The 72,089-nt window shown below is 34.1% G+C and overlaps 6 protein-coding genes and 1 long non-coding RNA gene across 8 annotated transcripts; 4 read left to right on the top strand and 3 right to left on the bottom strand.

Annotated features, from left to right (window-relative positions):
* Positions 1-6,335: 6,335 nt before the first annotated feature.
* LOC108477050 (disease resistance RPP13-like protein 4) lies at positions 6,336-9,345 on the top strand. The gene is given in 1 exon segment (XM_017779476.2): positions 6,336-9,345. A coding segment is annotated over 1 exon segment (2,544 nt). The 5' UTR covers positions 6,336-6,517; the 3' UTR covers positions 9,062-9,345.
* Positions 9,346-9,691: 346 nt separating this feature from the next.
* LOC108477079 (thioredoxin domain-containing protein PLP3B-like) lies at positions 9,692-12,537 on the top strand. Of its 2 annotated transcripts, XM_017779521.2 has the most exons (9): positions 9,692-9,921; positions 10,041-10,134; positions 10,698-10,769; positions 10,868-10,915; positions 11,023-11,165; positions 11,306-11,378; positions 11,493-11,554; positions 11,857-11,954; positions 12,028-12,537. In XM_017779521.2, exons 2-9 carry the CDS (start codon positions 10,051-10,053, stop codon positions 12,132-12,134), a joined length of 687 nt encoding a protein of 228 aa, XP_017635010.1. In that variant the 5' UTR covers positions 9,692-9,921; positions 10,041-10,050; the 3' UTR covers positions 12,135-12,537. The 2 variants fall into 2 exon arrangements, with proteins under 2 accessions (XP_017635010.1, XP_052879501.1); XM_053023541.1 differs by lacking the exons at positions 9,692-9,921; positions 10,041-10,134 and having other exon boundaries at positions 10,846-10,915.
* Positions 12,538-18,278: 5,741 nt separating this feature from the next.
* LOC108477493 (transcription factor bHLH110-like) lies at positions 18,279-20,714 on the bottom strand. Its single transcript, XM_017780040.2, has 7 exons — positions 20,195-20,714; positions 19,377-19,977; positions 19,033-19,173; positions 18,871-18,942; positions 18,664-18,729; positions 18,508-18,567; positions 18,279-18,395 (listed from the first exon to the last, which is right to left on the bottom strand). Exons 1-7 carry the CDS (start codon positions 20,320-20,322, stop codon positions 18,279-18,281), a joined length of 1,185 nt encoding a protein of 394 aa, XP_017635529.1. The 5' UTR covers positions 20,323-20,714.
* Positions 20,715-23,520: 2,806 nt separating this feature from the next.
* LOC128285751 (uncharacterized) lies at positions 23,521-24,324 on the bottom strand. The gene is made up of 2 exons (XR_008276300.1): positions 24,136-24,324; positions 23,521-24,042 (listed from the first exon to the last, which is right to left on the bottom strand). It is a non-coding gene; the product is annotated as an uncharacterized LOC128285751 (long non-coding RNA).
* Positions 24,325-41,296: 16,972 nt separating this feature from the next.
* On the top strand, positions 41,297-43,600 carry LOC108477328 (mitogen-activated protein kinase 7-like). The gene is made up of 3 exons (XM_017779833.2): positions 41,297-42,158; positions 42,266-42,692; positions 42,766-43,600. Exons 2-3 carry the CDS (start codon positions 42,270-42,272, stop codon positions 43,462-43,464), a joined length of 1,122 nt encoding a protein of 373 aa, XP_017635322.1. The 5' UTR covers positions 41,297-42,158; positions 42,266-42,269; the 3' UTR covers positions 43,465-43,600.
* A 940-nt stretch (positions 43,601-44,540) lies between these two features.
* On the top strand, positions 44,541-45,910 carry LOC108479276 (bZIP transcription factor 11-like). Its single transcript, XM_017781775.2, has one exon. The coding sequence runs from the start codon at positions 45,230-45,232 to the stop codon at positions 45,725-45,727; it is 498 nt and encodes a 165-aa protein (XP_017637264.1). The 5' UTR covers positions 44,541-45,229; the 3' UTR covers positions 45,728-45,910.
* Positions 45,911-46,002: 92 nt separating this feature from the next.
* On the bottom strand, positions 46,003-52,022 carry LOC108479275 (uncharacterized). The gene is made up of 13 exons (XM_017781773.2): positions 51,787-52,022; positions 51,500-51,658; positions 51,148-51,399; positions 50,936-51,055; positions 50,589-50,669; positions 50,084-50,179; positions 49,769-49,864; positions 49,266-49,319; positions 48,965-49,168; positions 48,324-48,449; positions 47,931-47,996; positions 47,493-47,792; positions 46,003-46,699 (listed from the first exon to the last, which is right to left on the bottom strand). The coding sequence occupies exons 1-13, from the start codon at positions 51,847-51,849 to the stop codon at positions 46,223-46,225; spliced, it is 2,094 nt and encodes a 697-aa protein (XP_017637262.1). The 5' UTR covers positions 51,850-52,022; the 3' UTR covers positions 46,003-46,222.
* Positions 52,023-72,089: the final 20,067 nt, after the last annotated feature.

Raw genomic sequence — 72,089 nt, 5'->3', positions numbered from 1 at the left:
ATCTGATTTACCTATTAGGAGTTTTTCAGATATTTGAAGTTTGTGATAATGACATACCTCATAGCTTTGCGTTGTAGCTTAGCAATCTTCTTCTTATCCAGATTACCATGTATGTCCTGGAGTGTGCAAACTTAGGAGTCATCCATGTCTCCTCCTAATCTATGCACAAAACTTGTGCCACATTATAACTTGGGGTATCCTTGTGCTCAAGCAGGTTTTTCCCTCTTTGCTCAATGACAACAGAGGATGCTAGTTTGGATAAAGCATTTGCACACGTGTTGCCACTCCTTAAGAGTTGTTTTATGTAGACTTTATCAAATCCTGTGAGCAATTGGGTTGCAACTGAATGATTTTTTTCAGCACTGTTTCTTTTACGTAGTACTCACCATTCATTTACTTCGCCACCAGCTGTGAATCTATGAGAATGAACAGATCCTTCACTACTAGTTGGTGTGCTAGCTGAAATCCTGATATTAAAACTTCATATTCTGTAATGTTGTTGAATGTTTGAAACCCAAAGATAGTCTATACTGCCACTCATTGCTATTAGGATCAATCAGAAGTACTCTTGCTCCCAACCCAGCCTTGGTTGTGGAACCGTCAACATAAACAAACTAGCTTTTTGAACTATCATTTGTATGTACACCCTTCTGAGATTGGCTAACTACTAGGTTGCGTACAACAAGTAGGAAAAAAATCTTAGAATAAAGTACAAACTCATCATGTATCATTATATAAATAACAAACTAAATTGTTGGTGTTTACCAATGTTCACATAAAATTGTAAATAACATGCACATTTAACTTTACAAAATATTAATTATCTAGTATTTCATGTTATAAGTTGTCTTACCTGCCAGGGCAATAGGCTTCTCAAAAGAATACTCCACCATGAAGTTAGCCAATATCTGCCCCTTTATTTTTATTCTCGGGGCAAACTCCACTTCAAACTCAGCCAATTTGATGCTCTATTTTGTTACCCATTATGAAGTTTCGACTTTAGATAATACTTCTTTCCTAGGTTGATTAGTCGAAATGACAATTAGATAAACCTGAAAGTATGGACGCAACTTGCGAGCTGCAACAATTAAAGAAAAGATACACTTTTCTATTTTTGACTTCCTCAATTCACCGTTTTGGAGTACCTTGTTGATGTAGTACACTGGAAATTGGCGAACATCCTTTGCTCTAACTAACACTGCTACAACTGTCTCCTCTGAGGTAGCCAGATACAAATAGAGGGTTTATCCCACTCGTGGTGACTTCAAAAGTAGTGGGGAGGTAAGGTATAACTTTAGCTCTTCAAAGGCTGCCTTACATTCCTCAGTCCATGAAAATGAGGTTCTCAAGGCCTTGAAGAAAGAGAGGCATCTGCCATACTAGAAATGAACCTGTTGAGTGCCATGACCCTACCTATGAGGTGTCGAATATCTTTTATTATTTGTGAAGGAGGCATTTCTAAGATCGCACGAATCTTCTTTGGGTTCACCTCTATTCCCCTTTCTAAAATCATGAAACCCAAGAATCTACAACCCATATATGGAAAGCACACTTTTCAAAATTTAGTTTCATGTAGTGGGCCCTTAAAATTGTGAATGCTTTCGATAAGTTTCATACATGTTCCTCTATAGATCCACTTTTCACTAACATGTTATCCACGTACACCTCAAGTTCGCATTCTATCTGTTCTCAAAAAATTCTATTCACTAACCTTTGATAGGTTGCTTTCGTGTTCTTAAGACCAAAAGGCATGACTCGATAGCAGAAAAGCCTTTCTTTGGTAATGAAAGTTATTTTTTCTTGGTCATCTTGATCTAACAAAATCTGGTTATAACCTGAAAAGCATCCATGAAGCTCATGAACTTGTGACCTACAGAGGTATCAACCAAATGGTCAATTGAAGGTAAAGGGAAACTGTTCTTAGGGCACGCCTTGTTAAAGTTGGTGAAATTAATACTCATTCTCCATTTTCCATTTGCTTTCTTCACCATAACCACATTTTAGACCCAATCTAGATACTCAACTTCCTTAATAAAACCCACTGATAACAGCTTAGCTACCTCTTGCCTCACTGCTTCCATCACTTGCGGAGCGAACTTTCTCTTCTTTTGCTTAATTGATTTTGCCTCTGGGAGTACATTCAACTTGTGGACGATCACCTGGGGGTTTATCCCTAGCATATCTGTTGCTGACTAGGAGAAAAAACATTTGAATTTGCCTTCAAACACCAAACCAACATGATTTTTTCTTTAATTATCAATGTTGATGAAATCTTTACAGTTCTTTCTTCATTTTCATAGAATAGATGTAAATTCTCAGTATGCTCTATTGCCTCAAGTTTCTTACTTCTGTCTTCATTGATCCAGGCTATTCAAGTCCAATGCTTGACTTGCTAACACTATCCCCTATGAACTTTGTCTCCTAGATACAGGCTCTCGTGCTTGTTTAATAAATAACATATGGCACTACTTCGCAGTTCACTGATCTAATTGCAACAACCCGACCCCTGTCATTGTTGGGAACTTGATTTTCATGCAGAACGTTGCGACTAACCATTTTTATCATCCTCATTATTGGGCACCCAAAGATTGTATTGTATGCCATGGGATGGTCTACAACAAAAAAACTAAACATACTTCGTAGTCGTGTGCTCGCCATCCCCTAAGGTGACTGGTAAAGTGATTGAACCCTTCACCTCGACTGGATGGCTCACAAAACCATACAACAGGCTAGCTTTGGACAACGCTTGTTCTTTTAACCCCATTTTCTGGTTGAGACCTTTGGGGGAGCCCTAGGAGAATCACCTTAGGTCTATGCTCTCTGCTGCCTATCACCTTATGCTTGCAATGACTGGTTAAGGGGGCCCTACCTACTGCGAGCTCCTTCTCGGTTCTTGAATTGCCTTTCTTCCCTTTGAAAAGTGTTACGCGACGCCCTTTTAATCTCTTCTGCCTCCGTAAACTTGTGGGCTCGCTCGTACAAGTCTGCCAAACTCTAGGTCTATTATCAGTTAAAGAGTACTGCACATGATCATTCTGTACCCATATGATAAAAATATCGATAGCCCACAAATCCTCTAAGTTCTCCGTGTTCAAGGTTACATCCTGAAACAACTTCACATATCTTGGAGAGATAATTGCACCAATTGTTGAGTAATTTTCCATTGTGTCCTATTCAAGGGGACAATCAAATATTTGTATACATAGTTACTATTCATGGAATTGACATTCTTAGTAGACTCTATGCATGTTGGACATGTATACTGTTCTGGGTTACCTGCTGAACTTCGTTGCCCCTACATGTGAACTCCTTGGGTATATACGAGCTGAGACCGCGAGCTCCCCTTGCTGACTTCGTACTGTAAGGCTTGCACACATCCATCTGGTGGGCCCTAGCCGGGTCGCGAGTAGGTGACCCAGACCTTATCTAATTTTCGGGTTGGTGTTCATAAGTATATAACAAAATTATTTTCCAATATTTATTTAGAAATATTGGTTGAAAATCATTTATATAAATAGTGATACAATTCAAATATAAAATTATCTTCTTTTCCTATTATACAGTATCAAAATTATCAAAACTTAAGGAGCATAAATTTTTCCCTCCAAATCCGCCACAAAATGGCCTCTAAAACTGCAAATGCCAATCACGTCGATGCCAACAACACGTCCATTGTTATTGAAGTGATCCAATTCAACCTAACCGTCCAACTCCCCATTGCACTTATAAAAAGTCACAATTTCGTAACATAGAATGTTCAATTCTCCATTTAATGCGTGGTCATGAACCCGAAATGCCCTCATAACATGTTAATCCAACTATCGTTTCCACCATTGCTGTTGCTTCAACTGTCTAACAAGTTTGGGATTGTCTACACAAAGCCTTTGCAAAATATATTGCAAACCAACTTTTTCATTCTTCGAGACCAACTCCGACATGTCACAAAAGGCCTTCGCCCACATTTGCATTGTTTCTAATAATTTTTAGTTCATTTCAAGGTTTTTAATCGAATTGACAATAAGTTGTTGTAAATTACAACTTCGCTTATTTTTAATGCTTTTTATTTATTTTAGTGTTTTTTAGATTTTTTTGAATATAAATTTTTGCAAGGTATTTTATAGATAAAGGAATATCATATTCCGAAATAGCAAGGTGTGAAAAAGCTGGAAAAATGAAAGACAAATAGCCTCTTGAAGCTGCGACTTAACCTCGAAATCCGCACTTGAATTTCATATGTTAATTTTATTGAAGGCCGTGTGATCTTTCCACATTAGCTTAAGATGTTGCCCTAAAATCCTGGCATAAAAAGTTATCTCACAACATAATATGATTTGTGTATTGCTAAGAGCAAAAAGACTAATCTTTATATGTAAGCAAACGCCAACAATCTAAATGACGGTAACCACTACTATCTACATTGTTTAGTTGGATTTGAAATCGGTACGCTAGTTCTCAGCGAAGCAAACTACAATTACCTGATCTTCCACCGAAGTCGAGTATGGAGTAGTTGCCAGTGCACCTGCAGAGACCACATGGGTAAGAAACCATCTTCTTGAGCTACACACTCCCATATCGATTACAATGTTGGTGTCACCTAATGAAACATATTGCAATAGACTTTCATTATGTTCGCAATCAAGTGCAAATCAATAAGGTTGTTGTCACTCACACTCACAACACTAATCAACTTGCTGATACTCTTATAAAAGCTCTTGTTAAACCAGTATTCAATGGATATTTGATCCAGTGTTATTGCACACCACCCAACCTGAGAGGACTTGCTCTTCAACAATTTGATCATGCTTCAATAAATGTTGATAATTTTATTTTAAATTCATATTTTAATTTTTAGTTACTTCTCATTCAATTTAAATTAATTTCTATTTATTAAAAATATTGGTTGAGAATAACATGTATAAATAAGGATGTAATTCAATGATAGAAAATGTAATCCTTTTATCAAAATAATCTAACTTAATTAATTATTTACGAAAATGATTCACTTATAAAATCATGTACGAAAATGGCCCGTTTTGAACAGTACCATCCTTCATAATGGGTCAATCATTGGCTGGTTTTAAAAAAACGTTTAGGGATAATATGAAACAATTATCTTTTTTAAATTGGATAGAAAAGGAGTGGCACCATGATCTTTGGTAGCGATGAGGTCATCCTTTTGAAATTAAATTTAAATTAAGAATTTTATATAGATTTTTTAAGTTTATTTTTTAAAATTAAAAAGGATTTATTTTTTTATTTTTATATTTGATAAGGATCATTTAAATTTAATTTTAAAAGAGTCAGATATAACATGTAAATAGATCAAAATATTAAAAAGCTTTTAATTGGGTGTCCCGAATAGGGTTGGGGTTACATTTTTTCATTCAATTTAAAAAAGGTAACTACTTTATCAAATCTCTAAATATTTTATATAATTACATTTCAATCCTGTGCCGCCAATGACAATCACGGCACTGATGTTTAATTTTCAAAATAGATCATTTTCGTCCATGATTTTGCAAGTGAATTATTTTAGTAAATAATTAATTTATTTGAGTTATTTATGATAAAAAAAAAAAAGAGCCTCCATTCATCTTCTTCTTTTCTTCTTATAACAATCAGGCATGAGTAGGGAACCTAAGCCAATAAGACGGGTCAGTTTTCTCAAGCTAACATGCTTATAAAAGTTGTAAAATATTGATTCCAGGTACTCAAACTTATTATTAGATAACACTTTTTTTTGCAAATTACTGACTCAAAACTTATAAATTTCGGGCGAGCAACAGGTTTAGTAGGAAGGAAGCGACTAGTTTGGGGGATGGAAGTTTCTCTTCGGTTTCATGGTCATTCAATTAGCCAAAATACGCATCGTTGACTAGTCTGCACGAATATTAACTGTTGTGCACCATTACACCCTCTTATAGCATCTTTTCTTCTACACGATTGTATTACATAAATAAAGGACTTTTCGGTAAATCAAGGTATGAACAAGATCCTTCGAACTATTCCATTCTATCCGCTTTGACATTCTACACTTTAGCTTTTTACATTATTGGATTTGGGGTTTTCTCCTTAATCTGAAAGTGCCATAGATTTCTTGCCAGGAATCTCTCAATTGTAAGTTTGCTATGAGGTTTTGATTATTTTATCCTGCATACATTAGCTGATTAACATTCTGTTATCATTATCTATATTTATGTTTGATCTTTGATTTCATTTTATCTTTTAAATTCCTCCTTCATTTTGGCTATCATACCGCGAAGAACAAGTTCAGGTCATATACGTTTATAGGAGAAAACCTTCTAATTCTATTTCTCTTTAATTGATCCAGGTTGTTGTTTGGGGTGCTCATGATGAAAATTTCAGTGGCTGAAGCATCAACTTCCCCATACTTGGTTTAGTTTTCTTTTCTTTTGGAAGCCTTGAACAGATTAGATTTTGAGTACCCAGAGCTCCAAATTTTATTTAATCTTGTTCTTTCTAGTTTTCTCTTTTTTGTAAGGCAAACCCAAAAAGCATGGCGGATGCAATTGTCAGTGTGTTCTTGGAGAAGCTTTTAAACACTCTTGCAGAGGAAGGTCTCTATGTGACCAAATTCAGGGAACAATTTGAAAAGCTACAAACTGAACTTCAATTGATGCAATGTTTCCTCAAGGACGCAGATAGGTTGAAGAGGAAGAACGATACTATAAACAAGGTCTTGGCCGTCCTGCGAGAGTTGATTTATGAAGCTGAAGATATACTAGCGGATTGCCAACTTCAGTCAAGGGATGATGCCTTATTCTCCAATGGCTGCTTAACTTGTATCTCTCCACCAATCCTTCATTTCAAGCATCAAAATGGGAAGCGTATCAAGGAAATTATTGGGGAAATTACCCAGATTAAACAGAACATCCAATCACTCCTTGGTGGGACTCTTTTGTTCCAACCAAATGCCATAAATGGAAAGGACCAAATGCCCAGATGGAGCTCTCAAGTGTATGATCACACTATGGTTGTTGGACTAGAAGCTGATACTAAGAAGATTAAAGACTGGTTATTTGAAGCGGCTCGTGAAGGGAAGCAGGAAATACTAGCAATTGGAGTTGTTGGAATGGGTGGATTGGGCAAGACCACAATTTCTCAGAAAGTGTACAATGAAAAAGAAATAGATGATCACTTTGATAGGAGAATGTGGGTTTCAGTCTCTCAGACATTTACTGAAGAACAAATCATGAGAAGTATGTTGAGAAATTTAGGTGATGCTAGTGTCGGGGATGATGCAAATGAACTGTTGAAAAAGATAAACCAATATCTCTTAGGCAAGAGGTATTTGATCGTGATGGATGATGTGTGGGGTGAAGATGTTGCATGGTGGGGACGAATTTCTCAAGGGTTGCCTAAAGGAAACGGTAGTTGTGTCATCATCACAACGAGAAATGAGAGGGTTTCAAGGAAGATGGGAGTGAAGGAAACAAGGATTCATAGACCTAAATTCCTCAACAAAGATTACAGTTGGCTTCTGTTTCAGAAGATAGCCTTTGCTGCAAGTGAAGGTCAGTGTATCTATCCCGATTTAGAAGATGTTGGAAAAGAGATAGTCGACAAGTGTGAGGGTCTTCCCTTGGCTATCAAAGCTGTGGGAGGAATGATGCTTTGTAAAGCATCATACTATCATGAATGGAGGCGAATTGCAGATCATTTTCGAGATGAATTGGCAGAAAATGATGACTCTGTCATGGCTTCATTGCAGTTGAGTTATGATGAGCTCCCTCCTTACTTGAAGTCATGCTTCCTTAGTTTCTCTCTTTATCCAGATGACTGTGTCATAACAAAACAGCAAGTAGTTCATTGGTGGATTGGTGAGGGATTTGTCCCATAGAGAAGTGGCAGATCTTCAACTGATGCTGGTGAAGATTGTTTCTCAGGGTTGATAAATCGATGTTTGATAGAGGTTGTTGACAAGACTTACAATGGAACAATTTTAACGTGCAAAATGCATGATATGGTTCGCGAATTGGTCATTAAAATAGCAAAAGATGACACATTTTCCGTAACAAACAATACTAATTGCCGCCACTCTGGGATTACCAACAACATGGACAGAAAGCAGCTTACCGCTAATCCGAAGTTAAGGGGATTGGTGTCCACAACCAAAAGTGGTGAAGTCAACAAGATTGAATCAAGTACTGCAAAGAAACTTAGTGAGTTCCGATACTTGAGAGTTCTAGATGTTTCAAAATCAATCTTTGAATTGCCTATCAGTAGCTTGTTATTTCATATCGGTTCACTTCATCATCTAACTTATCTCAGTTTAAGCAACACTCATCCTTTGATTGAACTCCCAGCGTCCTTGGAAAAACTCACCAACCTTCAGATTTTGGACTTGAGTTATTGTCAAAATCTTAGAACTTTGCCTCATAACCTCATTACATTAAGAAAGCTCAAGGTTTTAGATGTCAGTAATTGTGGTTCACTTGAATGCTTGCCAAAAGGTTTGGGGAGGCTTTCAAACCTTGAAGTATTGTTGGGATTTAGACCTGCAAGATCTAGCCATGGTTGCCGTATCGGAGAATTAAGGAACTTGACACGATTGAGGATACTTGGATTACATCTAACACATGCTGATGAAGTTGAAGAGAACGAGGTTAATGCAATGGCGAACCTACATGATCTGGAGAATCTGTCAATAAGTTGCTTTGATAGTCATGGGAGTGATCTAACCTCAAAACTTGACAAACTCTATCCGCCACAACAACTCTATGAGTTGTCCCTCAAGTTCTATCCAGGAAAGATGAGTCCAGCTTGGCTCAATCCTATAGCACTTCCTTTGCTCAAGTACCTCTCAATCTCATCTGGAAATCTTGAAAATGTGAATCAAAACTTTTGGGGATACAACAACATTGTTTGGAAGATCCAAGGGTTAATGTTGGAATCACTTTCGGATTTGGAATTAGAATGGCCAATGTTGCAAGAAGCGATGCAAAGTTTGAGAATTGTGAATGTTAGTTGGTGTCCGGAATTGGTGTCTTTCCCAATTGATGATGTTGGCTTCAGAGGTGGAGTATGGATCAAGGGATAAGCACAAGCATTAAATCTAGAACTAATGTTGACATTCATGTCCACAAATGCAGCGGGTTTTATTATTATTATTATTATTATTATGTAACAAAGGGTACTTGATTGGATTTTCAAAATTTCTTTTTGAGGGTGGATTATCAAATTTAAAGATTTTAACATGGTTGTATATTCATATCATATAATCCTATCTACAGTCTAAATTGTACCGTGGGAGAACCTTTTAGTGCTTTGGATGAACAGCCCAATGTTGACATCAAGTGGGGTAATACAAACTTTATTTTTTTATATTATGCATGTACATTTTAAGGTCAATGTTTTGAGTTCTTGATTGGCTCTCTCAAAAATATTATTTTTAAAATTTGAGCTTGCATTGTTCTATTGAAAATGCAATATGTCTTATGGTTACACTCAATTAATATTAATTATTACTGACATTTTAAAGGCGGAAACAATATTTAGTATTGTCTTTAGGTCACTCAGCTTGCAAAGACTCTCAAATCGATCCATTATTTGTGTTTAGAGAATAATTTCATTAAATCGATTTGATATAAAATGACAATTAACTGATTTAGTTAACAAACTTGAATGATGAAACCTAAAATTAATTAGAAAATCCGAATAAATCTAAAACCAACCCGAGATGCGTGCCTGAACGCACCGGCATCGAAGCATGGAACTATAAAGGATTGAATTTGGGCCTTGTGGACCTAATATTAGCCTGCCGGCTACTGGGGCCGAATTAAGTCCGTCGTGAAACCGGTGCGTTTCATAGGAGATCTTTTCTCTTCAAATTTTCAAGATCCCATATTTTTCCTTTCATTTTTCTTTCGTCTTTACCCAAAAAAAGAGAGATTCCAGCAGGTAAGATTATACCTGGATCTGCTTCCTTCTTTAGAATTTCCCTGAAAGTCTCAATTTTTCTTTCTTTAAATCTTTTATGCATTTGATCCTTTCTGTTGCTTTTTGTTTTAATTTTTCAGAGAAAGAGAAATGGATCCGGATTCAGTTAAATCAACGTTGTCTAATTTAGCATTCGGGAATGTAATGGCAGCAGCTGCTCGTGACTATCAAAAGGTTGTCTTTTTACCTTAATTTTCTCTCTGTTTCTGGTTCTCTTTTATGTGTCGATTTGATCCGACCCGTTTATATCGACCAAGCTTCCATTGAATATTCTGTGTTGTTCTGAAATTTTGTTAAAATAGAACTAGATCATTACCCATATCGTCTGTTATATTGCTCCTCCCAAGGGTGATAAGTAGCTGCCCTTCAATGTTAGATATACTTACTAACTGGCATTGTAGATACTTGCCTTTTGGACCTATTTTACCGCTGAGTCATTGAAGCTACTGTAATTTGTTGGCGAACTTGAATATAATAACTTGTGCGCACTTGTAGATAATAGTCATACAATTTTAAGATTCTGTTTTGGTCTAAAAAGGGGGTTTTCAATGATGGATTGGGAACTGTAACTTAATGGTTTTGGGTGTTTTGATGATGCTTTTTTTAAATGGCTACCCCAGGTTGACTTGCTGTACAAAATGTTATCTCTGATTATCGAAGTTAGCTGGTAACAACATACTTATGCCAAGTGGTATGTGTTTAATGTGAGTGAATTTGTGAATGTCATGGTCTTATAGGAGTTGCTTGCCCAAGAGAAGGCGCAGTCATCTACTGCCAACGAGGAGGTTGACCTTGATGAGCTGATGGATGTAAGTCTTATGAAGCTGTTTGTATTCTGTGATGGAGCATCTTTCATTCATTCTACGTCACTCTGCCTTTGTGTAGGCTCATGACTTCTTGTATACAGGATCCTGAGTTGGAAAAATTGCATGCAGATAGGATTGCTGCTCTCAAGGTTAGAAATTTAATGGCAATTCTTAATTCAATGTGATGAAAAATCGTCTACAGATCTGGGTATGATTGTTCTGAAATCCTTAACGACACTAGGGTTTATTTGAATAGAAAGAAGCCGAGAAGCGAGAAGCCTTAAAGAGGCAAGGGCATGGAGACTACAGGGAGATTACTGAAGGAGATTTCTTGGGTGAAGTCACTGGAAGTGAGACAGTGGTTTGCCACTTCTACCATAAGGAGTTCTATCGATGCAAGTAAAGTATTTTTTTTTTTACTTTTCTCTGTCTGTCATGTACTCATATACACAGTAAGTGACATAAAGTTTGGATACACGTACTGTGCATGCTCAATTATAAATATGAAAGACTTATCAGTATTATGTACGGACATTCAGGATAATGGATAAGCATTTGAAAGCCCTTGCACCAAAGCATATGGATACGAAGTTCATCAAGCTGGATGCTGAGGTGAACATCAACAAGCTTTCTAGATTTCTAAAGCTTGATAGATATTTTTCATATTTCATTCTAGTTGTGGTAATTTTTTCATTGCAAACTTAAGATTCTGAACTTTTGTGGCAGAATGCTCCTTTCTTTGTTACCAAACTTGCAGTCAAAACTTTGCCTTGTGTTATAATTTTCAGGTCAGCCATCATCTCTTAGCTTCTTCTTGTTTTCTTCCTCATGTTTATATGATGAAGAGAAAATGAAAGATTTATGCTTCAAGGCTGTTTAGTTCTGTATTGTTTCTGTAAGGAACTTTCTTCTACCTAAGAATTAAACACTAGATATAGAGATGAACACTTGATGTTTTGCCATGGCTTTTTATGCTTCATGGCTGTTTAGTCTTTGTGAAAAGTTTTGCCATCAAGTGTTAAAAGTTAGAAAACAGTATCTCCCTTTTTATTACATCTAGATAACTTGAACCATTGCAATGTTTTGTCAGAAAAGGGGTTGCTGTAGATAGGCTGGTTGGGTTTCAAGATCTTGGTGCCAAAGATGATTTTGCTATGAGGACACTCGAGGTTGTACTGATAAAGAAAGGTAATGAACTTGTCTGGTTCAACATGCAATTCATGGTATTTAGCAGTGATGAAAACCATGTATCATTTTACAGGTATAATTAGTGAGAAGAAAAATGAAGATGATGAGGATGATGTTTATGATGAGAGTAGGCGCAGGACAGTGAGATCTTCCGTGAATCATGACTCTGATTCTGACTGAAAAAGAAAAAGAAATTGCTATCTTCTATCGGGTTCCTTGTCTCAAGAGGTTCCTTTTGCAGTCCCTTAATTAAATATAGGAACATGTTGGTAAGAGATGCTAAGCACTAATAATTACAATGTATTTTGGTTTGGCGCCGGCTTTTACGGCATGGTTCTGTGAGAAGTTTGAATTGTATCCTAAAGAGAGGGAAGCTGTAGAGATAGACCATTCACTATATGATATTTCCCAAGTAGTTGTAATGCTTTATCGCCATAAAGGTCATTGATGTATGCTTGTGCTATCTGCCTGGTTATGTATGAAGTCTTACCGTTGTTTTGACATTCAATTGCTGCTGTAATTTGCAGCTAGTTCTTAGCATTCCATATTTATGAATGATATGCATTGGAGACGGTTTAATCAACTTGCATGTAGCTTATAATTTGCTGTATTATTGCCAGATGAGGTGCAAGGGTAACCATGACTGTAAAATTAGCGCTTTTCAAAGTTGCCGGAGGGCATCAACCGAACTTTCCTTTGATCCAAAGAAAATACATATGATTAAATTGTAAGTTTTTCTAGTTAAATGATCAGAACAAAAATTTAGCATAATTTGGTGACTAAGATGTAGTTTACTTTAACGCGTAATGAACTGTTTTTGTTTTATTAAGTTCTTATCTTCTTTATAAAAAGAAATCCTGAGATTAGATTTCGGCTCTTGACATGGATTGAAAATTGGGATTACACCAAAGCTGTGGGCTTTAACTTAGACATTTTTAGGTCATTTGACTTTAATTGGGTCTTGAAACGGATTAATTTGGGCCTTTTGGACTAAACTAATACTAGCCCGATTTAATCGTAAGTAATTATCTATTTAAAATAAAAACTTTAATTTATTTAAAATTTAATTTTTTGGTTAATATTCACTCTCCTAAGTCTAATTTAAACATAAATTAATCTAATTCAAAATTAAAACAAATTTAAAACGAAATAGAATAAATTTTGGTTTGAATCGGACATTTTGAAAAACTCAATTTGGTTTTTAATCTTAAATTTTCTTAAAAATTCAATTTAATCCTAAACTAAATAAAAAATTTAATTGAGTCTCTAATTTAATATAGAAGCCCATTCTTGTAAAATTCAAAGTCAAATCATAGTAAAAAAACGAAAATAATGTCTAAATAAAATTTTGAAAACCGAGTCGATTTGTGATATTTATAGTAATAAACTTTTCTCAAAATATACATATGCTTTGAGCCAAACAGATCCTTGTCGTTCTCAACTTTCAACCGAACAACGTTCCTTGTTATTCTCATATCACAAACTGCTTTGAGTGCGGCCTCAAACAATTCGGAATCAAATACAAAACTAGAAATAATTTTCTTACTTTCAATAGAAAAGTAAATCTCTCTCTTATAGACATCGGTAGAATTGTTATTCTCAGAAAATGTAATTTATACTTAGAAATAAATTCTCACTATTTTCAAACAAAATAACAATATCTCAAAGTTGTATACAACTTATTGTGTTTTTAGCTATACTAATGTCATCCACTTATAGGCGGAAGTGAAACCCTAGTTGAATTAGTAGAATGCATTTAATGGCTATTTAAAAGGAACACAATCTCCTAATTGAACTAGGAAAGAAAGGGGTTAATAGGGTGTGCTTTCCCTCAAAGGTATTATGATGAGGATCCGGGCCTTTCCTGTACTAGATCTAATTATGTGTGCTTCCTAGTCTTTTAACCCAGTACTTTATAATTTAATCCAACCCAATATATATATTTTTTATTTCTCAAAATAGACATTACATATTAATTTTTTTGAAATTAAATTAATTTCTCAACCCAATTCTTATTTCATTAAAATCATGATAATTTTACCGTAAAATTTTTATGAGAAAATATATTTAATTTTCGCATTCAACGAATTCAAAATGACCAATTAATTTAATTTCATTTTCGAACTTCAATTAATTAATTAATAATTAGAAAATTATAAATCAATTATGAAGTCATTTTCATACTAAGTGAGAAAACCATATTCATTTTCAATGTTTCCCATTTCTCTAACTCTATCATTTCTATCCATTTATGTTCATTTCATTCAACATGCAATTCATTTCTGGTTTCAACAAGCTAACAGATGGACCAATTAGATATTTATGATTAGGGCTCAAATGATTTATAATTAAATTCCAGGTTTTCACCTATTAATTGTAAACTCATTTAGTCATGAAGTCATTCCACTATAGTATCATGATTGAGCTCTCTCTAATGGCATACCATTACGAAAGCTACTCGATTAATTCTCATCCAACAACCTTGTCATAAGTGTGTTACCCTCATAGGATATCCTTAATCACTTTGGAATAAATATGCTCTCCCAATATGATCCTATTTTATCTCATAGTAACAGTTACATCTTTTTTCATGAAAAGTTTATCACTATCAAATAGTAATTAAGTCATTCATAACAAAGACAAACGACCTATGGCCACGTTTACTTTTCATCTATCATGTAATGCCAACAAGAGGATATCATTTACCCATTTCTTGGGTTATGAATTTCACTATTGTGAATGATGCTACATACTGTAGAAGTTGTATACCCAATGCACCAACATTTAGTTCATTATCTATTTGAAGTCAGGCTTTTACTTACATAAAAGGATACGAGTCACTCATACATAATCATCATCCATTTAGGATTAAGGTATGTCACACTATGAACGTCACAAGTGAATAAATCCATAAATGGATTTAGGATCTATTTTGCTTAGGTCTAGTCTGATGCACTATCAGTCCAGTTAATACATATGTGTCTATATCTTTTAGGAGTCATCCACTCTTTTCCCAATTGGACTTGATAGACGACATATTAGTTTTTCAATCGGTTTACTTATTTTCGATTAGACTAATGACATGTATAGGTTCGTCTACTAATATAAGTTGTCTTTTCGTATTACGATCTGACCATGTAATACCACTTAGTATTAGTTAAACATTAGACAACTAGTGAGCTAATATTTACTTCTATTTACTTTACATGCAAGAATCACGTGAGGACAATATACAAAGGGTGTTAATGTAATCCATGAATAATTTTATTAACCAATTTGTTCGAAAAAGTTACAAGTGTACAAGCTAATATACTACACTTAGGGTACCAAATCCAACACACCTACCACGAGTTTGTTGGAAAAAAATCTAGTTTGAGATTAGTTTTCTTGCACAACGAAAAATAAAAAAAATTTAAAATCAAGTCGATTTGTGATATTTATAGTAATAAACCCTTAAATGAATTTACACCTGTGTTTTCGGCTAGACGGATACTTTTCATTCATGGCCTTCAACCGAATATCCTTCTCCGCTATTCTCGTACGATGGTTTGCTTCGTGTGTGCGCTCGAATGATTCAAATCAAACACAAAATTAGAAATAGTTATCTTTACTTTTAGTGTGAAAACGAAAAATCTCTAATCAATAGAAACTGACAAAATTTGTTATTCTAGAAAATATATTTAATAGTTGAGAATAAATTCTCTATTTTCGACCAGAATAATAATATCTAAAGTTTTGTAAATAGTCGTACCAATATCATCTATTTATAGGGATAAGAGGTAAAACCTTTGTTAAATTGTAAAAGTTTATTTCAACTAGAAATATAAACTCCTAGTTTATCTAAGAGTATAGAGGGTGGCAACCCTAGTTAATAATACAAGGGTTTGTTGTCCCCCTCATTAACTTGAGGGGCTTTTAGGCCTCTCCCATATTGGGTCTAATTACAAGTATTTTTTGAGCTTTTAATCCAATACTTTATAATTCAATTCAACCCGATATTTGTTATTTTATTTCCCAAAATAAACATTTTAATATATTTCTAATTAAATAATCTTCTCAACCCAATTCTAATTCGTTAAAATCATAACGACTTTACTATAAAATAATATATAAGAAAATATATTCAATATTTCTATATTCAACAGTTCACTATGACCAAATAATTTATTTCTATTTTTGAACTTCATTTAATTTGAAAAACATAAATTCATTTGCAGGTCATTTTCATTTTCATTTTGGAGAAAACATAATCATTTCCAAATTATTTCATTTCTTTATTTTCATTTTCATTTTGAAGAAAACTATAATCATTTCCAAATATTTCTCATTTCTCCATTTTCATTATTTCTATTCATTTCTGTTCATTTGATTTAATATGTAATTCATTTTTTATTTCAACAAGCTAGCGGATGGGCCAATTGGACATATGTGATTAAGGCTCAAATGGTTTATAATGAACTTCCAACTTTTCGGCTATTGATCTACCGTAATTTGATGTGGCAAATTAGGCTTCCCCAATACACTTGAGGACCTTGTTTTCAAGCATAGTATCATTTCTTTATAGTTTTTCTTAGTTTTAATTTTTTATTTAATAAGTGAAAATGCCTCATTTTTCTTGTTTTGATACCCAAATTGGCTAGTAGTGCCATTGGGGGCCTTGACATATAATTGAGTGTTGTAGGGATGTGTTGGAGGTTGGAATCGAGTGAGAACATCACCAAAGCAAAGGGTATCACGATATCCTACCCTTGGAATCATGATACCTCCAATGGGCCCCAAAGATGGAGACCACACAGTGATGTCGCAATATCCACCCTAGGGTATCATGATATCCACATGCTTTGATAACTTCCATTTCAAGACTGTCGACTATGTAGCAATACTCCTACCCAAGGTGGACACTTGGAACCACGAGGAACTACCTAGAAAACACCCATGAATGGCTCTCTCTTCACACCACTCAAGTGTCTCGCCTCTTACTAGGCCACTCGTTATTAGTAGGAACACTTTTACCACTAAAAGAAGACCACCAAGGGACTACTGGGGCATAACGACCTCGTACTACCTCAGTAAGAAGAATGTTAGAGTAGTACCACACTCAACGACAACTCACATATGACCTTGCCACCTAGCCGGCCGCAAAATCATTATGTCTCGATTTTGTCGATGATGTGGCACTATTGGGAACGAGACCTCCCTCCATATAAATACCATGTAGAACGATGAAAGAATTATCTTCAACCCTCATTAGCAATCTTCTTCAACATCCTATCTCCCTTACTTGCATGTTATCCTCCTATCCCACTCTCCTAATTTTTTTTTTGACTCTCCACCTATTTAGGAGAACCAGCCTCCTTTGCACCACTCCTTCTCCTCATTTCTTTTCTAATACATTGTATCAACCTTACTTTTTAATTGGGTCACGATTCTTTTCTTAATAGAGATAACGAATAGAATTATTTTGATAACATAATTATATTTTAAACACCACTCTTGAATAATTACCAAAGTAGAAAAAATGGTATAATTTAAAGAAATTTAACATACAACCCTATACATGCCATTTATAACCATAGGTTAAAACATTGAAAAACCACCAAAACAGATTGATGGATAGTGTGATCATGCTCGGACAATGTTCTCAACCAATCGAGCTTTTTGATGACTTACAAAGAAATGAAATAACTAACATAAGCATTAAGCTAAGTAAGCTCGTATAATATGAACTTAGTCTTACCGGACATGCAAAATTTAAACCATTCAAACATGAATTCATTTATATGTCAATTGCACATCTTTCATTTCTATACCATTTCTATATACACACATTTCAAAGGTTTGCAAATGAATCAATAAGACATATAAATACAACCAATCTTGAACGTGCATAATAAGCTTTGCCTTCCAAATTCCATTCAACACTTAATTCACCATCATCAATAATTTTGCATTTAAACCTAAATATAACTATGAAAAAAAAAAAAACTATCGCCGGATTAGTCCCCATCTCTTGTACTTTTTACCTATGGACCGCACACTGCTTTTCATTTTTCGTGCAATATTGTTGTATCCTATTGATTATGCATCCAAATGAGAAAGTTTGTTTTTTTGCTAAGTTATGCCAAGTTGATGATTCCCTAATAATCATTCATTTTCATGGAGGTTGACATGTATAAATGAGCCAGCCAAAGCTCTAGGTCTCCACAACCAGACCTCATTCCTACAGTCCTACACCTTTAGTTTATAAATCTTGATAATCCCAAAGGCCAAAATTACTATTTCTTATGTACAACCTCAAGTTCTTAATTGGGGCCGGGGGATTGTCTATACCCCACCAGTGCAACTATTAATAAAATATGATGCTGAAGACTGGGGCACCAGGCATAGTCCTCTACTTCTAAGGTCACGCTTCTGCTCTTCCTGTCCTTCCACTCTTGAACCCTGCCAAAAAAAAAAACTATTAATTTTCCAATTAACGATGATTAATATTAAGTTCCAATGCCATTTGGCTTGCAACTGTGTGGTTTATTGAGATAGCCAGGGTATTTCATACCCCTTGCATTGTTCTATAAAACTTGCTTTGCGATGACTTCATAAATGGCACGCTCAGTGTCTGCAAATGGAAATTGAAGAAAATACTTGTTAAGGACACCAAAGCAACTATATATATATAGTGAAAGGAATCAAAATAACCAAGAGTGAAAATTACCTGAACTTGGTCATGAAGGAACTGGATGTACCCAATGGCTTCTGATAACACAGTAGCTGTATCTGTCTGGCTATCACTCAAACACAGAAATTTAGATATGCAAGTATGGCCCTATTAATATTTTAACTTCTTGAACTGTAAAATTCTCACATCTCAATCAGTATTTAGTGGAATGGTGATCAGGAGGTAACATGGAATGAAATGTACCTTGCCAAAAGGTGCCACTAACTTCTGAAGAGCAGCGACCCTGTCTCCTAGTTTCTCTTTCCTAACCTGTAGCTAAAAACCCAAAGTCCAATGTATGGTAAGAACTGTAAATTTGAAATAAAAACTACAACTCGAAGAGTTACTAAGTGGAATCAGTTCCACCTTCAATGTGGGACATGGGGATCGTGACATTGAAGACCTATGCTTCTTAGCATCCGTATGGGTCGATTCCTTTGTATCAGAAAAGCTACCTGGCCTCTTTGCACTTGTAGTTGTTCCGCTAACAAAGGCTGATACCTTATGCTGGTAGAAAGGAAAGCAATTCATTATCTCAGCATGTTAAAGTGACCAATAAAAAGCTTGAAACAATAGTAGTGTATGTAAATGAAAAAGGAACTCTTTCATTGCTGGTGATAGTAGTATTTTGTTTGGTAGAGAACAGGAGATTTTAAATGCATGAAAATTCAAAGTGGCAGAAATAAGAATTAAGAGAGAAAGATACCCACTTTGGAACCGGTGGACGTATCATCACTATGTTCTCTTCTGTGATCAAGGGATTCATGGCCCATAAACACACTTCTGTTTAATTTCCCAGGAATATCGATTAAAGATTGATTACAACTTCCACCATCATATGTTGAGGTCAAAAGATCCAAGGATTTCAGGTTCAGGTCCAAAGAGCTAGAAAACAATGTGGAACACAAATCCGAGGTTGAAATACTTGTACTTTGAAAGATGTGATTGAAATCGTATCTGCTAGCTGATGACGTAGTTCCTAAATATGGTGGCGGATGATGATCATTGCTGTGCAACTCTCCTGAGGAAAGATGCAGCTCAGTCATGTTGTTAGAAATGGGGAAACTGCTGTGCCATAGATTGTCATGATGAGTACTTGAATATTGTGGATGGTGGTACATCATCTCACTCAGTTTGGGGAAGGAATCCGACATCTCATCTTTGATATTTGCAATGAGAAATTCACTTGCAGATTGTTGGATGAAGCTATCTTGGTTCATGGAAGTCCTTATCAAGGGCGGCACTTGCCATGGATCCCTTGATTTTGATATGGTTTCATTCAGATCCCTATTGTATTTACTACCAATATTCCTGCACGAGAGATTGACATAAATACAACATGTATTCAACATGAAAACTTTACTAATATACTATTATACTGAAAATCACAGAAACCCCATAGGCATGTTTATGTTGCATGAACAAATCCAGAAGACTACACGTAATAATCAAAGAAAAGTTAACAATAAGTAAAGCTCAGACTGTAACAATGGAAACAACAGAAACTTTATCTTATTTAGGCACTTACGGGAAGAGGTTTTGATTCCATTCATCTATGGTTGAAACTTGATGGCTTGTTGGAGTTCCCAGAGAGGAATACTTAAGATACTGCTCTTGAACCTTATTGCCATGAGGATGAAGATTTGCAGATTCCATGATGATTCTAGTAAGTTTAATATATTATTAACCCTTGAAAAAACGAACCAAATAAACTAACATCTCCCTTTGGTTCAATGAAGAAGCAATATATATAGTAAACCACTTCAGCCTTTAACCCACACTTTTCTCCCTTGATTTCCTCTACCTGCAACTGCATGCAAAGTCTCAGCTTAAAGCAACAATCTGAAACAAAGAAAAAAGATACCCTCTTTTTGCAACTTCAGTATGGTAGTGATATGATATTGGTTAAGTTTCGTGTTTTGTGCTTGCTATTCTCTGCAAGATCACATATATAGATGGATAAGACATGATTTGATTGAAACCCTGATTTGTTTGGAATTGGACTAAGATGAGAAAATTTTGTTTGAAAATGATCTTTCCTTTATCTTTTGTTCAAAGACTTTTGTATTAAGCAAAATATATATAGGCATATTCGGAGCTAGGGTTTTCATACTAAAGTTAAAAATATTAGGTAATTAAATCACCACCATTACAAAAGAGAAATAGTAATCCTCTTTTCGGTACAATAATAGTAGAGTTTAACTTAGTTAATTCATTTTTAAAAATTGGAAATAGAAGAATAAACTATAAAATAACACTTTCTAAGAATAACAACTAAAAATATATATATATATGTATTTTTTTAAAAAAATAGGGTTTGGATTTGATGTATTGAAATTATATAAATTTATATAGTGTGAGTGAATTGTATTATCAATTAATTAATAGATAATTTTAAAATAATTAAAATGATATATATAATGGATCATATTTAATAAATCCATAAACTTTTATTCCATACTCATCGTTTAGAATCTTGTTAATTAAAAACTAGCTACTGTTTGATTGAGCTGAACTTTCGGAATTGTTTGGATTAAACAAAACTAAGATGTCTTTTCAATGAAAAGAGACCTAAATATAGAATAAGTAATAATGACCCAGAAAAGATAGGTGAGAGGAAAAGATGATAAATATATGAAAAAATAAATTATGGAGATTCTGGGACAGATTGCTAACTTGTCGTTTGCCTATTTCTCTCCTACTTTCTCCATCATCCGTAACTTTTTCATGCTTTAATTTTCGGTCCTCATTAGAGGTGTAATACAGTCAAGTGGAGTCCGAATATAGCTAAGTTCTAGCTTGAGATCGAGCTTGAATCGGAATTTTGAACTCAGTTCAATATTTGTCTTTAACTTCATTTATTAATTTTTTTACTCAACTCAATAATTAAGGTTAGGACTAATAATATATGTTAATGACAATAATAAAATATAAAAATATGAGAAGTTTGATAAGGCCCACGAGTCGTTCAAGTTAAGTATTACGAAGTTTGAATTCAACTCGACTAATAGCTCGAGCTGCTCAAACTTGAGATTAGGTCGATAATTACCGAATCGAGTTCAATTTTTTTAAATCAAACTTGAATAGCTTGCGAGCACTAGTGTCTTATTTACGCCTGTAATTCTCATCTTTCAACATTGGGTTATTTTTTTGCACAAGTACAGAATTCAAATTATTTGACTCACGACACCAAATCAATCAATTTTTGTCTAAGTTTATATATAAATTATAATAAAGTAATTTTAATATATGAATTTTTTTTAGATTTTATTTTGAATTTAGATATAAATATATTTTAATTTTAGATAAATTATGAAAAAAATCAGAATTCAGTTTTTATGTATATAATCATTTATAAAACATGAGGTTGGACTTGAATTCTAATTAAATTTTGTAATCTAAAGATTATTCAAGTTTTTAGATTTATGGGGCAAAAACTAACCAATTATTGGAATAACATTGGGATTCCAAGATGCAATTTGGTATGTTTATAATTAAGAACAGGATTTGGAGTATTAAATTCAAAGTGAGATAGCACTTATCAACTTGCTTAACTAAGCATTTCAATTGGAATCCTCGTTGGGATGCATTAAGCTTTGACATATATTTATAATTCAAAATATACATCTTATATTATAAAAAAAAACAAAATAAAATATTGTTAAATGCCATAAAATACGATCATCTCACCACTACTAACATTACTTTTCACAGTCATTGTAAGCAGTCAACCGTACTCAACCATTTCTTTAGTTCCTCTTTTCACTGTATTTCGCACGCGAAATTTATTATTTATATATTTACATTATTTTTATCAAAATTAAAGTATTTATTACAGCAGCAATAATTAATCTTTTAGTTGTGATTCTAAAAAAAAAGTAAATAATTAATTATAAAATATATTTCATTGTTATGAACAGTATTAAACTTTTAACCACATAATTAAGAGTGAAATGAGTAATGATGATATAAAATTTTAAACCTTAAAACTCTAACAGTAAACATTCAATTGTTAAATAAACCCTTTTGGACAAAATTTGGAATAGAAGGTAAAAACTCAAAATCCAATTTTAAAGTTAAAAATAAAAATAAAAACAAAATCTAAATATTAGGTAAGTTATTGAAGATCAATCTAATTTATTGACGATATTTATAAATTAGATATTACCATGAATATAGGTATAGGCATAGGCGCCTAGCCTTATTTGTCTTCTCTCCTTGGTTAAATAAGATTTAATAACAATAAGGATATGTTAAAACTTGTGGAAGAAATTAAGAATGGCGGTGAAATGGAAAAGTAATAATATAGTATAGAGAAGTGGCAAAGTAGAGCATGAAAAGTAGGTGTAATTGGCTGAATTATTAAGAAGACAAGGCGTTTGAACCCTAGCCGATCTATGCTCACTTTTGTTAGCATGCAGAAAATCCAGGTATGGAGGACAATGCTAGCTAGTCATTTTTTATTTTTATTTTTTTACATTTCCTATCCAGCAAATGAAGTCACAGCGCATACATCAAATTCAGGGTCCATTTACGTATTTTATTTACAAGATAATTAGACTATAATCTACCTCATGATAAAAAACTACTAAGGATTTTTATGTTGTGTTTAGCCTTGTAAACATGGAAGCTTTCAAGAAACCACGACATGTGCCAAAACTTTTAGAGTGAGTGGGTATAAAAGTCAAAACTTTTCATAATTGTTAAATAAGGATGAAACGTTTCTTATGTGCTTAAACAAAGGTTTTTCACACACTTCACTTCACATTAGTTTGTAATACAAAATTAGATGAATATCGGTCTATTTAAAATAGAATATATGAAAGATAAGCTAAATAACTAAAAAAAAATGAAAACATAATTTCAAATCTAATATGCAACATTTAAAAGCTTTTTCTTCTTATTTTTAACATGATCGGGTATTCATTAAATAAAGACAAGGATAGCAATTAATGGGATAATGTACCGTCCCAAAACCACCACAAACCTTCCAAATTCAAACAAAACAGAAATTAAAGAAAAAAAAACAACAACAACAACAAAACAGAAAACCCCAAAAACCCTATCATTTCTTCCCATATATCCCGAAGAAGACCAGATGAAATCCTCTCATGTTTAAGCCAAAAGACTATTGCATGAACAGATCCTTGCTATCAATAGACAGAGAAACACTTTGGAAACTATTTGGATTTTGGAGTAATAGATTAGATAATTTCCAAAAACCAAATCCGAGAGGAGCAGATTAAGTTTGATAGAGTTATCGTTGCCGATCTCTTTCAGCCGTCCATTCCACCATCTCTAGCGCCTCCTCAATCCAGTACCGCGGAACCGAAAATCGACGACCTTCTCCCGCCAGAGTGTGCGCATCGGTGTTGGCTATCCTTCCAATAAAACATAAGGTGACTTTATAAATAAATAAAAAATACCAATTTTGCCTTTACATCTCGAACAATCGGGTTTAAAACTAACTTATCAAGTTTGGATGAAGCCACCTTCTTAATAATAGTGACTGAATTGCCCTCCAGTTGAATCGATCGAAACCCCAACTCAGCCGCAAAAGTGACAGCTTGCTCACATGCTCGAGCTTTTGCAACGAAAGCATCTGAAACACCATGGTGAGGGTAAGTACGTGCAACCATGATAAATCCTACAGGGTTTCAGCTAGTACTCTTGATGCTTTAAAGGTGTTTTTTATAAAAACAATTTTAAAAATAATCTAAAATCTACATTAAAAGTTGGTGTTTGGCACCACCAACATGCCACGTTAGTCATCTACATTAAAAAAATTAATTTTTTTATGGAGTCATGTAGAATGACACCATTTATATAAATACTAGAGAAATATTATGATTTTTAAAAGTATAATAAAAGATTTTAACAATTTCACTTTTTTTTCTGATGGAGCCAAATAAATTGGCGCTACCATAATTTAAAAAATTTTCCTGACACCCTATTGGTTATTTCCCTATTGAGGTAAATTTTTTATTTTTTTCATCAGATTCTTTATTTTGTTTTATTACTTATTTATTTATTTATTTATTTAAGTTTTAATTTGTCCTTATTTATTTTATTTTTGGTTTGTTTATTATTGATTTTAAAAATTTGAAATGTATATTTGAAATATTTTATAATATTTTTAAAATTTTAAATATATATATTTGAAATTATTTTTAAAATTTTAAATATTATTTTAATTTTAAATATATTTTTAATAATATAAAATATTTAAATATTTTAAAGATATTACCTTTCAAATTTATTATTAATTTTATAATATTTTAGATGTATATTTTAAATTTTAAATATTTTTTAATTTTACATATAATTTTTAAATTATGACTTTTTAATTATTTTAAAGATATTCAAATCTTTTAAATTTTATTTAAATTTTAAAAATAATATTTTATTTAAAAAATGAAATTTGAATTAATTAGAAAAATAAAAAATTATTTGTTAAAAAATATTTATTTATTAAAAAATATGACTTTATTTAAAATATATATTAAAAATAAAATTTAAATTAAAAATTAAAAAATATATTATAACTGGTCATATTGTGTCAATGATATCGTGATGTGACCAATCATAATCCTAAATATTAATTTAAAAAAGGATCAATAAGGTGAGGTTTGGTACCCTTAGAAGGAAGGAATAAAAGGGGAAAAAAGTAAGTTCTTTAGAATTTTTATTTTGTATTTTTATATTTTATAGTTATTGTAATATAATAATTAATTATATTGTATTTATGTTTTTTTATATTATGCAAATATCAAAATTTCTTTTGTAGTAAATACAAATCACACTTCATCGAGGATCAAAGAAATAATAAAATTAATTATAAATTAAATAAAAATCATTTTATTTTTTCGTTTTGGATTAGTCGTTTTGACCTAGAATTCATTGTCAAGTCATCTGCAACTATTTGTTTAGTCAAAAAAACAATTCAGTTTGATCAAATCGTCTAGTTTCTTATAAAAAAATCGTTTTAGATTTTCATTTTTTCTTGCTAATCGCTACTCTACTTAACGTCTTTTGATTGCATGAGATTGATCTCTATTTAGTTGTTATTATTCCTTTTAACTATTTTCTTGTATGAAATTAATCTCTACATGTTAGTTATAATTTTTAATTTTAGTACAATTCATAAATTTATATATTAATTTTTTAATATGACGACCTTTCGGTTAATTTTACTGCTTATTGTGTCTCGGTTCCATTTGTGGGGTATAAAAAATTATATTTGTCTTTAACGAGTGAATTTTTTTAATAAAAGTTCTAGTATGGAAGATAAATTTTGAGTTTGAATATGCCTAGTTTATATTATATGTAAAACTCTATGTATTATTATAGATATCAATTCAATAAAAATAAGTTTTTTTTCTTTTATATTTACCAATACCATCTATAGATTTTTAGGACATTATTATTATTTTTATGTACTTTTTGTAGTTATGTAGTTGCCTTTAGTTTTAATGCTTAACTATGATTAGGACATAATAATCACATTTGAGTTCTATGTGTTATTATTAATATTTAATGAAAAATCTCCATTCTATTATTAATATATTATTACTTACTTAATTTAACTTAAATAAAAAATACTTAGAATGGCTACGTTGGTATAGTATAAGTTGATGTTTTGTTTTCTCAACCTTTCAATTTTACTCTTCAATATATAATTTTATATTTAAATTATATAGATAATTGATTTATCATATTTTATAAAAAATTTACCATATATGATGGGTATCGGGTTTTGAGGTCACCGTTTCATTTTCCCAAGTACGATCCGGACGAGCGGGTCATGCCATACTTACAGTTGGCAGGATTTGAGGACGTCGCATTGATCTGGAGGATTGACCTAAGGGCGAACTTAATATCCGCCTTGGTTGAGCGGTGGTGTATGGAGACCCACACCTTCATTGAGTGCACTATTATATTGGAAGACGTCGCTATGCAACTTGGGTTACGAGTTAATAGTGCTGTGGTCACGGGTCGAAGCAAAGTGTTGGAACCTTTAGTACTATGTCACAGATTACTTGGACGGTCCCCTAATGATGGGGAATAGAATTTTAGATACTTGACATTGGCATGGTTGAGAGCAAATTTTAAACAGTTATCGAGCACTGCCACTGAGCATGAGGTGATGTGTGCTGCTCGAGCTTATATTATACAACTGATTGGGGAGGTACTTATACCGAACAACACGTCTAATATGGTCCACTTAAAGTATTTTCCTCTATTGGAGGATTTTTCGCGTGCCAATAGTTACAGCTGGGGATCGGCAGTGTTGGTCATATTATACTATAAGCTTTGTCGAGCAACAAAATATGGGGTTAGTAACATGGCTGGTTGTTTGGGCCTGCTGCAATCTTGGGCTTTATACAGGATGTCATTTTTAGCAGCTGTTAGGCACCAACCATACTCGTGACCACTTATAAATAGGTAAAACCAAAATTATACTTAAACATTTAATGACTCATAAGTGTGGATAATATTTTCCAAAGTTTAACTGCTAACGTGTTTGTTTCGGTTCCAGATGGGCCACGTCTTTGGGAATTGGTACGAGCCAAACATTAATCATTTACCTCCAAATAATAGAGGCAAACGCTGGAGAGAAAGTAATATATATATTAATATGGTTTAAGTAACATTGATTTAACTTATCCATTTGTAGTATGTGATGTGACTTGACTCATTATATTATATTGTGCAGTTCTTGTGGACGTCGTATTTTGCACTGAACATTGCAACCTTTATTCATCAGTGGGTTTGCGCTGAAGCCCATATGTGGTGCATTAACACGCCAGTGCTCAACTTCTCAACCGCTGAGTGGTACAACGGTGATCGAGTTATGCGACAATTTGGGTGTAGACAATTTGTGTAGGTCGAGCCACAACAATTTGCTTATGCCCACGGTAAGACCATGAAAAAGAAACATACAACAAATTGGAGCATGTAACATTAATGTTATGTAGCACTATGGAATGCCCGGTACGACAGGCGGCCTGAGATGGACTCCTACATGTTTGAAGTTAGTCCCTCGACTAAATACATGCAGTGATACATGACTCAATGATGCATTTATTTATATGGTGAAAAATTTATGATAGTACCGGGTCACGACTACAGGCGTGGAAATCAACCTATGAGGAAGCTAAAGGATCAACATATGGCGAGGCCCGACTCGGAGAACCAACCTTTGAACACATCGGACCAATGGGTTGACGTTTTTTGTGATGAGTCGCAGAGCAGTTCATGTCACCTGGACATTGGCGGTTCAAGTTCATATCACCCGGACATGGGCAGTTCAAGTTCATATCACCCGAACATAGGCGGTTCGAGTTCATTTCACTTAGAGCAACCACCGATATCATTTGATATGTTTGGTAATAACATGTACTCCACCCCGCCTCAGGCTACGTTCAATCTAGTTGTTGATCCTCCTGATGTGTACAATACATCCTAACATCCACCCCGTCAATAAAGGCCCGTAAATCGTTATACCCCGAACGACGATATCACTCCCGGTTCTTTCCAATTTTGAGTTATATAAATTTCAAGTGTTATGTAATATTTGTTGTATTGGTTTAGGGTTCCAAAACTTATATATTAGTCTTTTTTTATATAATTTATAATATATTTTAAAGTATTAAAAGTTGCAACTGTTAATTTTAAATAAAATCTTAACCCTAAATAATAAAAATTTTATTTCTAAAAGATCATAAAATGCAAACAACAGGTACAACATTTAATATCTTTCAGACCGTGAAGATTAACCAGTGTAGACGTTTCTATAGGGACATTTGCTCTGATTGTGGCCAACTATTCTACATATGGTGTAACACTTTGGATCGACTTATTCTCTTATATACATGTCGTTCCAAATCCTCATTGTTGTCGGTCTACATTTGACTCTCCTACATAGTGATCGATCTAGCAACATCTCGAACGCAAGCGGTTGCACTTCCCATGTCGATACATCCCTTAATACGGGGAACTCGTTACCCTAAATACGCAACATACGTTCAAGTGTGTACACATCTTTGATATATTGTTCGACATTCAAACTGTAGGTAGTACACGCTGCAACCACATGCGCACACGGGTACCTTAGTGTTTGGAACATCCCGCGCTCACACTGCCTATGTCAGATATCAATTTCATAGGACAGTGGCGAGATCCCCGACCAACGACCGATATACTTTGTCACTCGAAAATTTTCCAAATTTTGGGAATATAGTTCTACATTCATCGACCTAGCCCTTTGAGAGTTCTCTTTCATGGTATCCTTGATTTTTTCGACGTGCACATGTCCTGCCTATAATTATTTTGCTTGTTTTAACCCTATTTTTGGCATTAAGGTTGCTAGCCTGTAAAATATGGCTGAAAAAACTACTGAAATTGGTAAGTGACGCGTACACCTCAAGACGGAGTTAACGGCCTCAACGAGGTTAATTGTCATATGACCATACCAGTACCCCTTGTCAAAATATTAAGCCCATTGCCATGGCTCTATGCTACCCAACTACTGTCTGACAAAAGGTTTGGATCTCGTCAAATCAATTTCTAACCTCACCAACTTATGTCTGAATCGGTGTGCTTCCAGCTTGTATCCTACGTATGTATTCCAATAAAATGTATTACCATCCCAATTAGGAAATGGACTCGAAATATTTACAAATACGAATTTAAATATGATATTTTTACCAATGTTTAAAATTCATTTGCACCAAAATTTGTTCTTGTACTCATTGTGGAAGTTGACAATAATGTGACGAATACAATAGACGAGCTTTCACGGAACCTCAGATTGTCGAATCGCAACAACAAGACCCTTCGACTTATTGGAGATAATGCAAATGTTGTCTTGCCTGACAACATGTCTCCGCAAGTTTCAAATGAAATATGCCCACAATTCGAAGTTCTTCGACTCCATGATGGCAAAAGCAATTGATAGTACATTCGTTACCGTCTTGTGCAACCGCAATAAGAAGTATTTACGTGTATTTTCCATAAAGCCATGTTCTATCAACTTGCACTAGTGGTTTACCGTGGAAGAAGGCCCTAACACATGGATCGAAAGTCCAGAATAGTCTACGAAAAACTCTTCTCCCTAGTTTCAATTGTCTATTAGGGCCTCTATAAGGCAACGTTTGCAAGTCCACGAAAATTCTTGGGATATACTCACCATCGCTGAAATCCAACCCCAGTCACCATACAATTGTTGTATGGCTATTTGTTTCGCCCACCACACTTTCCTGTATGACACTCTGTACTAAAATCGAGCTTGTATGTCATCAATCAATGTCAACATAGGAATGATTGGGCTATCTTTTACTAGGGGCATGATGCGGTTGCAAATACTTTTGACATCCAATTTCTGGCGGTCTTAATACATACGTGCGATAGTACATATATGACGCCCTTCTAATTTTAGTATTTGCCATTGTTGAGTCCTCTGTATAAATGCAGCTCAAACTCGCCAACCACACCCATCACCGGCTCTCCAACATTCCCCAACATATAATGTTGTTGTAGATTTGACAACCTTATAATCAATCGACAACTTCATGTTGTATTGTTTGATAGCAAACATATAGTCCACCATGTTCTCAAACTGTTGTCCAACGAACAACTCCTTGAACTGTGAATTTGATGCTAATCTATGAACAGGTACTATATCCGCGTACTTAGGGAACTCGGATACATGCGCTGCATCTGGATCTACGTTCAACATGTCGCCCCCAAGTTCATTTAGTAAAATAATGCCATGAATCGGGTTACTGAATGAAGGGTCGTGAACATCTTCAACCTCCTCCGGGCCTTCATCATCGATATCGTCCAGAACCTCATCAACATCAGGGACATTAAAATCTTCAACGTCTTGATCAAAATTTTCACCATTATTGGTCATTTCTCTGACATTTGCCTTTATGCTTATTATCACCTCCGGATGTATTTATAGACGGAGACTAAGGGTAGGGTTGTTATACGAACTCTGACCATAATTAGGATTTTTGGGCATTTGCGATGTCCTTTCGCATTCTAATTGGTCTGTCCATCCAACATTAAAATTAAAGTCAAATTTGCGATGTTGACTTATTGGACTAACATTCTCAATAGGCTCTATGTCTACTAACTCAGCAAATAATTCAACTGGTTGGGGGTTCTCACTCCTAGTCGACCACCATATTTTCATCATAGTGCCCAAGCCATCATCATCTACCAGTTGTATCTCACAAAATTTGAACGGATCTATAGAGATTGGAAACTTGTAAAATAATTTGGACATCGCCCTTCCACAACGGATAGCTATTTTCGCACTGATCTTCCTTTTCATTTCTGCTAGCTTTACATTTTTTTTTGAATTGCAAACCTACTCTTTGCCGATCTTGAAATGCACAACCAACATCACCTTCTACAATTTCATCATAAAAAAGAACATACACCAAAAACATCTCATTATTCATCTTCAATAGATTTTTTGAACTCTCCTACCGAACACAACAATTTCACCATTCTATATATGCTAGAGAACCAAGAGGTGGAGTCAGGCTCCACCAAAATAAAATATTAAATATTAAATTTTATATTAAAAAATAAAAAAGTTACACTATAAAGTGATGGAGCCATCCTAAATGGCTCCACCAAATAAAATATTAAATTTTAAAATTTTAAAATTTTAAAATTAATTTAAAAAAAGTTTGAATATATTTAAAATTAATTTCAAAATTAATAATTAAAAATTAATAATTAAAATTTTAAAATATTTAAAATATGCATTTAAAATATTATAAAACAAATAATAAATTTGAAAGGTCATATCTTTAAAAATAATATATTTTAAAATAAATTAAACATATTTAAAATTTAAAATATACATTTAAAATATTATAAAACTACTAATAAATTTGAAAGGTCATATCTTTAAAATATTTAAATGTTTTATATTATTAAAAATATATTTAAAATTAAAAATTAATATTTAAAATTTTAAAAATAATTTCAAATATATATATTTAAAATTTAAAAAAACATTATAAAACATTTCAAATGTAAATTTCAAATTTTTAAAATAATAATAAACAATAAAATAAATAAGGATAAATAAAAAACTTAAAAAAGTAAATAAAAAAAGAAAGAAAAAAGTAATAAAACAAAACAAAGAATCTGACGGAAAAAAAATAAAAAATTTGCCTCAAAACTGTTTGAAACTTTGAATAGGGAAATAGCCAATAGGTATCAGGAAATTTTTTTGAAATCTGATGGCGCTAATTTATTTGGGTCTACCAGAAAAAGGTGAAATTGCTAAAGTCTCCCTTATACTTTTAAAAATCTAAGTATTTCCTTAGTATTTATACAAGTGGTACCATTCTACATGGCTCCACCAAAAAATTAAATTTTTAATGTAGATTGCTAACGTGGTATGTTGGTGACGCCAAACACTTTGGCTCCACCAATTTTTACTGTAGATTTTGGGTTATTTTCGTATTTTATCAAAAAATAGGTTATTTAAGTAATTAATTAATTTTTTAAGGTTATTTTTACAAAAAAGCCTACTTTAAACAACACCATAGATTTGACAACAGCCCAATACTTCTTCCCTACGGAAAGGTGATAGTAGCTCTTCGTTCATTACGAGTGAAATTCTTTGTTGAATATTATCATAAATTTTTTATGCATCCCCTACCATTGAAGCCGAAAACAACTCTACGAAATAGCTCAAAGCAATCGTTAGCAGGTCTTCTCCATTCATTACCCAATGACCCTGCTCATCCTCAAGACCCAGAATTTTATTTTTCCTTCTCCAAGTCGAAGCACAAATATGAAATAAGGTAATATTTTTATCTCCATTTACAAGCTAATTAATTTGTGCCTTCTTCTTCCAGAATAATTCCTCCCTATCAACTTCTAAATTCAAGCCAATTTGGACTTCCATAAGTTCAGAAAGAGTGTCTTCCTCAAAATCACACTCATACAATTCTGTCAGTCTTACCTCTAAGTTACCTTTATGTGCCTCCATTTCTCTTTTACTATTCTTGCATCACTATCGCAACCGTTTGCCTAACCCTTCTAACTTTAACTGCAAAGTGTCCAATAAAAAGGACAAAAATTGCCTAACTTCCTCCGCACAAGACCCTTCCAAACACCAATTGGCATCAAATCTAAATTTAAATCGTCCCTTCATCTTCATTTCATGCTTCTAACCAATTGTATCGACAACGACAAAACAGTGATAAAAAATGGGTCCAATGATTAACAGAATGGTCAGGAAAAGAAGTTCACCATGCCGTATTAGCCACTCCCCAATCAAGTCGTTCTCGAATATTAGTTATAGGTAACAACTCTATTTCCCAAGTGAACCATTGCCCTGTGAACCCCAAGTCACTCAAATCACAATCTTGTAAAATTTATCTAAAGGCCTCCATATTTCGTTCAAATCAAAGTCAACCACCTATCTTCTCAAATGAATACACTATCTTATTAGAGTTTCCAACCACCAACCATGAAAGTGTCTAACACTGACCCAATTGGCAAAGTAAATTCCATGACTCACGCCTTCAATCTTCAAGGTGTTCATAAAAAACGAATAAATCGCCAAGTTATCCTACCCTCACCATCACTGACTTTCGTATCAATATAGTGTTGAGAATAACTTCTTAAGTTCACCACACAATCTTGACTCTTAACTCAATGACAAACCCCCTTAGAAAAAATAGCACCAACATCAATTCTATTAACAAAACCACACTTATGTCTCACTACTTTCATCCTCCTTACACTAACTTCTGGTATGGAAACAAAATTTGGGGACGAATATCTTTCAACTTATTCTTGAGACGATTCACTGTTTGTGGGTGTCCCAGACCACGAACATTCTAGGTTAAGGTTTTCATTATACCCGATTGCCCTGCATCATAGAGCCAGTCGATCTTTATTCAGCATTCCCAAACACCTTCGAATCCACATTGATTGAAATAGATGATGTTGCACCTAATGTCAACTGCATTTTTTTTACCATTAACAATTAGAATAGGGTTATCCTTAGCATCCGAACCCAATTTCATAGGCCCTGTATATTGTGGCCCAATAGCATTTATGGTATTGTCCCATTTTGACAATACTCTATGTGGCAGAGCCAATTGCATGTTGGTTACTCCTATCAGATTGAGATTAGAATTTTGATAGATAGTTCTGGAATTACCTCCATGATTACATCTTATCTCCCTCCTTTCTTTATCCAAATCTTGAGTTATAGTCCCATCCGACTCTCTCAACTAGCAGTTGACTACCACCATCCGTCTTCTCACTAAGGCTTTTAGTGAAATATCCCAACCAAACACAATATTAGACATCTCTACCCTCTTTTTCACTGGACAAATTTTCTCAATGTTGAAGCTTACCACAAATGAAGGAAAAAAAACTAACTTTTTCATACTAAAATTTAGCTTATATAGATTGTGTAGTCCCTAGTGTAACCTTCCTTTTTTTTGTTTCAATGGAAACCACACGCCCCTTTAAGCCTTATAAACTACTTCCTTCCGAAAGACATCATTTTTGCATCATAGTCCAAGAACAAGCCCAAGAAAGATCCAAACTGTCGTGCCATTAACTCTGACATGAGCCCTGGAAGCAAATCATGTACCTAAACCCAGAAGTCTGCATAAACTGAGGGAATTAGGCTCGAATCCTCCCCATGCATGCTCTTATGCAGAATGAGCAATGGTTATTGAAAAAAAAATGGTGTCCCTTCCAAAACCTGATTCATATCTACCTCATAAAAGAACTAGAAAAGACATTGCTTGTCACTAAGATCTATGATGGAAATACCACCAATGGGATGTCATAGATCAGTCATAGTGTTCCTTAGTGAAGGAAAGTACACAACACTCTTCGTCAAACAAATATCCATTAAAGATAACTTGTAATCGTCGACCAACAACTCACCGTTTTCCTGGAAAGACTTCTTCTCACCGTCAACAAGATTTAGATTCACCGTCTCATCCTCCATTTTCACTATTGAAAAACAATTGCAAACGTGCCAAACAGCAGACAAAACTCGTGCCAACCAACAGACTTAAAAGAAGTTTTTTTAAAAGCTTTTATTTGATTACATTTAAAAGAATAAATTTATCTTTATCTAAAAATTATCACCTTATAAAAGATTTTATCCTACTTTAAACATTTAATCTTGATTATATGTTTTTTTTTTTTACTTTCATTTTAAAGCCTAGAGGAAATCGAAACTTAACAAATTCTTCGTTACATGTCATGTAGCTTATTCATACATGTGTTAAATTTTTTTTTTTTGGAGGGGGACTAGTGACAATAGGTCAAGTTGATAACATCAAACCCCAACATCAATTATCCAATAAATAAAGGCACGTTGCTATCTTAAAAATCACCTTCCATCAATTCCTATTTAATAAAAAAAATTTATGTAAAAGTTTGGACTCAATATTAAAATGCTAAATTTATCTTTTTAATTTAAATACTAATATTTCTAGGAAATGTGATTCTCAATGCATATAACAAATTATAATTGAACTCATGTGTTTAATCTAATGACTAAAGACTATTCACCCATAAAATCCATCCAATTTTGAGCTTCAAGGAAGCAATTAGTAGACTTTTATTTGAACAACTTTTTTTTTTGGATGTAATATGATCCCAATTTGGACTTAACTTATATTTGCAGATAGTGGTGGAGCTAGAAAATTTTCTTTGAGGGGGGCCAAAATTAAATTGTAATTTTTTAAGATAGTAAAACTGTAATTTCATCATTTTAATACTCATATTTATACTTTTTTAAAGAACTAAATCAAAATTTTATTATTTTGTGGGGGCAAAGTGTAATTTTACCATTACTAATTTAAAATTTTATAAATTATAAAAGGTCCAAATGAAAATTTTTTCATTTTAGGGGGACCGAGGCTCCTGCCAGCCCCTTGGCTCTGCCACTGTTTGCATGGTCTTACTCAAAGAATCATTTCAATATAATAGCCATTCATATAAGGAAAAATTATTTAAGCTCAAGGAATTCAATGAATTTCTTTAAAAAGGTGGTTGTTTTGGAAGATTTGAGGGAGTTTAAGGAAATGGGTTGTTTTGAACCTAGTTGGAAATGGTTGTGTTAGTGTCCTTTCTGTGATGATCGAAGGAAAATAGAGAGTATTAAAGGAAGCAACTTTCATGACGAAAACTTAAAGTTAAGGCTTTAATATAACAAAGAGAGTTTTTGATTTAGTAAGGGCAAGCTTGAAATTTTTGAAAATGTGAAAGTGGAAAATTTCCTTTGGTTTAGTAAAATAAGGTCATGTGACCTCTTAACTATTATAAAAAAATGTGAGCTGTTATTTAAACTAAACAATTGGAGAAATGAATATTAGATGAAGTTAGTGACTCATTCACAATATTTAGCGTCCAATGAAAACAAAATGTATAGAAATACCCAAATTCTGTGCAAAATCGAGAAAGTATGGTAAGTGAGCAAAAGGTTAAAGATAGAGTTCAATAAAGGGAGAGAAGAAGGAAGACAAGGGAGAGGTGTAGCCCTGACGTATTCTAGCTTGTCTTTGATTAGTTCCTCTTTGTTTCATTTATGGTTATGATGTTTAAAATAATGACTTGAAATTTTAGGGGGTAAATAGGAGGTCAATTTTAAGGTTTGTCAGGAATGTTAGGAATAAAAGAAAGGTTAAGATGATTTGCTTACGAGAGACAAAAACGGAAAGTGTTGACACTCAAATAGTTAAATCTTTGTAGGATTCTGGGCAATGGTCATGAGAGGGCTAAAGGTTTTTATCGTAATGTAAGGAAATGATTTTTTTTAGGCTAAAGATAGGGTCACATCATCGAGATTCTTATTGCTTATTGGTGTTGTTAATAATAAAAACTTCAAAAGCAAATTGGTATGCTACGAAAAATGTTAGCATTTTCTTAAGTGCCTTAGTGTGTCTGTGTCGATTTCATTGTTGTTAAATCTTTGGATGAAAAAATCAGAGCTCTATAAATCAATCTATGACAGGTTTGTTTGGTTTTTTTTTTTAATTTCATTAATGTCATGAAGTTAGTTGATTTACCACTGAAGGGTGGAAGGTTCACTTGGTGTAATAACAAGCTTGAGGCCTCCTTTAGCAAGTTGGATAGTTTTTTTTCTCACTTAATTTCTTAAGTGGGTGTTAGATCTTTTCAATACATTCAATCTAATTAAAAAGAAATTTCCTGTCTCATATCAAAACCTCCCTCCCTTATCTCTTTTGCTTTCAGCTAAAACCTTAGCTTATCTTACTAACTTGGCCAGTTTGGTTGTAACACGCCAAACCTGACTCCTTTAGAAGGATCCGAGTAAGACATGCCACTGCAGAGGAATTATCGATTTTTTTAATAAAAATAAAGTATACTTTGTAAACTGGGGTTTTGTATTAAACATTTAATACAAATAATAACATATATGTAAGCCATGTGTCGTATAAGCTTTAATAAGAAATTTTTTCATCGTATAAAATATAACACTTGAAAACCATTTCATATCTCAAATGAAGCTTCATAAAACCATAGTTTATCAATATAGGTCTCGAATAAAAATTCTTCTCAAATTACAATAAGACATCACCCCCCATAAGTCATGCATAATATAAAATAACAGAAGTCTCACAGTAAAAGATGTCCTCTGGCGTAGTCTAACAAAATGTCTCCTTTCAACAGTAATCCTATGAAGGAAAACAACATAAGTTCAAAAGAACTTAGTGAGTTCCAGAAGAAGTCTTCTCATTAACCACTAATACTTCAAGCAAATCACATAAAAAAATCAAGCACAATCATATAGTTCGCCAAATGGCGAGTACCATACACAGACAATCTATTTGTCGATTTACTATTCCTTTAGTGCATACACTACTCCCACATGACCATACAAATAAACCTTCTTCATACCAGCTATGTTCCCAAGTCCTTAATCAGATTCATATCATATATTTCATTCATTTTCCTTTGTTTATATCATTTCTCATGATTTACCAATCTGGTTTGCAACATACATTTGCCCTACCATAGGCTACACAACCATTTTCATGTATTGTGATCTGTCAGTTCAATGTACATTCCATTGAAGGCATCACCATAAATATTTTTTCCTTAATATTTTTTCCATGATCCAATCCATATCATTCTTGACAGAAGCAGAAGGTAGTGGCCTAAGCATGAAGAATGGTTCTTACACTTTAAAACAAACATTACAGGCCCATACTAACAACTTTGAGCAACCATTTTTCATATATGCACACTTCACCTTTACAGAGCATTAATACTTACCTTACATGAAATATAAAACATGAATACCACACACATGGAAGTATGAAGGAACTCACCAGAAATACAATAAAGCCTATATAGCAGGACCTTTAACTTTATCACTCAGACCTTCTATAGTGTCTTGAGCTAAAATATAAATAATTAAACTTATTAGATCGTTACACCATTGAACCCAAACATGCATGCAAGAAACATTAACATTTAACTTAGAATCAAGAAGCTTCCTTCCTTACATACTAATCTGATACTTATGCATTCAGAGTTAAAAATACGTAAATAACTATGAAAATAAGCTAAGGTTCATCAGTATTTACCATAGAGCTAAAACAAACGTAGGAGTTGGTTAAATATAGCAAATCCAACTTCAGACAGGTTTCTGGACTTAAACTTTTTAGTGAATCCAGAGTAAATCAAGAAAAAGATGGATGCAAAAGAAAATACAAAGTTTTTCAGTGAAGACACTGATATCATTATATACCTAAGCTCGGAGACAAAGTTTAGTGGAAGGATTAGATTATTCCACTAACACTCTTGATTTTCGTGATTAAGTGCACTTATCATCATTTAAGTCTTATTAATTATAGTATCTTAGTTCCATTCTAACCAGTTCTTACTTGGCTAACTAAATTGTCTTATTAAAATAATAACAAATCTGTTAACTACAAACTTAACGAATTCGCCTAAACTTTTGGGATGGCATATACTCAATAGAAGAATCCGCCAACCCATAGGTCTCGCCAAAACACATGATTCCCCAATTTGCGCATACACAAAATAATATACTTAAAAAAAAATTAACATCTTACTTTCTCATAGCTACGCTTAATACCATAATGTAATAAACAGTAACTAGGTACAAAGACTTCGTCGGGTGGACTGTTACATTGGTAGTCAATTGCCTTTCAAAAACCTTAGTTCCCTCTTTCCTCTTTTCCTCATTTTCTCTCCCTTTCTTTTCTTTTTCCTTTTTTTTTTATTTCAGAACATTAATTCTAATTTTCTCATTAATAGGCTATGAGGTGGTCTCTATTGCTTGCTTATATTGGTCGGGTAGAACTGAATTTGTTTGCCTCTTTTATTTCTTTGTTGGTTTTTCTTGGCTAGTTGTGAGTCTTTTTTCTCTCTTATATGCTTGGCTTCTGTGCTTAAATTTTTATTTGTCTTTTCAAGTTCTAATAACCCTTGATAGGGAGTGTTATCGATTCTCGGATATTAAATTTACTAGTGGCAAATCTCCAAGCACAAGTGGTTGAAAAGCCTCTAATCTAGGCTTTGATTCCTTCGTTTCTCTCCATGTTTGTAGTTTGATGATGACTAGTGCTCTAAGTGTTTCTCCTTCTTCACTTTGATTGTGATGTGGTTATATTGTTGTTTACTGTTGTTTTAGTTGTTTTTATGTTTGTTTGGTGTCAAAATTTGAGCTGGTAAAATAGGCCTAAAAGCCTGCTCAATAACAATTCAAATTTGAGAAAGTCTAAGCTAGTAAAAATTTAAGTTCAAGATCGATCTATCCTAAGCTTAAGATAAGTCTAACCCAAAATTTTTTTAAAAAAAAGTAAAAAATTATAACTAAATAGCTACAACAGTCATTAATAATAAATATAATTATATTATACTTTTTAAAATAAAATTAAGATATAGATAAATTATAATTAATTGTTTTATGGAAATGTAATTATAAACATTAGATTATTATATGAAAAATAATTTATAGAACAAATAATTAATAATAAATATTTATGTTTAATTTTAAATAGAAACTATTTTTAAAAAATAAATAGAAATTAAATTTTAAATGATAAATATGATAAATAGCGGGCTCAGGCCTTAACAACAAAAAATACTAGTTTATTTGTCCCTTGTCCTTACAGAGCCTAAGGGCCCTCGAAATGTGGGAAAAAGCAATCCTGCCCACTGAGTTAGATTGGGCACAAGCTTAGGCAACTTTGGGCATGCATCACATCATTCAAATTAAGCATGAGAGTGTATCTCGGAAGATCACCTCTAATCTATTTTCTGTCTCGCCGATTTCATCATCTGCATCCATTTCTTCATAAACCAATCTCAACAAATACAAAATTTAATATTCCAATTTTATAAATTAATAATTAATTTTAAACCATTTTCCTTAATAAAAAATTTAAAACTTGTTTAGCAGTTAAAAGGAAAAGAAAAATAATTTAATATTCAAAAAAAAAGATATTTTTAAATTTCATAAATTCATACAATTATATAAATCCAAATATATAAACATGAAATCAACTCAAAGTTCAACTCCCAGATCTCAAGCAAGAGAAACATCCTAAATTCAAACGTGTCAATTAGGATAAAAATAAATTATAATTAATCCTTATAAATAATTCAAAAATTATAAAAAGTAGAAAATTAACATTGTTTATGAATAGCCTTCTTTCTTTGATATCACAACATTATTTCATCTTCTTTATCTAATATAAAATAAGTCAAATTATACTATTAGACTCTATATTTTAAGTAAGTTATGGATTTAGTACCTATACTTTAATTTAGTTATCTTAGTCTTTGTACTTTTAGAATTTTTAAATTTTAGTCCAGACTAAATGGCAACTATTAATTTCATTAAATTTTATTATTTTCAAAATTTTATACGTCAAATATATTATTGTATGTATAATATCATGTCACTTGCCATTCACACATATTACTAAAATCAGTTAATATATTTAACAACTGTCATTTATCTTAAGAATAAAATTTCAAAATCCAAAAATATAGAGATCAAATTTTCAAAATTTGAAAAATACAGTTATTAAAATTGATGAAATTAAAGTACTTGTACTAAATCTAGAACTTATGCAAAATACACAAGCTAACAACAGAATTTAACCTATAAAATATATAAATAACCATGTAATAATTTTAGAAGAAATAAAAATTGTAAAAATTATAATTAGCTGGATACAAATATAAAATAATTTAAACTCGAAAATTTAAATTCAAAAGTATCTGAACTTGAATTTAAAGAAATTGAATCTTAATAAACCTAACTTAGAAAAAATTCAAGCCCAACTCTAATTCAGATTAATCGCGTGAACTGGAATTATGGAGGCTTGGGGATTAAAGCTTTTGGCGGTCGTGTACCTTCTCTTTTCCGCCATGTTCGTACCTTCCTTTGGTGAAGGTTTACTGTAAAAAAGTATGATAAATAATTTCAATCCAATAATCCTTTATATTGATCTTCATTTTGCCTTTTTTGTTTTTTTTTTCTCCACGTAGTGTCTCGAGTGCAATTTTAAGCAATGAAAAGGAAAGACGTGACAACTTCAAATTACTAAAAAAATATGTACTTAGTAACCATCATCTAAAGTAATTTGTTATCCAAAGGCCACAATGATACGTGTTTTATTCAATCTGAATCTTTCGTAAATAGTTGCAATTGTGGGGAATATGGATTTCGGCAAACCAAAGCAAGCCAGGCGGCCTAAAACGGTGGGCACACGTGGGCGGCAGCTTTACTTGAAAATAGAAAGAAATCCAATGTATCGTTGAAACAGTCACAATGGGGAGTCGATGATTGAAGGAAAAGCCAAGACTGTAGTTGAAAAGAAGAAGCATTCCTTCCACGTTTTTATCAGCCAAGCCAACTTTAGTCATTGGGATGGCAAAGCTTTCACCTCCATTCTGACTCTCCTATGCTACTGATAGGAATTATTGATGGAAAACAAAAGCTCTAGTCAATTTTAGTTATTTCTTTCCTTGGACTCTCAAGTAATGGTTAAGAACCTTAGAAGGCTCCCCCTTTTATATCTTCTCTTCTCTCTTTTGTCTCTTTGATCAGAAATTTAGACTCAGATAAGGTCAATTGTCTTTGTTTCGGATAAGAATTTTGCATAAAGACCCAACTTTCATTTTTGGGAAAGACAAATGAAGAGGCTTTCTGTTTTTCTGCAGTGGAATGGTTTCAAATTTGTGAATTTGGAGTTGGTTTAGAGATTAAACAAAAGAGTGGGAAAAAGTTTTTTTTTTTTTTTGGAAGAAGTGGAGGTGAAAGTTTGAAATTTTACAAGGGAATGATAAATTTTGAGGAATTTGGAGTTGCTGATTGATTAAATAAAAGGGTAGCAGAAAAGGTCGGGTTTCCTGATTTTCATTATAGGGAAAAAGTGAAAATCAAAACAAAGAAGTGGAAGCGGCAAGTAAGAATTGATTCCAAACCCTTTTTTTTTCTTTTTAACCTTTTGGGTTACATTTAAGTTTGTTCTTTTTTTTGTTAATGGTGATTTTGGTGATGTGGGAATTTCAGGGGAATGGCAATGCCAGTGGAGCCACCGAATGGGGTGAAGCCAATGGGGAAGCATTACTATACAATGTGGCAAACCCTATTCGAGGTTGACACAAAGTATGTTCCAATCAAGCCAATAGGAAGAGGATCATACGGCATTGTATGCTCATCAATCAACAGGGAAACCAATGAGAAAGTGGCTATAAAGAAGATCAGCAATGTGTTCCAGAATCACGTTGATGCGTTGAGAACTTTGAGGGAGTTGAAACTTCTCAGACAAATTCGACATGACAACGTGGTTGCTTTGAAAGATATTATGATGCCAACTCAGAGAACCAGTTTTAAGGATGTTTACTTGGTTTATGAGCTTATGGACACGGATTTGCTTCAGATTATCAAGTCTTCTCAGCCACTTTCTAATGATCATTGCAAGTATTTTCTTTTTCAGGTACTGGGAAATTTTCCCTTTGCTTTCAAATGTGTTCATCAGCTTGTAACTAACCTTTGGTGTTATATTATAGCTACTACGAGGAGTGAAGTACCTTCACTCGGCAAACATCCTGCATCGAGACTTGAAGCCAGGGAACCTTCTCATCAATGCTAACTGTGACCTCAAGATATGTGATTTTGGGTTGGCTCGAACCAGCAGAGGCAATGAACAATTCATGACAGAGTACGTTGTCACCCGTTGGTACCGCTCACCCGAACTCTTACTCTGTTGCGACAATTATGGCACCTCCATTGATGTTTGGTCAGTAGGATGCATCTTTGCGGAGATTCTTGGTCGGAGACCTATCTTCCCCGGAACAGGATGCCTCAACCAGCTTAATCTAATTATTGGTGTCCTCGGAAGCCGGCAGGAGGCTGATCTTCAGTTTATTGATAATCCCAAAGCCAGAAGGTATATCGAGTCACTTCCTTTCTCTAGGGGCATCCATTTGTCTCGTTTATACCCTCAAGCCGATCCTTTAGCCATAGATTTGTTGCAAAGGATGCTTATTTTCGACCCGTCCAAGAGAATTACTGTCACAGAAGCACTCCAACATCCTTACATGGCAACACTATATGATCCAAGGTGCAATCCACCAGCCCGAGTCCCGATTAATCTCGACATTGATGAAAACATGGGAGAAGAAATGATTAGGGAGATGATGTTAAGTGAGATGCTTCACTACCACCCAGAGGCTGCGTCAAGAAATGCTTACACCACATTGTTTTAGCTTTGCTTACAGAAACAGTATTGGTATTGGTATAGAGAATTCTACCTTGGAGCTTACCAATTGAGCAAAACATTTTGTCTTTTAACACCTTGTTAATTAGTTCGGGTTTTGAAATAAAATAAATCGGGTTGAAATAGTTTTGGATTTTTACTTTTCCTGTTCAAGCATTAAGGCTTAATCAAGGTTAAACACAGCTTTAGACCCTGGTTAGTCAAAACCATAGTTGTGGCTTGAAGGTTCCTTCAAATATATCAATTTAATCATAGCTTGCGCCCACATTTTAGTCTAAAAAGTAAAATAAACAATGTTTGCAATTTGCAGCAACTAGGAATCTTCTGTGGCATATGCATGTGTTTGAAAGGATTCTAAATCAAATATCTGCTGTTGTGTTGAACGACTTAATTAATTATTTATTATTTCCCTTGGGAAAAATTCAAAAGATTAATGTGGTCAGTTCAAAGTCTAAACCAGCCAGCCAGCCAGCCAACAATTTCAATATTGTTAAAAGAAATTAATGAGTTGTGGTACATTGGATGTCCAGATTTTTTGGATTCTTAAAATATTTAAGTAAATAAAGGTAATTAAGAGATGAATAAAGAATTTACATTATATACTACTGACACAGTAAACAAAAGATTAGTTAAAGGGAATCTTAAATATAAAATTGTTTTGAGAGCGCCATAATCAGCTCCTGGGTCTTTGCAGGGGCCACATGCTTTACACCAGACCAGCCATGAGCTTGAAATTTAAGAATAATAATGGCAAACATAAAACACTAGTGCCTGCATTTTTTTATGGGGACCAATCTTCAGAAATCCGACATGAACGCATGTGACTTGTACGGCTTATATAGAGACTCCGTGAAGAACAGTGTCCTTTTTCCCATGGAAGCACTATTGGTTTACTTTACCATTTTCTTGAATTAGCTTGTTAGAACACAACATAAATTGCAATCCAGAAATGAAGATTTACTGCAACCTGCCAGGCTAGCAAGAAAACGACTGTCTGAAGCCGACAGAAGTAGAAAAAAAAAAAAAAAAAAAACCCTTAACATTACATGACACTGTTGTAGCCATTCATTGTTTTTACAGTGGGGTAACTAAGCAAGCTTGCCAACATCAATTTTGCAACTGCTACTTGCTAATGAAAAGACCATACTTTCAACTTTCTAGTTTTTATCTGTTTTAAATTTCCAGTGGGCATTTTCCTGTCTATAAAATTCACAATAAAATACTTCATCAACCTCTTTACTTTCTCATCTCATCTTGATTTCCCTTTTAGCTTTTAACAAACTCCTTTCTTTCTCTAGATCTCTCGTCCTTCCATGTCTGGTTTTCTTTTTATCTTACATTAATATAATCAATATCTCATAGTTCTTTTCTTGTTGTTTCTCTTATTTGTGTGTTTTTGAATGCTCATCAACATCTTGTTCCTGATGTTTGAGGACTCATGTCTCCCGTACTCAGTGAAATCCTCCTTTCTGGGTTTATGATCAACTCTACTCTGAGGCGCAGGACCCATCTTGTTCAATCTTTCTCTGTTGTTTTCCTTTACTGGTTCTACGTTTTTTCATGAACTCTCTCTCTCTCTTTCTCTCTCTCCTTCTGATTGTAAACCCATAGCCCGCCCTTATTTTCTTCAGCTTTTCTTCACCATTTTTCATATAGAATTCCACATCTGAGTTTCTTTGCATAATAAAATTTCTGGGTTCTGAGGCCAGTTGTTGTTTCTTTTGTTTTGTTTGTTATAATTGTTGTTGTTACTTATGGCTACTTCAAGCAGTGGAGCATCCTCAGGTTCAAGCACGCTGAGAAGCTCGAGTTCATCGGAGGATTTTCAGCCGATTTTGGATGAAAGGAAGCGCAAGAGAATGCTATCCAATAGGGAATCTGCACGTCGCTCTCGGATGCGTAAACAGAAGCACCTGGATGAACTGATGGCCCAAGTTTCTAATCTCACCAACCACAATAACCAGATCCACACAAGCATCAATGTCACCACGCAGCTTTACTCCAACGTTGAGGCTGAGAACTTGGTTCTTAGAGCTCAGATGACTGAGCTCAGCAACAGGTTGCAATCTCTCAATGAAATCATTCATTTCATAAACTCCAGCAATGCGGTTCTCCAAAATGACACTAACTTTGACCAGGCGGCCTACTGTCATCCTCATCATCAGCTCAATGATGATAGTTTAATGAATCCATGGAATTTTTCCACAACCAATCAACCCTTTATGCCTTCTGCTGACATGATGATGTATTGATTGATTAATCAGGTCTTTGCAGTGTACCCTGGCTTTCTGGTTGTTCATTGATGTTGCTCTTTTTATCTTTTACTAGTGCTTTCAAATGCCCCAGAGTTCTTTTCTTTTATTTCCCTCGTTTTACTTGTATTATTTATGTTGTATTTAGAAATTCAAATTGCAATGCAGATGCATTTTCAGTTACACTGCGTTTATTATTATTATGAATGTAATAAATACCACCACAATCAATTATGATGATTGAAATTGAAAAAAATAATCAAGACTTAACAAAATTTATGGTAAAACTTTCTTGAACTTCAAAACAAGTTACATGATCCACCTCCATTCTCAATCCAAATCTGCATAACATAAATCATACAAAGTCGAGAACTATGAGCCTAAAAATCTTCGATCTCTTGGAATTCCAGAGTGTTGTAACTTCTATTACAGCCATCTTTCACTCAACTGTCGGGTGATCTTTGGTAGTCAAGACTATAAAACGAAACTACTTTTTTACCGTGGACCAGATGAAGCACGAGGTTTACCCTTCATTGAATTTAAGTGTTGAGTGACAAAGAGTACTCCCATCACAAGTAAAAGGCAACCGACCAGTGTGCTGAAAAAGAGGGCACCGGGTTGTCGTGTCTGGACAAAACCATATACTCCACTTGAGGTTACAAGAATAAGGTCAGTGAGCCCATCATTCGAGAAGTCCTCGGCAATCAGGGCATGGGAGGGCGGAGCAGGAAGATCGATTGATGTTAATACACTTCCTCCAGGAGAAATAATTACACCTGTTTGGTCTCCAGCAGCAAGGATCATTTGCTGATTGTCATGCACTCGCAATGAGATCGACTTGAATGTTGGAACCACCATACCGCCTTCCATCATCCCTGAAGGTGATGGAAGATTTGACCATGTAGCATCTGTCAGGAGCTGCCATTGCCAAACAGCATCATGTCCATGCAAGCCAGGAGAGTATGCAGTTACCTGCGAGGATTAATGCATTCTAAGTTCCAAAATCTTCAGCTTACGTAAAAATCTAACAAAATGAAAACAATACATGAATTACTGAACCCAGTAGTTGCAAGATTGCACAATACCAGCCAAGGAGCTTGTGCAACTACGTCAGCTTCACAGAGGAGTGGCTACTAGGGGGGGAAGTTTCAGATGAAAGAGTTACCTATAGGGTGTGTCCATCTCTATTACGTGGAATGCTTACATCTATCAGGAAAGAAGGGAGAGGAATAACAGGATATACGGCAGGTTACCGGAATCCTCTGTCAAGATCTTGCATATATTAAGGAGGCTATCAAAATAAGACTAGCAAGGACAATCAAAGCAAACTTCTTGTAAATAGGAGTCTTTGTATAACTTGGGGATTAAATGGCTCAGCCTTCTTTCCATTTTTTTTTTTAATATGATTCATTGTCCTCTAGCTAGATGGGCTAGAAAAGTTTTGACCTACCAGTTTAACTGCTTCCTTCGGATGATAAATTTGCTTTCTCATCCAAAAAAACACAGTAGTAAAGGTATCACTCATTCCATGTTCACACGTAACATGAAATAAGGACAGATTCTGCCTAATAAAGTACGTAACTAGATATTCCAAAAACCCAAAATCTAGGAAGGCTTTTTTATAAATTTCAAATCTATAGGTTCAAATAAATGACAAAGACATTGTTCTTTTTCTTTTAGAAAAGAATTCAGAACTCAAATGTATGCATCTTCAATCCAATGCCATGGTAGCTACAAAAACATTAGACACAGAACAGCAGCATACCTCTCCTCGATTTGTCAAGAAAATAACATCACCATGGCTCCCCTTACGATGCCTATGTCCGTCACTTCTGGGGATCAGAATGGGTGTCGCAACTTCTAAAGAAGCAACATGACTACTTCGACCAAAACCTCTGTAGAACTCTCCATGCTGGAATAAATTGAAAGGGGAATGATGACATATTGAAGCATTAAATAGTTGTTCTCGAACTGGTACTCCAGAGGTTGCCACAGCCCAACAAGGTCGCAGCACCTCCATTGATCCACTAATAACTGTCTGCTCAGCACCATTTCCACCAACAGCCTGAGGAGAACAAATATAAGTGGTCACTTCAGAAGCAGTTAGAACATTCGTACTAATAGAGTCGTTTTTAAATATGAGATGCACAACAAAAACAATTTGGTACAAGGTAATATAATAAAATAAAAGAGAAGTCCGCACCTGGACATGATCCAGGACTCCATCTCCATTGATATCAGCATGAAGGCCTCCTTCTTGAAGATGAAGCTGATGAAATCAATAAATATTATCCATCAATTCAGTATAGCAATATACAATCTTGACATATAGCATGAATACATTGTATTTAAAAGCTAACAGTAGGTACATTTGACAATTGCAATGCATATTTCATGAGGGAAGAAAAAAATATAACTAAAGCTGAAAATTAGATCAAGAAAAGGTTTCCGATAAAAAAAAAAAAAGGGGCTGGCTTTCAAATTACAAAAGTAGCATTTCATATTAACAGACAGTGAAAGAAATTTAGACACAAATTAGTTCAGCCATTCTCACAAAGCATTATATTTAAAAGCACATAGTGAGAGTCACAGTCACCTTGCATACAGTTCGACCAGATGCCAAATGAACAGCTTCAATCCCTTCCTTTTGATGGGCCACAACAACGTTAGGAACCCACCAGAGCTGGGTGTAGTTTGTTATGGTTGGAATATAAGCCATTGGCTGCAACAAAAGAGTAAAGAAGAAAATTATAGGCATTTATAAGATAAATTCCATGGACTGTTTCCTTCGTGAATCAAGGAAAAAAACTAATCATTAAAAATTTACATGGTAAACATATCTTGCAAGGAAAAACTCAGTTTGGAATATATCTGGAAATCACAAAAGAGAAACTGACAAGATAACAAAACTGAGAGATCATACAATATAAGCAATATCCTTCAGTAAATAAGTTTGTCACAGGGTTGGGTCTCCTAGTGTACAAGACCAACTAAGTGGAGCAGCAAAAGGCGGCAATTAGATGCATCAAAGTCATAGAAAAGTCGCAACAAAGGAGAACATAGATATATAAGAAAAGAGGTGCATATGAGGTGTCATTCCAATGAACTACAAGATACATAGCATCACAGCTAAAATGAAACCAGCCAAATAACTGAAAAACCTTCATGTCCATACTCTCCTCTAAACTTCTGAATGAATGTTTTGACAGAAGTACGCAATCCCATTGAAAAACTTACCTTCTTAGATTTTGCTGAACCGGCATACTTGGCAGCTTTTCCAATCAAGTTTGAAATTTTTTTTGAATCATCCTTCCCTGGAGGATGGTGTTCCTCAGGCTTATGAAAAGGATATGTTGTTGACTTTCCAGGTACTCTTTTCAATGTTTTCCTCTTATGTCGCTTGAAATGTGACAACTTCAACAATGTATCTTCTCTCCTATCCTAGAGAAAACAGATAGATGTAACATGAATCCCTCACATTCTTGAGTATGAAAAGAACAGAGAAGTTCATAATTAGCATGTACTAATAATAGCTTACCCAATGATGTGGCATAACTCCAAGGATTGATTCTCTAAATTCCCTGCATTCAAACTACAGTTCACATGTCTAAGAGATTCTATACTTGAGATTGATTCAACTAGATTGGAAAAAAATCAAAAGATTATCGCATTGGGAATCATCTAGATAGGGGAAATGCTTTAAAAGAAATAAACATACCAACGCAATTAGACAAATATCCACAACTTAGATTGGTTAAAAGTTACAGAAAACTAGAAACATGAGAGAAAAAGTGTGCTTTAATAGCAGGTGAAATGAGACTCGTATTTGACTGAAAATTTGACTCACAAAACAAAGATGAATGTAACCAGGAAAACATATGTGAAGCTAGAAAAAAACCAGCTGCCTATGATTTTTTCTTGAATAATGACGAGTCAATTAACAAATAAGATTCAGCTACTAGTATCTTTTTTCCCCAAAGCACTTAAAGTTTATAACCTCCTTCAGAGATATATAATAATCCAAATGGCCTTAAAGCATACCTCACCAGGTTGACGAGTGTTCAGAGCATGCACATCAAGCTTGTAGTTATGTTGTGGAATTAGCTGTGATGAATCTGAAGAATGTTCTTCAATATTCTAAACCAAAAAATAAAATGATTATATCAGCATGTATCAAAGGAGAAGATAGCTGATAAAGGCACCAAACTTGCAAATAAGGTGACAGCAACTATAAAGCAGCACTTATATTCTCCCAAAAGCTTAAAATTTGGTAAAAGATATGCAGAACTGCAAAGAGAACTACAGAAAATAATGATGAAAATTTTAAAAAATATTTCTGAAAATAAAGAAGCATACCTCGTTCTTTCTAGACCATCGAAGTCCACCTTTTCGTCCATCAAATGCATAAAAAGCAAAATGACGTAAATTCACAGTTCCAGAGTTTTCAGAAGCCTATATAGGATATGTATCAGTATTCAGATCATGAAACTAGGAGTGACATCCACTTATTTCTAATGCTGCAGATTTTGTGCATAGAAGTGCAGGAACATCAAGGAGCTCAAATAGAGAGAATAATAGAAATCATTTTGAACTTTGACAGATTCAAATGGTTAATGCCAGAATGACAACTTCTAGGTATTTGACAGACAAGTTTAAAAAGACTAAAGTAGCAAAAAGAAAAAAAAAATGGAACATAACAGAAGGAAGCACTCAAGAAAGTGTGTGAAATGGGGGGCTGTTCAGCAGCAGAGTTAACATGCCTGGGTTATATTAAATCTCTTTGCATAAACATGGGAATACCAACATAAATAATAGTAAGCAAGCAGATGTTTAACATCGATGGACAATGATACATCCATACCTCCTTTTCATTTGCACTTCTTCTATGCTGCTCAGCACTTCGTTCTGCCATCCCAATTTCTTCAAAAGGATCTAGGTATAACTGATAATGTTAAGGAAACTTGTTAATTAACCGAAGAAAAGTAACATAAAGAAAACCACTTTACAAACCATATATCCAAGTCTTGGTAATATTAAACACTGCAATGCTAAAAAGTTATTAAAAAATCAGTTCCTATGTAATCTGAATCTAATAGTTTTAAGAACCCAGACTTGGTGAACAGAAATGTACAGCAAGATTTTAAGCTTATAACTGGAGAAGGGACAGTAAGACGACGTCGACAACAACAAAAGCTTAGCTTAACATACATGGGGCTGCATTTCCATCCTCCCACCAACAATGACTAAACCTGAATCCCCATGCTTCAAGGTGTAATTACTTATCGAAATTGCAATCTCTCTATGGTGCGCATTATGTGGAAAATCCTCCTGAACACCACAAAAACCCAAGCCTATCAGAAAAACACAATTTGAGAACAAGCTACAGAATAGATCAAATTCAAAACCCCAAGTACACAAACCTGCAAATTATTCTCCCATAACTTTTTTAGATTATGGTCAAAACACATAACAGACCAACCCGAAGTAACAACAACCAGGACCTGTTTCTGAGGTTGCCCAGACTTATAAATTCGATCTATAACACCTGTGGCCATGGCTACGGGACGTCTACCAGAAGCAACCCTGATCTTATCAGGCAACAAAGACACCTCTGCCAGCAAACGCGCTTCACTGAATCCTTCATCAACACGCCGTGCGTGTGGCTCTAATACCTAGTAGGTTCCGAATTCAATCAAATTCATAATATAGAAAAAAAATAGTTTTTCTTTGCCACAAAAATAAATTGATTTATTCTACAAAGAATTGAATAACCTGAATTTTGGCATCGTGAGTGGCGACGAGGATTTCCTTTTTTCCGTCGCCATTCAGATCGGCAACGAGAGGCGGGGGGAGACGTTCAGCTTCGTATTTGATCGGGTATTCATCGGATAAATGATACCACGCTTCTCTAAACGAAAAATCTCCCTCGTGCTACACAAAACAAAGACGGAAGTAAAAAAATGGAGTAAAAGTATAGAAGGGAATTAAAAAGCCCATGTGTTTCTAGGGTTTGTGGTTCCTGAGATGAATAGAAGTGAAGAAACAGGAAATAAACGAACCTGAAGAGAGAAGAATATGGCGAAAGCAGAGAGCATAAGAATAGCTAAATCTCGTTTCCTCATGGGATTGAAGGATCAATGTCTGACTGGGGTCAGCTCAGCAAATCAGATGTAATTGTAAAACACTGGAAGTGGAAAAAAAACGTCAGGCGGTTCAAGTTTCAACTGACATAGGAAGACAAAGCATGGACTGGATCAGATCTTCGAGTTAGGGCCGGAAAGGAAACATGTCGGGTAAGAAATGGGTTCAAGCCCATAGAAACATTAAAGGCCACAAAAAATGTAAATTTATTTTGGGTAAACAACAGCATTAGTCATCTAACTATTAATGTGTTTCTGTTTTTGTCACCAAACTACAAAAATTTTCAATTTTGTCACTAACATTTTTTATTGTTTTTGTTATTGTCACCCTCAGTTAAATTGTTAACAGAAATAATGGCGTGACCTGGTTTAACATTTAGCCACCGACACTTATACATACTATTAGTTTGGTTTTGATTCTAAATAATCTAACAAATTTGATTCTTTATATTTACAAATTCTATCAATTTGGTCTTCAAACACGTCTTTATCATAAATTGAAATTATAAATCAAATTTACAACTTTGACTATGCACTTTTTATAAATAAATGTTATTATACTATATTAAAATGTATAATATAATATTTTCCTCGATATATATAAATAATATAATATTAATCTCTTATTGTATATTTTGGTTGGTTTTATATGAGTGTAATGAACATTTGAGCCCTTTTATTTTTGAAATTATTTTTACTGAATTTTTAGAGTCCAAGAAAAGTAAACTTCTTAACTTCTAACACCTATATATCAAAGCTAAAAATAGTTTAACCAATTGAAGTTATTTTTAGTTAAGTCCAAATTTATTGAACTATTTTCAAACTATTTTAACTAATTCAATCAACTTACATTTGCTATATTTAGCCACTGAAACTCCTATAAATACAGCCTCCATGATTTTATGTTGCATGAATTTGGTTATTATTATTAAAAAAATAGTGACTTTAAATTGAAGTTTAATAAAATTCTTAATATAGTAATAATGTGAATTTACTATGGACTTGATTAGATTTATCTTTAATATAGGTTGAACTAGACCTTGAGTTATATATATATATAAAACTAAGGGTTTAATAATAAGATATTTATTTGTAACTACAATAAGAATTTCTTGTTTACCATGTTATTGTATTTGATTGAATATGCAAGTTTAATTTATTTACTTTTACTTGCATGTTTATATAATTGAATATGTGTGTGAGAGTTAAATTTATTTTTAAATGTGATTTCTGCTGAATAAATGGTTACAAGCCTAAAATAAATTTCGAGAAAATAAGGAAACAAATGAAATTATTTCGTGTGGAAAATCCATAGTTGTTGTTAGAAAGAAGTGTAATAGTGGGAAATTCTATGTCTAGGACCTAAATATGCTATGAGTTATTTTTTTAGAATGGAAAAATGGTCTATTTATAGGTTAAATTTGTAAGTCAAATAATATTAAAATAACCTACGCTAATCAGAATTTAAGTGGGAAATTAAAAACAGAGTTTAACTAGCGAAAAAAAGCTGAAAAATATGATGCATAACTCTGCAGATTTCCACCTTGACTCGTATTTCCACAACGCCTTCTTTGCTAAAGCCAGCCATGAGCTTATCTCGAACTATGCAAGATATTAACTGAGTCGAAGCTATGATTAGAAGCTGGAAGTCTTCTAGTCTTCGTCTTGTTCACTACCAAATCAAAATTGACCCTGGTTTGATTTCCACGAACATAATGCATTATCTTTTCAAAACCTACATTCAAAAGAGAACCTCTCTTATATGAAACAATCATACCTTTTTCCCTCTTATGACCAAGTTGTCTCTTCTTCAAACAAGTCTACTTCGATTCTTTAATAAACAAGGGACGTCCTGTTTCACCGGTCACCATTGATTCTTCCAAAAATATAAATATTGTCAATCCTTTTACCTTTCACGAAAACAAGAGCCCAAGGTACCTTAATGTCGCTTAACTAGATGTTAATTTTACAACCCTTTGAGTTTGAAATTCCCAAGGAGATGAGATTCTTCTTTAAGTCAAGCAAATGTTTGACATCTAATAGTGTCCTAATTGTTTCATCATGCATCCTGATCTTAACAATACCAATATCGGTTACCTTGCTGGGTGAACCATTCCCCATGCATACAACTCCACCTTCAACTGAATTGTATGTAGAAAACCAGTCCCTATTGGGATACATGTGGAAAGAACACCTTGAATTCAAGATCCACTCGGATGTAAACTTGGAGCTTTTACTTGTTAACACCAATAAGAAATCATCACCCTTGTCATTGGCCAAATTAGCACCAGCTAAATCTTCCTCGTTGCTCTTAGCAACCCTTTTATTTCGCAGTTTGTAACAATTTGCCTTGACATGATCTAACTTCTTACAACAACGACATCTCTTGTGTCATTTCCTTGATGCTACCAAAACCGAAGTTTGCCTATCTAACTTGCTATCCAAACCAAACTCACTGTCGAGCTTGTCTTAGCTCAATAGATGACCCTTCACATCCTCGAATGAGAAATTATCTGTCATAAATCAAAGTCTCCCTGAAAGACTTGTATGAAGGAGGTGAATAGCACAATAATAGCATAGCCTGATTTTCATTGTCAATCTAAACCTCAACATTCTTTAAATCATTCAAAAGAGTAATAAATTGACTGATATGACCTCTAAAGTGTTCACTTTCATTTATGCAGAACGTGTATAGATGTTGTTTCAACACCAATTGATTAGCAATAAACTTTGTAGCGTGAAAGGTTTCTAACCTTTTCGATAAGATGAATGTTGTTTTCTCTATCAAAACCTCCTTCTCAAGATTGCTCTAAATTAAAATTGTCGTAATTTGAAACTTGCCACAAATTGAAATTCGTTGTAACACCTTTAACCCGTATCCGTCACCGGACTAGGGTTAAAGGCGTTACCAGACAAATCGGAATATTTTACGAACAATTCATATACATTATCCACAATCATAACAAACATTACCATAGACTCCCTTATATAGGTCAACGAGACCTTAAACATACTTTAAAAAAGGGTCGGGACTAAACCAAGTTCATACAAAAATTTTCGAAACTTAAACAATTTTCAAAATTGTACAGGTCATACGAGTGTGTCTCAAAACAGGGCGTACATACTGACTTGTTCACATGGCCACAAGGCACGCCCGTGTTCCAAGCCGTGTGAAAATTAGGGAGGGCTACTGACTTGGGTCACACGGCCAGTCACACGCCCGTGTGTCTAGCCCGTGCTCGAATATGACTTGGCCACACGACCTAGCACACACCCGTGTGTGCGACAGTATGGTCTATTCAGGATCATTTTGAAATGGCCCTCAAGCAACACGACTGAGATACACGCCTGTGTCCTTGCCCGTGTGGGCAAAAATAGGTCATTACAAGGCCAAAATGCCACCCATTAAGGGTCCTCCCTACAAGCAACAATTAAACATCAATTGCATACCAAATGCTCAACCATTTCACAACCAATACATACACCAATCATGTCATGTCATTATCAACCAATCTCATGTTCATAACACATACCAATTCATGTCATTCCATAAGCTAAAACATACCAAAACATATGGTTTATAACGTTGATACATTTCATTCATTCTCATACCAAATCCTTACCCAATTCTAAAATGTGCACATACTAAAACTTACCAAATTGATCATTTCTTTTGGCCAACCAAATGCACATCATAATGGCACATTTGCATCACATATCATAATCAAATTCAATCCATAAGTTCAAACACAAACTATTCATATCACATGGCATGATATATACATTACAAAACATATCCAAATACTTCTAGCCTATACATGCCATACTTTTATATTCACAATGTTAAAAGGTACCAAAATAAAGTTCGACAGTGTGATGACGATCCTCGAAAATCCCCGAGCTTCTGGTAGCTTTGATATCTATAAAACAGTTGAAAAGCACACAAAGTAAGCTTTCAAAAGCTTAGTAAGCCATATACAAATAAACTTAACATTCAAAACATGAAAGCATCATCAAATTACATATACTCCATGGCTAAATACTATCTCAAACCACATAGTTCATATACATTTAACATATTCCCAATTCATTTACGCATATAGCATATTTTCTCATACTTATAACATGTATCATCACTTGTACATATGCTTACCTTTTATTCTCAAACATAGTATACATTTCAAGCGTACCTAAATCGGATACACATCACATATAATCATCCACTTCTCAGAATGCTCGTTGAACAGTTTAGAATCATAAAGATACGTAGATAGCTCGGAAAGCTCGTACAATGCCAACGTCCCGGCGTAGTCTTACATGTAATCAAATATCGATGCCACTGTCCTAAATAGGGTTTTACACGAAATCAAATACGATGCCAACGTCCCAGACGTGGTCTTACACGTAAATCATAAGTCGATGTCAACAGATCCTATGTCATAACATATGTATCCTAACTATTCCTAAGGTTCGTACGGGGCTTTTCGGACGTCGGAACCTTATCGATACTTTCTCGGAAGTCTCATTTTTCTCAACTCATATATTCATTCATCATAGTTCAATAGCATATAATCGATAGTAATTCAATTAAAAACACATTTATTGGTATATAGACTTACCTCGTACAGTTATGATTAAAACGAACGGCTATTCGACGACTTTCGACTTTCCCCGATCTAATTCTATTTTCTTTGGTTCTTGATCTATATAAGTTTAAATTTAATTCTTTTATTCACCAAATCATTCAAATCAATCCAAAAACACACATTTAGGATATTTTACAAATTAGCCCTCATATTTTCATATTTTGACAATTTAGTCCCTAATCATAAAAATCACAAAATACACAAAATTTACATATACTCATGTTAGGCCGAATTCTTATAGTATTCATATAAGCCCATATGTTTCATTGATTTCACATTTTAGTCTCTCAATTTACAAATTCATCAAAAATTCAAATACAAAATATGTTAACCCAAAACATATATTTCATTTACCAGCAACTAACTTCACAAAGCTTATAATTTCATCAATTGCTCAACTCAAAATCATCAACAAAATCAGAAATTGAGACATAGGCTTGATAATATACAAAGCAACGATTACAAAAACGTAGAAATTATCAAAAACGAATCAAAACACATACCTTAATCATATATTTCCTTAGCCGAACCATAGAGTTCTTTTTCTTTTCTTTTGTTAATCAATTTTCGGCAATTTCATGAACATAATGGCTAATTTTAATGTTTTGTTTTAATAATAATTAACATTAATGTTCATTTTACCATTTTACCCTTGCATTATAAACATTTAAAACATTAATATCAAGGCCATTAATGTCATTCAATACATTCCATGGTCAAATAACTATATAAGGACCTCACAATTAAAGAGACATGGCAATTAGGCATTTTAACAAATAGAATGCAAATTTTGCATTTTTTACACATCCTTTTATCAAATTAAACACACAGACGATTAAATTTTCATACGAAACTTTCACACATGTCAATTCACATATTATAAGCACAAAAAATAATATTAAAATATTTTTCTAACTCGAATTTGTGGTCTCAAAACCACTATTCCGACTAGGGTCTAAACCGGATTGTTACATTTGTGATGCCATTAAACTTATCAATATCAAATTAGCACCAGCTTAATCTTTCTCGTTACTCTCAGCAACCCTTTGTAACAATTTACCTTGATATGATCTAACTTATTCCAATAACGACATCTCTTGTCTCGTTTCCTTGATGCTACCAAAATCGAGGCTTGCCTATCTGACTTGCTATTTGAACCAAACTCATTGTGGAGTTTGTCTTTACTCAACAGATGACCCTTCACATCTAGACTTGTTCATGGGCTGGGACACCCAGCCTGACACGAAGGCTCGCCTGAAAAGTGAGAGGGTTTAGGCAAAAATATAGGCTCGAAAAATGGGTTTGGGAATAAAAAAAAAATTCCCGAGCCAGACCCGAATTCACTAAATGCCAAAAAAATTGTTATTTTATTTATTTATTTTAATGACATTTTATTGTTGTTTTCTCCCTATTTTGCTACCATTTCACTATTATATTGCTACTATTTTGTTGTTATTGTTTGAACATTGTATAACACTTTTCTTATTGTTAATCTTGTTATTATTTTAGAGATATTTTCTTGTTAAGTTGCATCTATCTTAGTATTATTTAAGTATACATATTTTTTAAAATTTATTTTCAATTTGTTTAGAAATATTTATTTTACTATTTTTAGTATTTTTGATGTATTATATATATTTAAAAGTTATATAAAAATAATATAATACAAAAAATTAATATAAGCGAGTCAAACCTGGGTTTTAGCATTTTTATCTAGGCCAGGCTTGGGCAAATTTTTAGGCCCATTTTTCAGACCGGGTTGGACCTAGCAAACAGACCTTACTTTTTGCTTGGGCCCAGCCTAAACCCGGTACATGATCACCTTTATTCACATCCTCGAATGAGAAATTATCTCCGTCATAAATCAAGTCACCCCGAAAGACTTGTATGAAAGGGGTAAAGAGCACAATAATAGCATAGTCTGATCTTTATCGTCAATCTGAACCTCAAAATTTTTTAAATCATTCAAAAGAGTAATAAATTGACTAATGTATGACCTCTAAGGTGCTCACTTTTATCCATGTGGAACATGTATAGACGTTGTTTCAATACCAATCGATTAGCCAGAGACTTTGTCGTGTGAAGGGTTTCTAACCTTTTCCATAACATGAATGTCGTTTTCTCCATCAAAACCTCCTTCTCAAGATTACTCTAAATCAGAATTGTCGTCTTCTAAAACTTGCTATAGATTGAAATTTGTGATGCCATCAAACTTATCAATATCAAAACTTATTATTGCCATCTCTGAACGGGTTGATTGAGGAAATCGAACTAACTCTGATATCGATTTGTTAGGGATAAACTCGATTAAGCAACAAACAAGTAAAATAACGAAGAAATTGAAAAGATTGAACACAAATATTTTACATGGAAAAACCCCTCCAAAGAAGATAAAAAATCATGGGCAAAGATAATTTCACTAAAACAACAAAAATAAAGAGTACAAAAGATAGAGATAAAAATAAACCCCAAAACCCAAAAATAAATACCCTCAAAACGTAAACACAAAATTCTCTAAAAGCTTGAAAAGCTAATACCCAATTATGTTATGAGTTATTTTTCTAGGGTGGAAAAATGGCCTATTTATAGGCTAAATTTGTAGGTCAAATAATATTAAAATAACCTACACTAATCAGAGTTTAAGTGGGAAACTAAAAATAGAGTTTATCTGGGAGAAGAAAAGCCAAAAAATAGGAGGCATAACTTCACACAAGAACATAACAAAATAACAAAGAAACAAAACAAGATAGATGAAAAAGATGGGAAGTGGTGTGTAAAATTCCAAAGGAGTCTTGGAAACCAGATAAATCTACCCCTTCAAGCGGCTCTAATTTCCTCTCCAAGAAAGAAAACTTGGCAAGAAAAAGCTTGAATACAATCCCCACAATCTAAAAAGATTGTTAATACTTTTCTAAAAGAAAAACTTAAGAGAAATTCTGTAATATCCCGAATTAAGGCCTAATCGGAATAGTGGTTTCGTGACCACAAATCCAAGATAAGAATAATTATTTTAAAATTTTTTTGAGGTTTATGATATGATTGCATGATTGTGTGAAAATTTCGTGATGAAATTCTATGCATAAAGTGCTTAAGTTGAGATTAGGGACTAAATCTAATAAGTTGCAAAACTTGCATTCTAGAAGTTTTTAGTATGAAATTGCTTTGAAATATTAGTTAGGAGGTCTTAAATGGTAATTTGACCAATTTTAAGTTCATGGACAAAATTAGGACATGGAAGGAATTTTTGAAAAGTTTAGTAGTAAGGGCATTTTGGTCATTTGGATATTAAATGAAATAAAAATAGGAAAAATAACCCAAAATGATCATCTTCTCCATATTGTTCTGCCGATTTTTGCTCCTCCATAACTAGGGTTTCTTCAACTTTCAAACTTCATAGTAAGTGATTTCAAGCCCCGTTTTTAATGATTTTTATGTTTTTGAAATCCTAGTAGCTCGATTTAGCTTATGTTAACAATAATTCAACCTATGGTTCATATTTGGAAAAATACTCATAGGTGTAATTTGTGTATTTTGGTGTTTTATGACAGAATATGAGGTTTTAAATTTTGTTAGACAACTTGTGCTACTCGGTTTTGAGTAAAAACGAGTAAAAAGGTTTAATCGGTAAAAATATTTAGTAGTCATAAATACATGTTAGAGTGAGAATTTGATGTTGCCATAGAAGGGAAAAATGATCAGAATGTCATAAAACATAATAATAAGGGATGAAGTTTAATTCCCGAGCCTAGGGGCAAAAGTGTAATTATGCAAAAGTTTAGGGGCAAAATAGTAATTTTGCCAAAGTTCGTATTAAGGACTGTTTTAATGAATGTATGTATTAAATAAGATTAATTTGGTATTATAGATCAAGAGAAACGAGATTCAAGTCGTGATCGGGGGAAAAACAAGGTTTACGAGGAATAGGCTCGATTGTTAAAAATTTTGTACCGAGGTAAGTTCATGTGTAAATAAGGTAGCATAATTGTTATTTTTAAGTTATTGATGTTAAATATATGATATGCTGATTTTTATCATGAAATATATGCTTTGTGGTTATTTTCGAATAAAATGCAAATTAAGTGTATTATTTGTTAAATATAAAGTACTACCGAGTATTGGTTTCGGTATTTTACGGAAGATGGCAAGGAGATGTGTTCGAGGAAAATCCCGTTTGAACCTTAGGAATAGATTAGGATACAAGTGACATGTCACTAGGATGGTTGAACATCTAAACTCGTTGAGTTGAGTCCGAGTTCACTTATGGATGTGAAATGTCCGAACTCGTTGAGTTGAGTCTGAGTTCGTGAAATGTAACTAGGCATCCGAACTCGTTGAGTTGAGTCTGAGTTCACTTATGGATGCGAACGCCTGAGCTCGTTGAGTTGAGTCCGAGTTCACTTATGGGCGGGTTACAGGGTAGCTTGGCTACAAATGTGGCACTTATGTGCAAATTATCCATGTATCCGAATTATATTCTGATGTGTTCAACGGGTAAAATTTCTAGTGAAATGGAAGAACACTTAAGATGCAGGTGACGTATTGGTAAGTATTGTGAAATGGACACTTTGGACAGGTATGTACTTAACCCTCGGGTTGAAAATAGATACAACAACGATAAGGTGGTAAGATGATGAATGATGTTTAAAAATGTGATATATGTTTTGGTGATACCATGCTAAGGTTGTTTGGTATAATTGTATGGTTATGTTATTTGTTATTTGCATATGAACTTACTAAGCATTTATGTTTACTCCCTCTTTTTCGTTCATTGTAGTTTTTAACAAGCCGGCTTGAGAATTGGGATAGGTCGAAGACTCGTTCACACTATCCGAAAGCCTAAATTGGTAAAATGGCTTGTGTGTTTTGAATGTGGCATGTATGGCAAAATACTCACTTTGTGTAAATGATCTTATGATATGGATATGGTTTGGAAAGAAAAGGGTTTGTAAATGATTAGCCATTGGAATGGCCAATCTAAGTCATATTTGATGTTATGTATGTTTAAAATGCTATTTAGTCCATGAAAATCCTTAGTAAAGGAAATCGCCATAAAAGCAGAATCGACAAAGAAGAGTGATGTAAATTTGAAAAATCACTAAAAATGGTAGAAATGGAATTAAATGATGAGTAAGTTATGAAATTTAATCTTAATGAGTCTATTTTCATATGGATTGAACAAAACAGGTATATGAATTATATTTTATGAGATATTTGAATTTTTGTGAAACAGGGCCAGAGTGATTTCTGGATCCCCTATTCTGACTTTATAAATTCACCATAAATTGTACCAAAATAATTAGGTGGTGTATTTTATATTCTTAGAAGCCTTATTGAGTCTAGTTTTAGTAGAAACAAACAGAATAGTTATTGAAACTCTGTACAGGGAGATATATGATTTTTAATACACAGAGGTCAGAGCAGTCGAACCCTGAAACAGGGGAGACTTTAACTAATAAACTGTACTAATTGGCCCTACCAAAAATTCTATAAAAAATTTAGTAGATATATATATGAGTCTAGTTTAAGGAAAAATTTACGGAATTGGATTTCAAGTTTCGGAACTCAAGATATGAATTTTTAAGTAACTATGACGCAGTTGGATAGCTTGTCCGATTTTGTTTAAGTGCTCAAATAAGTTTAGTAATGCCTCGTGCTCGACTCCGGCGACGGTCTCGGGCGTGGGGGAGTTACAAATTCTTAAAAAGTAAAACTCAAAAAAAATTTAATTAACTCAAAGAGAGAAGTTGCTGAATCGGTTATTAATTGTGTACAATAAATAAGCCTTTATATAGGCTAGCTAAATACATCTAAAGAAAAACTCTCAACTATACTGAAACTTTAATTGACCTAAATAAGAAGTAGTTTTAAACTAAACTTTTTGTTGACATAAAACTCCAAAATAACTTAAAATACTTAAAAATCCAAAATTTAAAATAAATAATAAAATAATAAGACCTAATAAATACAATGTTGGGCTCATATATAATAAAAATTAAGCCTAAAAATTGAATCTAATATGATTTAAACTCGAATTAAAAGCTCGAAACTCATAATTTTTGTAATAATCCCGTCCAGAAATTTTACTTGTGTAATCTTCACTAAAACAGTCATAACTCGAGCTCTTGAATTCAAAATTGAGTGATACAAATTGCGTTTCGAAGCTAAGAGATAGATCTTCGAATGCTATGAGATATCTCAACATAGAAATGCCATGATCCTATCCAAAAAATCGTTGCAATTTGACTAAGTTTCCAAACTTGAAAATCGGCAACTTTAATGAATAGAATTTAATAAATTTCACCTTATCCGTGCATGTATCAGTTATTTATGCAGTAAGATTTTCCCTATGAAATGCCTTGTAACACTCTTAAACCTTATCTGTTGCCGAAATAGGGTTACAGAGTATTACTGGACTTTTCAGATCAAATATGAACATTTCATAACATTTAATTCACATATCAAAAACCAATCATAAATCACTCATATTGTCCCTTGTATGAGCCCTCAAGGCCCAAAATACGCATTAGAAGTAAATTGGGACTAAATCGGAAACTCAAAAAATTTTTCCCAAAATTTCAAAATTTTTCTTAGGTGCAGGTGACACACGCCCGTGTCTTAGGCCGTGTAGGCATTCGATGTAAGGCAAACGACCGTGTTCCAGCCTATGTTCATACCTGTGTAGCTCTCTAACTTGGGTCACACGGCCAAGCCACACTCCCGTGTGCTAGGCCGTGTGTAAGGTGTAGAGGTCACACAACCAAACCACACGCTCGTGGGCTAAGCTGTGTGCAAAAACCTAGGCATTCTGTTTCTCAATTTTAAGATACAGGGGACACACAGTAGAAACACACGCCCAGGTGCTAGGCCGTGTTTCACACAAGGCTAAGACACACGCCCGTGTCTCTGACCGTGTGGATGAAAATAAGCTATTTTAAGACCACTTTTCTCACCCATTTTGATATCACCCTTTACATAACATTTTCATGCATCAATACATCCCCAACAAGCAATCAACACAAGCCAAAAATCACATTTTAAGCATGACATAACATCCCAAATACTCAAACTTACCTATTTAATCCATCTAATTGGTTTATCAAAATCTACTTGATGCGGTCGTTGAGAGCACCAAAAATATCATATTCCCTATAAAATAGTAAAAATAACAGCAAAGGGGAAGTAGGGTCGAATCCTCAGGTATCAGATTCTACGAATGCTCGTTTCTTGAAATCTTGGACAATTTCTTGGCCAAGAAAACGTGCATTCCTAAAAAATTAAAAAAAACAGAATTTAAAGAATTTCAAAATAAAATAAAAACAGAATTTAAAGTTGAATTGAAATTGCAAAATTAAATAAATTACGAAAATTAAAATGAAGAATATAAAAATAAACAGAGTTTGAAAAAAGAGAGAGTCTCTTATGTGGCGAGATTCCAGCCTCCGGTTGTCTTGATCCGCCTTGGGTTCAATCCTTGGCCTTTAAGTAACCCTTCTCGAGCAGGATAAGATAGTTATAGTGGAAGAGGACGCCTACGACTACCAGCTCCAAGAATTTGGACTTAAGATTTGGCGGAACATGACTCTAGCCAATAATCGCTTTTGTGGGAATATTTTCTGCTAGATCATCACTTCCCAACGGCGAATACCACGTCGTTTTGTCTCTTGAATTTGGCAACCTCTAATGCAGAAAGCCAACGGACCGACTGTGCAACCTTCCCAAAACATACAAAGTGGTCGTTCCTTGCACAAGTTGAAAAGATGACCTATTAAGGGACATGTACAGAAGCGTCATCCCCGTAATGCGGAGAAGCGATGAATACCCTGTTGAGAAGGCTAAGCGCTGATTCTAAGTCTAATGAACTTTTTTGGGGAATTTCGACAACCTTCGGCTAGATTAGTTTAGTGGCTCATGATTTTTGGGAAAGAAATAAATATAATAGAAATGGGATTTTTATTGAAGAAAATATGGAGAGAACAAAAGACAGAGTTTTTGGGAGAGGGAGTGTTTACAGAAAAAAAAAGATATCAAATATGTGCCACTCTATCCCCTATTTATAGTACTAGAAAACCTGGCCTATTTCTAATTAAATTCTCAAAGATAAATACAAATAAATAAAGATAAATAAAGATAAATGAAAATAAATCCTAAAATTAAATCTAAGTAAAAATCCTTAATAATTATCCTAATATAATTGAAATTAAAATAGAGTCTTGTGCTATAAAATCTCTTCTTTTGTATTTTTTCCCCAAAAGTCTTCCATACTTTGTATTTTCGGCATCACTTCTCTCCTACTTCGCATGCTGGCCCAATTCATCTTAAATTCACGCTTTTTTCCCCCAAATTTCTTTTTATCTTCAATTAAGTCCCTACAAGACAAAGAACCCTAAAATAGCCCAAATTAGTAGGACATACTCAAAATAAACATGCAATTAGCACATAAAAATATGATGTTCTAGAGTATTATCAAATTCCCCCTACTTAGCCCATGCTTTCCCTCAACTATGGTTCGTGTCCACTGTGAAAATTAAATCATGCCATGAAAGAAATACTACTCCAAAGTTTTATAAAAATTAGTCAAAATACATACGAAAAATAAAGAGACCCCTTAGTTTGATTTAAGTAAAATTGAAAAAGTATTCCAATTAACACACACAAAAATTAAGATCAACTTGGATTATTAATACTTTTTTTTCTTTCTTTCTTTTTGTTTTTTAGTTATTTATTTATTTTTACTTAGGAATATATTGAACCTTTTGACGCGAAGAGAGATGACAACCAAGCACCCCACCCGGTTACTCAGCCCAAAACACTGCTAATTTTTTTTCTTTAGAACATATTGAACCTATGACAGCCAAGCACCTCACCCCGGTTACTCAGCCCAACACATTCTTAAAAATTAATTTCGGTTAGCAGAGTTTTACTTAACACGCCACACAACCTTTTGACGCGAAATAGGATGACAACCCAAACACCCTACCCCGGTTACTCAACTAGTCACGTCTTAAGTTGCAATCATAACCACAGAAACATTATTATTATTAAACGAAATTTTAATTTTGGAGGACTTAGGAGCAACAATCAAGTGTCAAAAATAAGTTTCAGGAACTACGTTAATAGTCATAAACATATTTTAAGAATGCAGTTGTATTAAGTGTCCTCTTTGTATTTAAACTTAATCAAATTTACTAAAAGCAAAATAGGGTTGACTTTATCGATCATAATTATTCAGCCTAAAAGAAATAAAATAATGGAGATGAAATCAAACAGGCAAAATCATAACTAAATTAGTAGACAAGAAGCATGCATGTGGGTCAAACAGTGGACAAGTCGTGGTCAAATTCTTGGGCATGAAAAGAGGCAAAATATTCTTGAAAAAAAATTATATGGGAAGCAACGACTAAAGCAGCAGTAGCAACAAAAGCAACATCTAAAACAATAGAAATTATGTGGAATGACTCCCCCTACTTAAAACACATAGTGCTCAATGCAGAATAAATAAATAAATAGGCGAAAGAAAAGTTTAGAAGAATTCCCCGTGTAGTTACTGTCGTTCGTGCATAATGGCAATGAGTTCGGCTAGTTGCTGGCCAAAAGTGTCGAGTCGAGTCTCGATGCGCTCTAAGCGTTACTCAACAATCATCGAAGGAACGTGCTATTCCAGGCTGGAATAGGGATAGAATATGAGCTGTTTGGCTACAGGTTTTGTCTTTTCTCTTTTTTCTCCCTATTTTCGTTTCGGTTCACCTAGTTAGAAGAAGAGAATTTTTATTAATATCCAAAATAAAATAAATAATTAAATAATGAATCATTAAGATAAAATAATAAATAATTAAAATAAAATAATAAAGAAAAATAAAAATTAGGTTGCCTCCCAACAAGCGCTTGTTTAATGTCATTAGCTTGACATCGTGAATGGGATTATGGTAGCTCTAACTGAACTTTTTTGACCATATGGGCCTGAAAATTCTAGTAAAATGGCTTCAACAGTTGGCCATTGACTATGAACCGCTTTCATGTTTCTTCACTCTCTATTTCAACTGCACCATGTGTGAATACTTGGGTCACAATAAAAGGTCCTTGCCATCGAGATCGAAGCTTACCTAGGAATAGTTTTAATACGAAGTTATAAAGAAAAACTTTTTGTCCTACTGAAAAATGATTCTGAGCTATCCTCTTATCATTAAATAACTTTGCCTTGTCTTTATAAATGCAAACATTCTTGTAGGCATCATTACGAATTTCCTTCAATTCTTGAATGTCCAATTTCCTTGCCTTCCCCGCGGGCTCTAATTCCATATTACATTGTCAAACAGCCCAATAAACTTTATGCTCCAACTCTATTGGAAGATGGCAAGCTTTGCCAGAAACAAGTCGATACGGGGTCATGCCAATTGGTCCCTTATATGTTGTCTGATAGGCCCAAAGTGCATTATTTAGCCGAAGACTCCAATCCTTCAGATTAGGCCGAACTATTTTCTCTAAAATAGACTTGATTTCCCTGTTTGAAACCTCGACTAGGTCATTCGTTTAGGGATGGTAGGCTGTCGCTACACGATGATGAACCCCATATTTTTTCATGAGTGCCTCCATGACTTGATTGCAAAAGTGAGTGCCACGATCACTGATCAAAGCTCGAGGTGCCCCAAACCTAGAAAAAATAATTCGCTTTAGAAACTCCACAACAGTTTTAGCATTATCATTGCGAGTAGCCTTTACTTCTATCCACTTAGAAACATAGTCTGCTGCAAGAATTATATATATGTTTCTAAATGAAGAAATAAATGGGCCCATGAAATCGATGCCCCACACATCAAAAATCTCACATATATGAATTGGGGATAGGGGCATTTGATTTCGTTTCGTGACATTACCTGTATATTGGCATTTATTGTAAGACTTACAGAAATTATATGCATCTCGAAAAATTGTGGGCCAATATAGCCCACACTCCAATACCTTATGATTAGTCCGTTTAGGGCTAAAGTGACCTCTTTAAGCTTTTATATGACAAAAAATAAAGATAGAGGTTACCTCGGTTTTTGGAACACATCATCTTGTTATCTGATCTGAGCAGTGTTTCCACAAGTATGGGTCATCCCAAATGTAATAACAAGCTTCACGTCTAAGCTTGTCCTTCACAGAACGTGCTAACTCAGTAGGCAATGAACTTATGGTTAAGAGGTTTACTATATCCGCATACCATGGGTAATGAGCCTTGGTAAAAAATAAGCTCTCATCAGGGAACTCATCCTTAATAGGAGTGTCATCATGAGATATTTTTAGCCTACTCAAGTGGTCAGCCACCAAGTTTTCATATCTCTTTTTGTCACGATCTTGATGTCAAATTCTTGGAGCAGCAAAATCCATCTAATGAGTCGTGGTTTTGCCTCATTCTTTGTGATCAAGTACCTAAGAGCTGCATGGTCAGAAAAAATAATCACTTTAGATCCCAATAAATAAGATTGAAATTTATCTAAAACAAAAACAACTACTAGGAGTTCTTTTTCCGTAGTGGTTTAGTTGCTTTATACAGCATCTAGGGTTTTTGAGGCATAGCAAATGACATGAGGTTCCTTGTCTATCTTTTGTCCTAACACGACCCCCACACTGTGTTCGCTTGTGTCACATATAATTTCAAAAGGGTATTTCCAATCTGGCGCTTACACTATAGGGGTGAAAACCAACTTCTGTTTGAGTATGTCGAAACCCTCCTTACATTTTGGGCCAAATTCAAATTTCTTATCCTTCTACAATAACTCATACAGTGGTTCAGCTATTTTCGAAAAGTTTTTATAAAACGCCTGTAGAACCCTGCATGGCCAAGGAAAGAACGAATTTCCCTTACAGTAGAGGGATATGAAAAAGAATTAATAATGTTAGTTTTGACCTTATCGACCTCAATGCCCTTGGTAGAAACTACATGACCCGGAATCAGACCTTTTTCTACCATAAAATGACACTTTTCATAGTTCAAGATAAGATTAAATTCTATGCACTTATTCAAAATTATTGTGAGATTTTTAAGGTATTCATCAAAACAACTCCCATACACAGTAAAATCATCCATAAAAACTTTGATAATTTTTTCCACATATTCAAAAAATATACACATCATGCATCTCTGAAATGTGGCTGGTGCGTTACAAAGTCCAAATGGCATCTTTCTGCACCCAAATGTGCCGAATAGGCATGTAAAAGTAGACTTTTCCTGGTCCTCTAGTGCGACTGGAATTTGGAAGAAACCTGAGTATCCCATCAAGACAACAACAATGAGTTTTAACAGTTAATCACTCAAGCATTTGATTTATAAAAGGAAGAGGGAAATAGTCTTTTTTAGTGTAAGAATTCAACTTCTTGTAATCAATGCAGACATGCCATCCATTTTGCACTCGAATTGGAACCAAGTCGCCTTCAGCATTTTTCTTTAATGTCACGCCCGTTTTCTTGGGCACAACTTGTAACATCCCGAAATAGGGTCTAGTCGGAATAGTGGTTTCGGGACCACAAATTCGACATAAAAAATATTTACTTTATTGATTGTTATGAGGCCTAGAATATGAATATATGCATGTGTTAAAGTTTGTGAATAAATTCTAAGTATAAGGTGTCCAATTGGAAATTAGGGACTAAATTGAATAAATTGCAAAACTTGGATTCTAGAAGCAATTTATATGAAATTGCTTTAGATTATGAATTACAAGGTCTTGGAGATCAATTTTCCCAAATTCTAAATTTTTGGACAAAAATGGGCTTGCATGAATGAAATTTTAAAGGAATGGCATAAGGGCATTTTGGTCATTTGTTATTTTAATGAAATAAAAAGGGAAAAATGGAGAAAAAAATATGCTCATCTTCTTCCAATAGCTCCTGAAATTGGGAGGACACCATAGCTAGGGTTTCTTCAATTTTCAAGCTCAATAGTATGTGCTCCCAAGCCCCGTTTTTCATGTTCTTTGTATTTTTGAAATCCCAGTAGCTTGCTCTCTTCATTTCTACCTATATTTCATGTTAGGGTTCATGTTCAAAAATTTACCCATGCATGAGTTATTAGTAGTTTGATAGATTATGGAGGAATATGAAAGATAAATGTGTGTTAAACATCTTTTCCAAGTTGGTTTTCATGAGAAACCCTTATTGGGACTATTTTGCAAAAGATGTAAATATGTGGTAGAAATGAAGAAAATAATGAAAAATGTGGGCTGCCATAAGAGAGAAAAATGTTCGTTTAAGCTTGGGTAAGATAGAAATTGCATGTGTTTCATTATACGAGCTTAGGGACTAAATCGTAAAAATGTCAAAGGTTAGGGGAAAAACGGTCATTTGGACCGGGGGTAGATATTAAACTTGAAATGTATAATATGGGGTATTAATGAGCTAATTTTGTTGTTAAAGACCCCTAGGAACAAATTCTGGAGGTCGATCGAGGTAAACGTAAGGTTTCGGAATAACTGAAACATAACTCTGAAACTATTACCAGGTAAGTTCGGATAACTTAAAGTAAACTCCTAATATGCATGATTGTATGATTTATGAATGTATGATGATTGCATTATTAATGGCATAAAACATCATTGAAATGCATATTTGATGGTAACATGTAAAAGATGTCTCAGTTGAGGTTGATAAAGGGGATTTGATGGATAAACCCTGATTAATATGTGTAATGAGATCCTGCATGTGTTGCAGTAAGGATTTAGCCCAGACGGGTAATCCGTTGATCTCAATTATGAAAAGGATCTAGCCCGGACGGGTGTTTCTTGAATGATCGAGCCTCCCGAAGAATATATGTGCATTACGGATTTAGCCGAGACGAGTAATCTGAATTGGGTCTGAATTTAGCCTGGACTGGTAATTCAAATTCGAACTCATTAAGGGTGTTCATCGCTATAAGGGATTTAGCCTGGACTGGTAATCCCGACATCACCTTACGAGTTCATAGAATGGGGGATTTAGCCTGAACTGGTAATCCCGCCATATGATGTGAGGTTTGCGGGAGTGCATATATGGAAAGATCATTTGAATGAATTGAAGGATAATGGGTATTCCATCGAGATTTCCTAGAAACTCAACGAGATTAACGTAGGATACACGTATAAATGAAATGTTGAATGATGAGCTCATCTAGTTAAATTACATGATACATGATTATGTGACTAACTCATTAATTGAGTGCATGTGATAGGAAATCATTTCATATTGGATGATTTCATGATTTTAAGTATGGATGTATGCTAATTACTCGGTAAGTTTACTCTTCGGTTATTCGAGCTTACTAAGCATAAAAATGCTTACCCCTCTTTTTTCCCTGTTTCTCAGAGCTCGAGGACTCATAAGGATTGGAAGACAGGTGCGATAAGCAACACACTATTAACTAAACAAGCTTTGGTATAAAGACTCTGTTTATTTTGTTCAATGGCATGTATAGTATTTTTGAGTATTTTGTTATATGTGTCGTTTGATTTGCCCAATAAAGGCATGTAAAATATGTTTATCTCTTTGTATATGACCATGAAAATTAGCTTAATTTAAGTAGGCTATGACCTACGATTTTATGTATGGTTTTAATTACAAATGATGGGTTACTATCTATTAGCAATGAATCACCTGAATGAGCCAATTTCAGATGGATTAATGAATATGGCAACCCATAACACTAAATAGGAACTAACCATTTATGTATGAAACCAATGATATGAGGTTTCCATACAACTATTTTAATTTAGATTATTTACAAGTGTATAATCATGCTTTCTCTCAAACTTGGTAACCATTAAGCACAAGTAGTAGAAAGGGGTGACTAAAGGCTTGGAAAATAGCCTATTAAGGTCCACATGGTTAGACACACGGGCGTGTTTCTAGGCCGTGTGGGACACACGGTTCTCTTCCATGGGCGTGTGTTACGGCCGTGTGTCCCCTGCACTTAAAATTTTAACTCAAAGTTGTACACGGGTAGGCCACACGGGCGTGCGCCATGGCCATGTTAAAATGACAGTTTCATCCACGAGCAGGCAACATGGGCGTATTCCATGGCCGTGTTGATAAGTCAGTGTTGTCCACGGTTGAAGAGCATGGGCTTGCCCCAAAAATACACGAGCGTGTGAGTCCACACGGCCCACCTACACGGGCGTGTGTCCCTTTGTGTTAAGGAAAATTTTCTAAGGAGCCCAAGGTTAATCGAACGTGCCCATATTTGTCCCGCATTGCCTTCTGATATGTCATAGGTCTCGAAGGCCTATACAAGGGACGAGATGTTTATGATTGAAAGGTTTTAAATTCAAATGAAATTTTGTGACCCGAGTTAGTATACTGAAAGCGTGAAGTTCCGGTAATGCCTCGAGCCCCGTCCAGGTGTTGGATACAGGTTAGGGTTGTTACACGACTTAAACCGGATCTTACCCATCTGCTATCAGAAATAGGGTAGATTATGTCAGCATCCAGCAGCTTGATTATCTCATTTTTTACTACCTCCATCATATTTGGGTTTAACCGCCTTTGGGCCTCTCGCCTCGGTTTTGTGTCTTCCTCTAAGTAGATTCTGTGTGTGCATGTCAAAGGGCTTATTCCTTTTAAATCGGC

Source organism: Gossypium arboreum, chromosome 12, assembly GCF_025698485.1.
Source record: "Gossypium arboreum isolate Shixiya-1 chromosome 12, ASM2569848v2, whole genome shotgun sequence".
Lineage (NCBI taxonomy): Eukaryota > Viridiplantae > Streptophyta > Magnoliopsida > Malvales > Malvaceae > Gossypium > Gossypium arboreum.
This window is presented reverse-complemented; position numbering and strand designations above follow the sequence as displayed.

What these genes read in the sequence shown, in the direction of transcription:
- LOC108477493 (XM_017780040.2), bottom strand. Translation starts at nt 20,322, where the DNA reads ATGGAATCTGCAAATCTTCATCCTCATGGCAATAAGGTTCAAGAGCAG. An exon ending in TGGAATCAAAACCTCTTCCC is followed by an intron (nt 19,978 to 20,194) that starts GTAAGTGCCTAA and finishes TCTCTCGTGCAG; the next exon opens with GAATATTGGTAGTAAATACA. An exon ending in TTTATAGAACAATGCAAGGG is followed by an intron (nt 18,396 to 18,507) that starts GTATGAAATACC and finishes TTTTTTTGGCAG; the next exon opens with GGTTCAAGAGTGGAAGGACA.
- LOC108477328 (XM_017779833.2), top strand. Translation starts at nt 42,270, where the DNA reads ATGGCAATGCCAGTGGAGCCACCGAATGGGGTGAAGCCAATGGGGAAG. An exon ending in GCAAGTATTTTCTTTTTCAG is followed by an intron (nt 42,693 to 42,765) that starts GTACTGGGAAAT and finishes GTTATATTATAG; the next exon opens with CTACTACGAGGAGTGAAGTA.
- LOC108479275 (XM_017781773.2), bottom strand. Translation starts at nt 51,849, where the DNA reads ATGAGGAAACGAGATTTAGCTATTCTTATGCTCTCTGCTTTCGCCATA. An exon ending in ACACTCGTCAACCTGGTGAG is followed by an intron (nt 49,320 to 49,768) that starts GTATGCTTTAAG and finishes TGTGAACTGTAG; the next exon opens with TTTGAATGCAGGGAATTTAG. An exon ending in GTTCAGCAAAATCTAAGAAG is followed by an intron (nt 48,450 to 48,964) that starts GTAAGTTTTTCA and finishes CTTTTGTTGCAG; the next exon opens with CCAATGGCTTATATTCCAAC.
- LOC108477079 (XM_017779521.2), top strand. Translation starts at nt 10,051, where the DNA reads ATGGATCCGGATTCAGTTAAATCAACGTTGTCTAATTTAGCATTCGGG. An exon ending in ATAGGATTGCTGCTCTCAAG is followed by an intron (nt 10,916 to 11,022) that starts GTTAGAAATTTA and finishes TTATTTGAATAG; the next exon opens with AAAGAAGCCGAGAAGCGAGA. An exon ending in TCATCAAGCTGGATGCTGAG is followed by an intron (nt 11,379 to 11,492) that starts GTGAACATCAAC and finishes CTTTTGTGGCAG; the next exon opens with AATGCTCCTTTCTTTGTTAC.
- LOC108479276 (XM_017781775.2), top strand. Translation starts at nt 45,230, where the DNA reads ATGGCTACTTCAAGCAGTGGAGCATCCTCAGGTTCAAGCACGCTGAGA.